Raw genomic sequence first — 72089 nt, forward strand, 5'->3', positions numbered from 1 at the left:
TGGAGGCCTTGATGCGATCGTCAGGGATCGTCCCGTCTTCCATGCCCAAGGCGTGACTCGCGCACTCTGCTGGTAAAAAATAATGCTTTAATTTTGATACTTATAATATCGTCTGAAATCTCCATGATAGTAAGCAATCGGTGTATACATTTGTAAATATTTATTTGGGGCTGGAAAAAAAATCGAATTGGTTGGAAACAACGAATAAATTCCAAAGTATAATTAAAAGTTTCACCAGGATAGTACAGAGTGTGCCAAAACAAAATGCAACATTCAGAAAACAAATAATTAAAACTGTTTGTTTCATCAATTAAGTTATATGTTACATTAAAACCTGGCTATTTTCTTTTAACCCCACTCCATTCGCTCCCTAGATAAAAAAATACAATCAATTTTACTAGGGCCACTCTCACCAGGATATGCTTTGAATAGGCATTGAAGTTGGTGACATCACAGGTGAGAGTGGCCAAATAAAATGCACACTCATTCACTTAACTGATTGTATTTCTGGATCTCGGGACCCAAATGGAATGGGGTAAAAAGGAGTGGATTGATAGTCAGGCTTAAATGTAATATATAATTTTATTGAAGAACAAAAAATAAAACAGTCTTAATTATTTGTTTTGTAAATGTTATTACCTGGATCTTTCTCTGCAGGTGTACAGTTGAAGTGAGCATGAATTTCGTCACAATCCTCACTCAGAAAAAAATCATTCAGATAGTAGGGCGCCCCCTGGTGGGATGACGAGGCAGAGATGCTCATCCCTCCGAGACGTATAGCAGTGCAGTTGCACGGATCTTTGTACGGTAAGAACCAATTGACTGGGATACCAGATTGTGGGTTGTACTCCGATCCGAAGAAGCAGACTTGATGGCACGAGACCATCACTGTAATGTAAGTATGCATGGGGAAAAATGACATCATGAGTCCGTTCAAGTGAAGACAAACTAGGAGGGCGCTCTTTGGTTTTGGGTAAATTGGGGTCAATACAAAGGACTTTTACCCAAACCAAATAACACCTACATTAAATTTTACAAAAACTATACTAAATCACATAAACATTAGAATGGTGGCGCAATGTTTTTTTTTCTATTCCGGATGGGATTAATCAGACGTATTCTGTTAGTTTATTATAGCTAGCAGATTTTCATTTACATGGTAAAAACCTGGTAAAGGATGTAGCGGCCGAACACTATATGGCTTTTTCGCAAAATTGGCGAAAAAGCATTTCTTTTTGTTCTGATTTTTTTTCTTTCTTCTTTTTGTTTCACGCAAAAACGCCAAAAACTTTGTACACGATTTCTCTACACGCCACTTTTGGCATTCATCTTGTGCATACATCATTGAAAGTTAACACCTGCATAGTCGTTATAGCAAGATGTATGCCAAAGCATGACGTCGTGATGACGTCATCATGGATCGCGTGACGTCATCACAAACGTGCATATTGTGAAGTCCTATATCTACAGAACTGTACGTTTGATTGGGTTGAAACTTGGTATGCGGGTAGACCGGGAAGTGTTATAGATAAAAACATTAAGGTGACGTCATGATGACCTCATCGTGCGATGTTATATGAATTTTTGATTTTTTGGACCTTCAAGCCATATCAAAGGAACGCAAACTGTTAAATTCGAAATTATTTTTGTATTTGATTTGTTAGGTAATAGGTATATGCACACAAATTTGAAATAAAAAAGGGTGACGTTTTATTCTGCTTTAAAATTAAAATTTTATTCCGCTTCCAAAAATGTACACTTCCTTTCATCAGATTGACTTCAAACTTGGTACAAACAAAGACCACACTGACAAATTGTGCATTGACAAGTGTTGTTAAGATTGCAGGGCATGTGGCGTCATGTGATAAAATGTTATTTAAAGAATTATTCTAAGCATATTGAACAACCTTTAACTGCATGAAGCACTCTAAAAAGTGACTGCAAAAGGACTAACAAAACATAAACATTTGTAAAATGCGAAAAAGCCCTGTGTTCTGTTTTCAAACAGACATACAGCTCTAGTTTCTTCTTTCTTTTTGTCGCCAAAAATCACGCATTTTGGGCATTCATTTTTGTAATAAATCATTCAAAGTCAGCATATGCATTGTCCTTATAGAAAGTTGTGTCTTGAAGAGTAACGTTATGATTACGTCATCATGGGTCACGTAACGTCATCACAAACGTGCATATTTTGAAGTCATATATCTATAGGACTGTTAAGTCCGATTGGGTTGAAACTTGGTATGTAAGTAAACCGCGATGGGTTATAGGTAAACAAATGCGGTGACGCTATGATGACGTCATCATGCAATTTTACATGAATATTAAAATTTTTGGACCTTTTAGCCATAACTCAAGAACGCAACATGCAAAATTCGAAATTCTTTTTGTAATTGGTTCGTTAGGTAATAGGTATTTGCACAAAATTGTGAAAAATGTGTGACGTCATCATGATTTAAAAAAAAAGTGCGATTCTTCAAAACACATATAAGGAAAGTCCAATCGTCATGAAACTTGGTGGGTAGGTGGATAATGGTACTAGTATGCAATTCCGAATTGTCACGAAGACGTCATTGAAGACGTCAAAACACGAAGACGTCATTGTTCGATTTTGTTATCATTTTTTTAATATTTGAAATTCTATTCAGCTTCCAAAATTGTACACTTCCTTTCATCGGATTGACTGTACATTTGGTTCAAACCAAAACCACAATGACAAAATGTGCACTGAGAAGGGTTTTTAAGATGACGTCATCGCAGGGCATGTGATGTCATGTGATAAACTTTATTTTTGGAAAAATTCTAAGCATTGAGAACAACCTTTAACTGTATTTAAATACTCTAAAAAACTGCAATTGACAAACATTGCAATAAACATTTATAAAATGCGAAAAAGCAGTTTGAACAGACATAGCTCAAGTCTTGATTTTTTTTCACAATGCCTATAATTTACATGAAAATCAATTTTATATAAATCGTTTGCCACGGTAAGTACAGACATCTCCAGATAATGTTCGTAACCGTTAAAACCGACTGACCATTCATCAAATTCAAAAGCGATCTTGTATTGCCATTGGAGGTTTTGCATTTGAGGAATCAATGGTTAGGATGTACTTTGTATCCCCGAACCTGATACGACTATAAAGCTTGTCCGCTCATGCTTCAAAAAACCAGTCACATGCTTCACGATGTACCACAGGTGAAATATGTTAACTTTACCTGCCACTGCTGACAGCGTCGGAACCAACGCTGATGCTTTCTCCATTCCCCACGATGCATCTGAAATTTGGGGCAAAGGCATCTAGGCATGCATACCACTAACAACAATCGGGTAAGAGCCACCACTTCAAGCTTGCCTAAACGTTTCTCTGGTTCGAGCAAGGATTGGTAATCTTAAGATGCCTGTATTAGTCAGCGACTCACGCACCACACATACGCTACTTAACAGGCAGCTACGCTACGACGATCAGAAAAAAGCCTATGCATAGGCTCTAGCTCAGAAACCTTTCTCATGCAATGATCGTCACGGAGTACACAAACCACCATAGAGCTAGCTTGCCTCAGCAGCTAATTATTACAAGCAGCCGCAGACCACGGAACAGGCTGACGTCAAGGTATCCTAGCCAATCTGAACTTGGGTAGAAGGGCGCAAAATGTCTGAAAGTTTACAGCGTGGGCGGAGCAAATGCTGAAAGCGGTGTGATGGCAAGCAATAACTCCCTGGTTATTGCAGTTCCTTTACAATAAAGCCCAGCATAGTCGTGAACATCATCAATCGATATGAACTGGCGTGGCTTCGCCAGCGAACCAGCGAACTGATACGGTTTGGTAATAAAAAACAGTACCTAATGTAGCGATACAATTTGCCAATATAGAGACGCGTTCATATTGAACCACGCGAAAAATTGTACGAGACGAGAGGGAGGATATTGCAATAAAGAAGCTGTGTCCTTGATATTTTACAGTGTTCAATAATATGCCGAGCGCGTCAGAAGGCTTTGAATAGGCAAAATGTCAAACGCTGAATTCTCTGTAGCCAACAAACCTGCTCCCAATAAATATATTCATAATGAACCTTTAGAAAAAAAACGGTATAAAGCGACAGCGCAGATACTAAAATAAAACAACTATGTCCTTGATATTTACAGTGTTCATAGTAGAATATGGCGAGCGCGTCAGAAAACTCTGAAAAGGCGAATATTAAACGCGTTCATCTGCAAATACAGATAGGCGTCCCATATCTTTTTTCCCCGTGGCTCCGCATGCACGCCCTATGAATGCAATACAAAAAGGCATCGGTACAACTTCGCCTTCCGTTATACATTGGGCATTTTGACGATCTGCACAATCCATTGTTTATCCTTTTCAAGTATGCATTATTAGTTCACCAGGCTCTTAGCTCAACGTTTTGATGTGACATGCATATGACCCATATATCACCCAATAAAGTAACCACACACCAAAGGTGATTTAGCAATCGCCCACCCCCAACCGTGTACACGGCGCGATAAAAACTTGAGACACATCTGAATTCCCAATGTATGTGATATTATAGATCATGACTTGTGAAATTATCAAATAACACGTCGATGGAGTACAAGTAGATTTTATGTTGGATAGCAAATTGTGTTTATTGTAACTGATACTTACGAATACATTTTAAATTTGGTAATATTGCATTCGTTAATGTTTTCTCGGCCAATTGCAATTGAAAGATCACGCAGATCGTCATTCGACAATCAAAAAGAATCATTCAATTTCACTGTCCGAGCATTATGTCGTCTCTTAGCTTCACTTGTCCCTATAAAAGATGCATTCAAAATAAAACTTTCCCGTTGTTCATTCAATTTCGTCTGAACCAGCAGTAAGGGGTTGATCGGGCATATATTTTCATTAATGGGCAAACATATTTCACATTTTGTGTGAAGCATATTTTAAGACTTCTTCCATGTAAAACTCTAAATTTTCTCGGCGTAAATCATACCTGATGCATTCAATCCGTAGATGCACACCCATCTTACTAATTAAAGAGTCCGTGAAATACATTTTTCCAAGGAGCACATTTTGTGCAACTTTCTACTATTCCTAACTGTGTGAAAAAAATTATATTTGACATCCTTTTTGGGTTAATCTTATTGCAAAGTGCAATTTTTTGAACATTTGAAAGTTTCAATGCTGAGAGCGTTGTTGTTGTAATGTCATTTCAGGATGACAATGTTTGGTTTTGAGGTGACATCACAGTTTTGCTCATGAATATGGAACTTTGCATTTCCATACAAACGGGAAGGCACCAAATTCTCTTTAAAATGGAACAAAATAAAAATGTCATCACAATATTGTACAAGAAAGTCCAGCATAGTCGTGAACATCGTCAATCGATATGAACCGGCGTTGCATCACCAGCGAACTGAAACGGCTTCTGGTAATAAAAACAGTATCTTATGAAGCGATACAAATTTGTTGTCAAAATAGAAACGCGTTCATATAGAACCACGAGAAAAAAATGTACGAAGCGAGAGGGAGGATATTGCAATAAAGAAGATGTGTCCTTGATATTTACAGTGTTCAATAATATGCCGAGCGCGTCAGAAGGCTTTGAATAGGCAAAATGTCAAACGCAGAAGTCTCTGTAACCAACAAATGTGCTCCCAATAAAAACATTCATAATGAACCTTTAAAGAAAAACGATATGAAGCGACAGCGCAGATACTAAAATAAAACAACTATATCCTTGGCTATGACGTGCGCGTCAGAAAACTCTGAAAAGGCGAATATTAAACCCGTTCGTCCGCAAAATACAGATAGGCATCCCATATCTTTTTTTCCTGTGGCTCCGCATGCACGCCCTATGAATGCAATACAAAAAGGCATCGGTACAACTTCGCTTTCCGTTATACATTGGGCATTTTGACGACCTGCACAATCCATTGTTCATCCATTTCAAGTATGCATTATTAGTTCAACAGGCTCGTGAATATGCCTTAGCTCAACGTTTTGATGAGACATGCATATGACCCATATATCACCCAATAAAGTAACCACACACGAATGGTGATCTAGCAATCGACCTCTCTCCAACCCCATATATCACCCAATAAAGTAACTACACACCAATGGTGATTTAGCAATCGACCACTCCCCAACCCCATATTGCACCCAATAAAGGAACCACACACCATTGGTGATCTAGCAATCGACCACCCCAGCCGTGTACACGGCGCGATGAAACCTTGAGGCACATCTAAATTCCAATTGTTTTTGATATTGTAACGTCGACCAGATCCTGGGTTGTCATACGCCAGACGAAGGAAACCACAGACACTATTCTTCAGGGTGTCGGGGCTCTACGGCCATTTATTCTTGCCACTTTCTTTACACGAAGCTTTCTCTTTACACAACTCACAACAAAAGGAACGTTATACAAAATGTCACACTACTGAGTCGGCGCAGTCCAGCAACGGGTCTCCCTGGCACAGCAGCAGGCCTAGGGCCCCAACGCTATGGTTGCGGTAGCATAAAAACGTTCGAGGGTAGAGCGAGTAATGAATATGCATGACTATGACGTCACTAGAAGCTCATGAGTAATATATCACGGTACGTGTGTAGATGTACTGTATGTCATTGTTACCGATGATCATCACATTTAACAAGTCCTCCTTCTACTGTCGCGCCACAACCCTCTAGTGTCGTCCCACTCACCGATGATCATCACATTTAACAAGTCCTCTTTCTACTGTCGCGCCACCACCCTCTAGTTTCGCCCCACTAACCAATGATCATCACATTTAACAAGTCCTCTTTCTACTGTCGCGCCGCCACCCTCTACTGTCGCCCCACTTACCGATGATCATCGCATTTAACAAGTCCTCTTTCTACTGTACTGTCGCACCGCCACCCTCTAGTGTCGCCCCACTTAATTACCGATGATCATATTTTCGCGCGAGTGTGACGACACGAATATGGCTGTGATGACGTCATGGGATGCATATTCATTTCCCGCTCTACTCTCGAACCTTTTTATGCTACCTCTGGTTGCACCATGGGTCCGTGCTGGCGCCCTCTGCCGGTGGCCAGGCACCGACGTTACAATATGATAGATCCTGACTGGTGAAATTATCACACGTCGATGGAGTAGATTTTACGTTGGATAGCAAATTGTGTTTATTGTAACTCATACTAACGAATTCATTTTAAATTTGGTAATATTGCATTTGTTAATGTTTTCTAGGCCAATTGCAGTTGAAAGATCACGCAGCTCGTCATTCGTCAATCAAAAAAAAAATCATTTAATGTCACTCTCCGAGAGCTATCGTTTTTTGGAAATTTTGGTTAACGTTCGTGTTACTTGTCATTCTTTCGTGACACGTTTGGCATTAGTTGTATTCGTTAGTGGTTCGTAGGGGTTCGCAGAGGTGCGCTGGGGACTAGAAAACCTTTTTGAGCATGTTCAAAATTTTGAGCGGGCGACAACGTAGTGATCATTACGCTATGAATACGTTGTGCGTTCGATGTGTGAACGTTTCGCACGTTGTGTGTAGGTTGCTTCTTCGTGAGCAGCTGTTCGGACATATACGTCCAACCCAAGGATCTTTCAATTTCAAACGGATACGTTTAGAGCGACGGATACGTCATCAGTTATGACATCATACGCCACTCACTATCCGCTAAACGAGCAGACGACACGCATATCTCGCTCGCTACACGTAAGTAAAAAAAACCGGATACAAATTGCTAAACGTAAGTGTAAACGTATCCGTTCGCGTGCGAAACCTCCCTATTAGCGAATGCCCAACGTATACATATAGTTTGTCTAACGAATGGCAAACGAATGTGACGACGTGGACTTGGAAAGCGTATTTTTGGGTCAGCAGAGACACGCTGACCGGCCGCAGCAAGCCAGGCATACGTTGGCCATTCGTTGCGTATGTTCACCATTCGTTGGATGGACGCTACGCATGTGTTGTCATTCGTTACTATGGACGCTAGTTATACGCTAAGCATCCGTTCCTCATTCGTTGGGCATTTGAGCGTATCTGGACTTGTGCGCATGCCGAGCGTTTTCCGGACGAACCCGACTTATGCCGACCGCATACTTGACGCACTTCTGAGCGTATTCCCGCCGCATTTCCGCCACTCGCCGTTCAGCGTGCGTTGCATCTGCGCTGCAAGTACGCTATGTATACGTCCAATACAGGCGGCTCACATGCTGACGGGGTGCGTCACGAACACATAGCGGACCGATGCGCTGCGTATTTATAACTTATGACCTGCGTAACAGCGTACGCAGCGTAGTTTTGTGCATGCCCAAAACTATCCTGCGTATTGGGCCGTACCATGCGTATATCTGCGTACATAAAACCTACATAAAACGATAGAGATCCATATGAGGTGCGTATTGTGCGTACGACTGCGTATGAAAAAAATGTCAATGCGCAACTCATAAAGAATTAGGATACGTAGAAGTGTGACAGGGCCCTAAATGACAGGGGCTTTAGTTATGTGTACCGAACACGTACTGTCGAAGGTAATAAGCCTGTGAAATTAATAAATGAATGAAAATGAAATGAAATGACAACTTGTCGACCGTACGGTCGAATCATGGCCGCGTTCAAATTGATGAAAAGCACTAATTTTAAGCCTTCCAATGCACATGTATTTGCTTCCAAATTGATAGCTTTGTCCACTCGGTGGACTTTTTTTTTTCATCCAACCACTCTTACAAACTCGCTTCTGAACCGTATACACGTGTAGCTCTGACAAGTTATGTAGGCGTGCGAGCAGAAACCAGACCTGCTTACGCCACGCAAGCATGCAAATGCACACTGAGTCTGCTCGAAATGTCCCAAGTAGAAATACCAAGTTCTTTAAGATGTCTGTTGCTGTTGTTGTTGCGGCCTGTTGGCGTGTGTGTAAAGAGCGAGTGCTTCAGTGAATCCCTGGAAAGTCCAAATAACCCTTGCACGCTAAAACATCGCACCACCACAGACGTATTGAAACAAAGACTACTCAGTTCGATGCGACGTTGTTCAACTCAGTGTACGACATCATCGTTCAGCGGCTTACCATTCGACGGCATTTCATCACATGACGCGGTAAACGGGTAGTTTATCGCGGCATATACTCATGGTACGCTCGACGTTGTCAGACAGCATGTGAAAGGAAGTAAAATGGAAGTCGCGAGGAGAGGGAGGCACGCAGGGGAACTCCCTCTCCAATGAAAAGCAAAACAATTCAATAAAAAAATAATAAGAAAAACAAGATGGCCAAAATCAGTATTACACTGTGAATTGAATGTATTCATGTATTCAACACAATTTGACTCCATAAAGTTGACAGATGACGAAACAAGCGGGAAGAAAAAACAACACAGACTTTCGTCCTGACAAAATGGTTGTCACTTTTACGGACAATCTACTATGCGATGACGGCAAATCGAATCAGCCATCTCTTCATATCGCAGCTCATCCGACTCGAGTTGTGATTCGATCCTGGAACATATCAATAAAAAAAACCACGCAGGGCCAAATACATGTCCTCAAGGCAAGTTGTCGCGCTGTGAAATTGGTTAAATCACGCTTCAATCCATCGAATTTTGCACCGAATATTTCTGACGTCAATGCGTTTCGTAATAATTTGCGCAAAATATGAACCGGCCTTTACTCAAAAAGTTGCATCTAAAGATATAACGTTTTACCACAATTCACTTTCATGTTTTACATTTGAAAAAAGGAGCCACATCAATTCACAAAAGATGCCAGGCCAAGTTTTTGAAACACATTCTTTGCTTTCAATTATCTTGAGATAAATGTTTCTGTCAGATGATTGAAACATTAGATATCTTTTGGAAACTGCATTCCACTGAGGTCGAAAAGACGATCATTTATTGATTCCAGTATATTGCGAATCTAAACACCTGCATGTTTCCCTGTCTATACTATAAGACCAAGCATCGAGATCGTCATGAAAATTTATGTTCAAATGCACACTTTTTAAACTGTTCAGTTTGTTCTTGCTTATCTATAAATATTCCTCCTGAAGCTATATTAATCTTGTCAGCCTTTTCGGAAAGAATTAAATGAATAATTTGTTGAGTTGAATTAATCCAGGCGACATCCAAGCAGCTCCAACCGCAGAGCAGCACCACTATCCCATCCAGTAGGTTCAATGCGCACTACCGTCGCCACCACACTCTCATCAAACAGGTTGGTTACCGGGGACCTGGCATCAGTATTACCGATGAACACCTGAAGCAAACACGATCAACGTACATTTGTAACAAGAACAGCTTAATTATAGGAACGTTTGGGACCAAAATGCCCCAAAGTGCGAAATATCATACCCCAAATAATACCCCAAATCTTTAATGTGTAACCAGGGTGAGTGGCTAATTCTAAAGTTTACAATATTTTCACCTTTTAAGATCTTTGTTATTTAATCCAAAGCAAATGTTCTCAAGAACAGCATTCAATAACATAATAAAGTATATTTTGTAACGTAGTTTGCTTAATTTGTGGATTTTAATGGCACGGTTTCAGAATGGCTTCACATTGGTTGCATTACCATCGAACCGGAAAAAAAGTTGTACAGAATGAAGTTAATGAGACAAATTTAAGTTACATTTATTGTTCTCTAAACTATCTAAAACATTTATTTTAGCTTTTAGAGAGACTAATAGTAAAACTGTATATTCACCTTTCTTTTACCGGTTATATCGTTCAAGTGTTCAAGGTCAGATGAGGGCTGCTTCTGATACGCCACGTAGTACTGCGTCGCAAACGAACCGATGCTGGCGCCTTGTGTGACGATGCCTGTCACAACTGTGCTTTCAATGAGGTCCACCTCGATCCAGGGATTGGCATCGGTACTGTAAACAGAGTGAAGAGAGGATGAGGAACAATGAAATAACTATACTCCGATAATCCGCTTGTAAGAATGGGTTCGACAATCGAACGCAATTATTGACACTCGTTACAGTGCGAACATTAAGTTTTGCATCCGGGTTGGGCTTCGTTCGGGAATGATGGATATTTTGGTAATGACCAAAACGGGAAACTAAAGCAAAGCAAAATGAAATTCAACAAAAACAAGCAAAAAACACAACAAAACTCGACTGGTGCGATCGGATGTTCATTCCACCGCTCAGTAGCGTATGCAATAATATAGAGTGTATTACGGGTATGAGAATGGTATTTTAAGTTTTGGTATTTCCCTTTGATAGCTACCTCGAGGGTCTCCACAGGGCATTATTATTGAGGCGTGCCTCGCTGGCAGGGCAACACATAGAACTCCATTGACTGGAAGCCTTGATGCGATCATTAGGGATTCTGCCGTCCTCCATACCTAGGGGTTGCGGACTCGAGCAATCTGTTGGTAACAAACGAGTAAGCAAACTCTTACTGTTATTGATACAAATAGACACTGATATTGTTCGAAAGCTCATCCTGTACTTTGTTTTGGGGTAGAATGCAAAACAGTGACGGCACATTTTACCTTATTAATCTCAGTGGTAGTAAGTTATTGCAAATATGAATTAGATCCTTCCCAATATGGCATTCAAAGATATTTTAAATTTGGGAGAAAATACTTGGAATATGACCATGCACCAACCTAATTTTTTTTTTGCGGGAAGGTTAATCCTATGTTGTATTATTTCGGGTAGCTTTCCTTCACCACTGGCCTCTTTTATTTTCAAATTGGGAAGAGTATTTTTTTTTTGCGGAGGCAATAAAGCAACAAATAAAACCACATTTTTAAGTTTAAAATCTCACTAAAAGCTGTGCAAACATATTGCTGCTTGAGGGTGAACTCTTATATTAATGGTGCGCCCTCCAGAAACACTAAAAGCAGATCCAGTCTCTTACATAAACATGCGTTTAATATTCTTTACAGCCCTCCGTGAACCTTAATGTTTGGACAAAATAAAATGGTTAATCTCGATGCAATATTACCCTGTAATAAATCAAATCTGACATGCTAATGCCGTTCCTACGACATGGGAGATCGCGGGACAACTTACTAGCTGGGGTGGGTTCCTTTCCCATGGTAGTATGGCCAGCTGGGGTAGGTTCCTTTCCCATGGTAGTATGGCCAGCTGGGGTAGGTTCCTTAAACATGGTAGTATGGCCAGCTGGGGTGGGTTCCTTTTCCATGGTAATATGAACAGCTGGAGTAGGTTCCTCTCCCATGGTAGTTTGGCCAGCTGGGGTAGGTTCCTTTCCCATGGTAGTATAGCCAGCGGGGCTGGGTTCCTTTTCCATGGTAATATGAACAGCTGGAGTAGGTTCCTCTCCCATGGTAGTTTGGCCAGCTAGAGTAGGTTCCTCTCCCATGGTAGTATGGACAGCTGGGGTGGGTTCCTTTCCCATGGTAGTTTGGCCAGCTGGGGTGGGTTCCTTTCCCATGGTAGTATGACCAGCTAGAGTAGGTTCCTCTCCCATGGTAGTTTGGCCAGCTGGGGTAGGTTCCTTTCCCATGGTAGTATGGCCAGCTAGGGTAGGTTCCTTTCCCATGCTAGTATGGCCAGCTGGGGTATGTTCCTTTCCAATGGTAGTTTGACCAGCTGGGGTAGGTTCCTTTCCCATGGTAGTATGGCCAGCTGGAGTGGGTTCCTTTCCCATGCTAGTATGACCAGTTGGAGTAGGTTCCTCTCCCATGGTAGTTTGGCCAGCTGGGGTCGGTTCCTTTCCCATGGTAGTATGGTAGGCTGGGGTAGGTTTCTTTCCCATGGTAGTATGACCAGCAGTGGTCGGTTCCTTTCCCATGGTAGTATGACCAGCATTGGTAGGTTCCCCTCCCATGGTAGTTTGGCCAGCTGGGGTAGGTTCCTTTCCCATGGTAGTATGGCCAGCAGTGGTCGGTTTCTTTCCCATGGTGTGACCAGCATGGGTAGGTTCCCCTCCCATGGTAGTTGGGCCAGCTGGGGTAGGTTCCTTTCCCATGGTAGTATGACCAGCTGTGGTAGGTTCCATTCCCATGGTAGTATGGCCAGCTGTGGTCGGTTCCTTTCCCATGGTAGTATGACCAGCTTGGGTAGGTTTCCTCCTTCCTGGGCAACGCTCTCGTATCTCTTGCATGACTTGCTTCATCCAGTCATCCAGATTATCATGATCAGGTTCCGGTGGGGGACCGGAGTAACACACCCTCTGCTGGCTCTCAACACCAACCAAGAGCACTTTGGAATTAATTTAATAAAAACACAGATGGAAGGCTAATCTTCTGGCTAATCAATGTAAAGCTGGTATGCAATGGTAACGGAATACACGAAATAAAAGAATCAAAATCAATGAAATCGATGACACCAATGAAATCAATCGAATCAATCAAATCTATCGAATCAATCATATCAAGCAAGCAATCAATCAATCAAATCTATCAAATCAATCAATGGAAAAACTTCGGACAATCAGATGGAAACAATGTACGTTTCAGGGTGTGCGCCTACTGCATTACATTTGACATGTAGTGTTACTTCCCTCGCTCAGGTTTATAATTATTCATTTTTTTGGAAGGGGAAAAACAAAGGCGATGTCCGCAATAAGGTATGCCAGTGCGTGTACATGTTTAATAACCTAATGTAACTGCATTTGCATTGGTTAGTTAAAAAAAAATGTGTTATGGCTGTAAGTTATTGATATCTCATCACCCTTTTTATGGAAATTGCAAAATATAAACGACGACTAAAATACGGTGTGCATATAATATAATATTGCCCATGTTGACAATATAAAAGTAGACGCTGCTGCTACATTACATACCCATGGTTACCAAAACATGCGTAATATAGTATTTACATTTTTTATTCTCATAACTCCTTTTTAGCCAAACCTAATAAGATTTACTTCAGCGGAGACCGAGAACGTGCATCCAGTGCTAGAGATTGAATGAATTGTTTTCCTTTTGAGTACAGTTAAATTGTACTTAACACTGGACGGTAACTTAACTAATTGCTTTTAAGGTAAAGTTAATTGCTTGTACGGCGAGGGAGGACGACAAAAGAAAAGGAGAGGAAAAAAGGCAGTTAATCTATCACTCACACGATACATCCTTGACCTGTCTACCGCTTAATCTATATGCAAATTGGCGAGGATGTCAATCAATAACAAACCTCCACCTCCAACGCGTCAAGGCGTATAATATTGTAAATCAAGTTAGGTTTGCCCTTCACCGACCTATAAACACTGTATTTTCAGTTGAGTTACCTCCAAAGTGAAATTTGAGAAGAAGTCACTCGGGTGGGACTCGAACACAAAACTTTTTGCTTTTATTTTTAGTGCAGCTGTCTAACCACTCGACCACTGAGTTAATGGGGGCTGGTTCGAATCTGATGTCCACAGCAGCGGGTACCGCATTAACTATTCAGAAATACAGTGTTTGTACATCAGTGAAGGGCAAAAACGTAATTTGATTTACATCACCCCGACACAACATTTTTTTTTCACATGTGAATCAAAGGGAGATATCCTTTGTTAGGGTTGAATCTCCTCCTTAAAATGACATCCTGATCATGTCCCTACACAACAATTCCATCTTCTGAAAAGCATTACGACTAGTCAGATGTCACTAAACTTTCCACGTGTATGTATACCATTGATGATTGTCTCAAGAACGTTAGCGCTTTTTTTTTAATTTGCTATATCTATCTATTGTTCCATTGGATTTGGTGCCTCAATTTGGGAAAGGTGATCTGGAAAAATATCTGTAGGATATTGTTTACCCCTATTTTGTAATTAACATCATTAGCGCTTGTATATAATGTTGTGCGTTGCGAAGTACTCACGTTGCATTCACCGTTTATCCATCACTTTATTGACCCCATTTTGTTTTTATCTGGTAAATGATATAGCTCTTACAAACCCTCTTTGATCGGTTTTGTCCGTGACTTGGACAAAAAGTCAGACTTGCACCCAGTTCACGTTTTTTTCGCAATCTGCGACAGCAAGGTAGACTGTTTTGTGCATTAAGTTCGAAAGGCAAAGCGTAGTACCGACGTTACTTCTAAATGAAAGAAAAAGTTGTACACCATTATGGTTTCGCTGTATAAAAAAGCGTGCTTACTCCCCCCCCCCCCCCAATGGGGTGAACACAATTAGAACGACGCTATAGGGAGGGGGTAAACAACTTATCTGCACTCTCTAAATTCCGAAGAGTAAAACTTCACTCCAGGGAAAATACGTTTAAGAGAGAAATTCCTTCAATCGTAAAGAGCGAGTTTTCACTCAGCTACACCTGAGGTGGTTCTTTTTCCAGACTTTTTCAATCTAAAATGAGAATGATTTTCCCTCTAAAACGTCTAGTCCCTAATTTCACTCTTTGGAATTGATAGAGTAAACATAATGTACCCACTGCAAATAGTGCTCTTCTATTGTGTGCCTGTCATGCATATCTGAATAACGCAAATGACTGACCTGCGAATGCTGATACCACCAGAAGAGAAAGCACCGCTCCGTCCATTCTCCCTGATTCAAGATTGTGTGCTTAGGTGTGAAGAGCTGACGGAACTATACCTACGTGATCAGACTGAATGGGTCACTGGTCAATTAATCCAATCAGTAACGACAAAATTCGTTCTGCGTCATTAAAAAGATATACTGATAACAACCAACGATCAGTCAATTGCCTGGTTTTTGTTTCCTGGGAAGGCGGGGTGTAACTGATGAAATTGTGCTTCGTGATCAGAAGGTTGCATTTGCTTATGGAGTAAATCGAGGACACATGATGAATTGAGGACAGGAACCAAATCGAGGACGACATCAATTAGAAAACGTGTACAAAACCAATGAGACACATCAGCTGCCTTGTTTTAACATGGTGGTTAACGGTAAAGAACCTTCGAAAATAATATGCTCTCCTCTATCAAAACCTGCTATAATTATGCTTTAATTGTACGTTTCTCTATAAGCAACCATGAAATATAACGTATAAGATATCGTTAAATAAATGAGAATAGCGCGCTTTTTCCTCTGATAGAACGTTATCGTTGTCTGCGTAATGCAAATGTATGCATTTCTAAAATTTTCTCACCACAATTTTGTCTCAAGTTTGCATTCAGGCTTCAATCTGATATGTTTACGCCCTAACTTTACATACGCATGCTTTATAAATACAAAATGTAGTTTTATTATTTATGATGCAGAGAGATGGTGATTCCCTTTCATTCAGGAAACGCATGAACTGCACAAACAAATAAGTTCATTCTAGACTGGAGGTGTCCGACGCCTCATGAGTCCGACGCCTCATATTAGTCCAAAATTAAGGGCTCACGAGGCGTTGCATTTATGAGGCGTCAGACTTTTAAGGCATAACATTTACTTATTCCGCCTCACAAGCCCGACGCCGCATAGGTCGGACGCCTCATTTCTCCGATGCCTCATAGGTCCGAAATAGCGTTTGTCCATTGTCGGACTTATGGTAGGTCGGACTTACGAGGCGTCGGACCTCTGAGGCGGAATTTAGGCCTCATAAGTCCTACACCTCTTTAGTCTGAAATTTCGAACTAGTGAGGTATCGGACCTATGAGGCGTTGGACTTCTGATACGCCCATACAGACTGTACATTCAATTGTTTATTGAAGCAACGACATATTTTCGATTACATAACTCTATGCCTATTTTGTGTTTTATTTATAAGACATCAAATTCTTACCATATCCGATCCCATGGAATGTGTCAATACAAAAGTAATAATACAGTCTAATTATTGATTCCGAACCTGCTATAATAATGTTCTTAATTTTAATAATTCTTATTCATGATTTTCTATATAGTGATTTTGGTATTTTTTCAGTGTGTTTTAAGAATTTTTATTGAAAGCGCATTTGAGTATATTTTGATATATAATTTTAAAACAAAACTTCAAACTTGGATATAAACTGAAAAACATCACATTCAGTTGGTTTTGGAAATGGTAACAAACAAAACATTCTATGACACTTAGACCTTGCATATTGATCAGGTTTAATGGGTCATTCGGCCACATTAAAACGACAAACAACGGAATTCGTGTTGGGGCAACTTTTTGTCTGATACATGTACCTAGATGATCATGAACCCGACGTTATTTTGACTCTTTCGCCGATAGGATGCACTCGGTTTGACATATTGTTAAAAAGTTTGTTACGTGGAACAAAAATGGTCATTCCCTATACGTCCCTGCAACAAAACAGAATGACAAAACAAGGAATTCCCCTGGGTTAAACTGCAAAAATTCCACTAAATATTAACTCTAGTGGTATGATATATTTGCTACACGTTAAAAAATGTCCAATGGACTCAGAAGATTAACACCGCCATAAAAGTAAATGCTATGCATGCTATATATTTAAACTGTGCTATATCATTAAAACCATGCATTGTATGCTCACTCTGCGATGATTGGACCATCAGGTTTAGCCGCTATCTTGGTGTCATATTGCCAATGCAGACAGAATTATGAGAACAACAATAGACGTCAACGCTTTTGCAACGTACTGATTTTTTTTTATCGGTGATCGTTCACCGGCCTGCACGGGAAGGTATTATGCTGCAATGTTGAGCTGAACAATTTGACTTAAAGTTCAACAGTAAAACATTATTCAACTTAGGCGAGGAGTACGGGATCGAGGCTAACATGTGGTGATTATTTCTGGGAAATAAAACCGAGAAATTTCCAAACCAGCGACAACTTTGGAGAAGTCAGCATTTGGTGGGATGAGAACAGCATCTTCATATTAACAGATGTAAAGTGTGTGGGGAGACAGACTAGATATTATCACGGGACATTCTGCCCCGTGCGCTCTGCTGGGGCATCTGCATGACACATGGAAATCCTTGCCTTGAAATGTGCGCTCTGCTGGACATCTGCATCGACACATGGAAATCCTTGCCCCGAAATGTGGTAGTCACTACATTTCTTGGATCGAAGAGGGGAAAGCCTGCTTAGTTATGAAGAATTTGTTGCCCGTTACTCGACTGGCGAGTAATTATGTGATCATTGTTAACTCCTTCTCTCAATATATTACTTTTTCAGGCGGACAAGTATTAACAGTTTTAGTTACAATACAGTTACAGACTTGGTCACCACTATGCTCGGAGCACATCCGCAAGAAACTAATGTATCAGTCCAGAGAATTACTGGTCGGCTTCACTGTTTGGTAGCCATTCGCCAAGGCCATTGATAGTTCCCGACATCATCGTTCGGGGCTTGCCATTCGAGGGCATTTCACCAAATGACGCGATAAACCTGTCCTTTATCGCGTCATTCACTCATGGTATTCTCGACGTTGTAAGACAGAATGTACACCGTGAAGTAAAAAGATAGTGCCAGGAGAGGGGGACACTCGGGGAAATGCCCCCTCGCAGAAAAGTAAAACAAATAACTAAAACATTAGACGAAAACAAACTGGTCAATCAGAACTACAATGTTAATTCAATGTATACATATATTTTACTCAAGTAACTCCAAAAAAACACAAAACATAATGATTTTCTTGCTAATAAAATGGTAGTCACTTTTACAGACAATCTACTATGCGATAACCACAAATCGAGTCTGCAGTACCAAATACAAAGCTAAGGCGACATTCATTGCCGGTTCATACTCGGCAAGGAAACGAGCGCAAACTTGTGTCGTCACAGTAATTTGTTACTCTGTGAATTGGCAAAATCACACGCCTCAACTTCAACGAATTTTGCAGCGAATGTTTCCCGACGTTAATGCGCTTCGCAATCGCAATTGCGCAAAGTATAAACTGACTTCACTCAACAAGTTTCACCCCAAAAATTAATACTATTACCGAAATGCTTTACCACAATTCAATTTAATGTTTTTGAATTGATGTTTCTTAATCAAATATATACAGGGTGAGTCAAAAAAAGCGGAACCCAAACCCCTAAAATGCACTTGATATTTTTGGACGAGACAGGTTTTAGGGTCATTGCGTTTAATTGGTGGTACTCTTTGAACGGATTGAGCAATTTCAGTAATTGTTTCATGTAAAAGTAACTTTTCAAAATTGGCTTTCCATTCATTATTATTTTTGGTGCTACATTTTTTTTTTTTAAATATGAGATACATTTTTGAGAGTTTGGGTTCTGTTTTTTTTACTCACCCTGTAAATCCTATTTTTTCCCTAAACAGGGTTTGTTAATAAAAATAACGTGTACTACAGTTAGTGACAGTTGTTAAAACAGGTATTCTGTGTCATTTTCTTTCTTGTTCCAAACAGTCAGAATACACGATGCATTGCTTTTTCGACGGTTTAAGGGTCATTGTGTTAAAATAGCTATATTCGTTGAAAGGATTAATAAGCAATTTCAGTAATATTTTCATCTCAATGTAGCTTATGAAATTGGCCTTCCAGTCATTATTATTTTTGGTGCTGCATATTCTTTTAAATATGAAAAATATTTTATAGGATTTATAGGGTTTCTTGACTTTTATATAGTTGTTTATTTCGAACACTGTATTGAAACGGTATACATTGTTTTGACGATTGGCGATAATAACACACGAAGAAGCTCAATTAAATACATCAATTCACTTAACACCAAAGAACCGCAATAGTTTTCTATTTACAGTGTACCTTAGCCTTCGGTTAAATAAAAGACACCACAACGTTTGCAAGATAAACGAGGCAGAGTTTTTGTAACACATACTTTACTTTCAACAATCTTGAAGTGAATGTTATTTGTTAGATAAAGTTAGTTATAAAATGTTTACATGCAAACTTTTTCCTGCTATATAAATCTTGTCAGCACTGTCGAACAGAATCATATGATTTTTTTCAGCTAAATTAATCAAGGTGACAACCAAGCAGCTCAAATCGCAGAGTAAAAGCACGATTTCCCCCAATAGGCTCAATGCGCACTACCGTCGCCACCACACTCTCATCGAGCAGGTTTGTTACCGGGGTGTTGGCATCAATATTACCGATGAACACCTGAAGCAAAAACGGATACAATTAACGCACGTTTGCAGCAAGATCAGCTAAATTATAGTACCGTCTTTGACCAAAATGCCCCCTACGTGCGAAATCTCAACAGACGGGGTCTGTTCCTGAACATAATTGTTACCATTTTAATACACAAAATCTTAACTTTGTGACCAGGGTGAGTGGCTAATTTTTAAGTTCCAAATGTTTTCATCCTTTGATTAGATCATTGCTATTTAGACCAGAGTTTTGTATTTTGCTTTGTTCTGTGCCATTTAAAAAGGCACATGTTTTTATTGCTTTTTTTATAATTGCTATAGTTGTATTACCATCGAACCGAAAAAAGTCGTGCAGAATGAAGTTATCAAAAACCAACAAAATCACAAACAAAATAAGACAGATTTCGATTTTATTTTTTTTGTTCTTCTCAAAACTATCTAAACAATTTATGTTAGCTTGCAGAAAGACTAAAAGTAAAAACGAATATTTACCTTAATTTTACCGGTTCCATCTTTCACGTGTTCACGATCAGATGAGTGCTGCTTCTGATACGCCACGTTGTACTGCGTCACGAACGAACCAACGCTGGAGCCTTGTGTGACGATGCCTGTCACCACTGTACTTTCAACAAGGTCTACTTCAATCCAGGGATTGGCATCGGAACTGTACACAGAGTGAGAAGAGGATGAGGAACAATGAAATGACAATACGATTGAACGCAATTATTGAAACCCTTTACAGTGGAACATTCGGTTGCGCATCTGGGTTGGGCTTCCGTCGGGAATGTGGGATTTTTTTGGTAATTTACAAAAAAAGGGAAACAAAAACTAAAACAAAACACAATAAAATAAAATAAAACAAAACGGAGTAGGAATGAAGTGTCAGGTGTGGTATTCCCCTTTGATACCTACCTCAAGGTATTCCATCTCAGTTTATTATTTAGACGTGCATTACTGGCAGGGCAACAACTCCATTGACTGGACGCCTTGATGCTATTATTAGGGATTCTGCCGTCCTCCATACCTAGGGGTTGCGGACTCGAGCAATCTGTCGGTAACATACGAGTAAGCAAACGAAACTCTTACTGTTATCGATACTTACAGATACTGATATGGTTCGAAAGCTAATTTGATTCTTAACTTTGTTTCGGGGTAAAATGCAGAATCCGTAAGGAACATTTCACCTTATAAACCTAAGTGATATAAAAGTATTGCAAATATGAATTAGAACCTTTTCAATTTGGCATTCAGATACTTTGAATTTGAGTGAAAAAAATTGGAATATGACCCAAGCACTAGCGTATCTTTTTGCGGGAAGGTTAATCCTATTTTTTGTTTTATTTCAGGGGGAGTTTCCCCTTACATTTGGAATGTTTTTCCTTTTCAAATTTGGAAGAGTGTTTTTTTTGGAAGGCAAAAAAGCAACCAAAATACAGCATTTAAATTAACAATTACAATGCCCATTGACAGCTTTGCAAACATATCGTTGGTAGAGTGTTAACTCGTATATTAATAGCGCAACCCCCAGAAACGCGACAAGCAGATCCCGTCTTGAACATAAGCAGGCGCTTAATGTTCTTTACAGCTCCTGATGAACCTTAATAAATATTTGGTTTAAATCTTAAAGCAGTATTACCCTGCGGTAGGACAAATCTACATGCTTATGTTGTTCGTACGGTATGGGAGATCGCAGGATGACTTACCAGTTGGGGTAGGTTGCCTTCTTCCCGGGCAACGCTTCCGTATCTCTTGCATGACTTGCTTCATCCAGTCATCCGGATTATCAGGATTTGGTTCTGGTGGGGGACCGGAGTAGCACACCCTCTGCTTGCTCTCCACACCAACCAACAGCACTTTGGAATAAGTTAATAAAAACACTGATGGAAGGCTAATCTTCAGGCTAATCAATGTTCAGCTGGTATGCAAATGGTAACGAATTAAACGAAATAAACGAAATGAGCGAAATCAATGATATAAATTAAATCAATTAAATCAATCAAATCAATCAAGTCGATCAAATTAATCAAGTCGATGAAATCAAACGAATCAAACAAATAAATCAAATCAATCGAATCAATCAAATCGATCAAATCAATCAAATCAATCAAATCAATCAAATCAATCAAATCAATCAAATCAATCAAATCAATCGAATCAATCAAATCAATCAAATCAATCAAATCAAATCAAATCATTCAAATCAAACAAATTAAACCAAACAAATTAAACAAATCGATCAAATCAATCAAAGCAATCAATCAATTCAATTAAATCAATGAATGAATAACTAAGGACAATCATATGCATGGAAACAATGTCTAGTTCCGAGGTGTGCCTACTGCATAACATTGGACATACCTCCCTTTCCGGATTATTATTATTATTTATTTGGGAGGGGGGGGGGACGCCAAAGGCGATGATCCGCAATAAATAATCCCAGTGCGTTAACCATTGTATATTAAAAAAAAACGTATAGCTTTTAGATATTGATATTGCATCACCCTTTTCATGTAAATTGCAAATTATAAATGTCCAATAAAATGCGGTCTTCATATTATATGATGTCCCCCATGTTGACAATAATTCGCCGCTGCTGCTACATTACATGTCCATGGTTACATGTCCATGGTTACATGTCCATGTCCTGTTGCAGCTGCACAGGCTCTGTCGCGAGAGGGCGCGCTCCATTTTTAAGCAAGCGCTTGAGGGCGTTTGTTTTCCCGCTTCAAACTTGCCAGAAGGCTGAATAATTCCAACGGTACAAAATAAGTTCACTTTCACACTCTTTTAGGAGTCAGAGATACTCGGTGGGGTAAGGGATCATTCATTCTTATCATTATTGCTCCGGGAATGTGACTTTGGGGGTGTAGATTGATTAAGGGGGGATATTGGGGTCTTTGAAATGGGATTATCACCCGGTTTATATAAATGTAAAGTACACCGCTGTATACATGTTATGGGGATACAGACTCGGTGTTTACTGCGTGGGCTCATCAGTTTATTTAGTTATTATGCCCTTTCACCATAAGTGAGGGTGCTCCATAATTTGGGTTAGGAAGCTATTAAGACTATTATATGACCATGTGCATATTATTCAATTTCCTCTATTGCATTTCTCTCTTTACTATAGCTCATTCAACGAAAGGGAGGGACAGAAGGGAGGGAAACTTGCTCACATCAGTATTTGACTACCTGTTTATTCTCGCACTGGTCAATTGTGATGGTCTACAGGTGATGACAGTTGCGTAATTGTAAAAGTGTAATTCTCCAGTGAAAACCTTGGTTATAATTGAACGTGAGGAGAATAAAACAGTCCTTTGAACCGGTAAATCAACCAGTAAATCACTGATCACAATGTCAATGTCTGATTCAACACCAGTCAACTCCGAGGAACCTCGAGCCGACACCCGACCTTCTTTTCAACGACAAAATCCGTCTCATCTCAGCCACGACCACCTGGTAACCTTACTGCCAAGTTTCATCACAGTCCCAGAGACCCAAGGATCTTTACAGACCACCCTCAGTCGTCAGTAGAATCTCTTCAGCCAGATCAGCGAGGTCCGCAATCAGTAAACGTATTGCAGAACATGAGGCCAGAACAAGACTGGAGGGGCTCAGGAATAGGGCAGAGGAGGAAAAAGTACGAGTGGAATTCGAGGCAACGCAGAGGAGAATCCAGATCGACTCTGACTTGAGACAGGCCGAGATTCATGTTGAGATGCAGAGACTTAAAAATGAACTTGCTTCGGAAGAAGAACAGTTGGACTATGTAGAATCACATAGTAATTTGCCGGTTAGGGAGGGGTCAGTGGCAGACGCAACTCAAGCATGGGTGAATAACGGAGTGAGTATCTCTGAGCCTAGAGTGTGTTTGCCTGCTGGTACTGTTGCCTCAGTCAATCATTGTGCCGACATGCCTGCGTCCGTGCTGCCGATGCAGTTGCTCAGCTTGACCGCCCCCTCTGTGAGTCGCGTTTCTCATAGGGTGGCAAGCGCCAGTGTACCAAGTTCACTGCCACATGCCTTAAATCCTAATATTTCTGCTTTCATCCCTAACACCATGTTAGTTCAGTCTTTACCCACAGCTCGTTTGTTCAGTAGTGTACCAGTCGCCCAGTCCTCGGCAAGTGGTGCACCAGCGGCACAAGGTTTGGATGGCCAGCACTTTCCACAAAGCAGCCCTTCGGAGCAGCAGCCTGGAGGGAACAACACAAGTCCACAGCCACCCACCAGAGAAGCAGACACTTCCAGTGGGGAAGAACAGAGCGAGTCCAGTTCATCTTATGATGACGACCCATCAGAGATTTACAAGGGTAAAAAGTGTTCATGCTGTCATAAGGGATCTTCCAAACGGAAGGACAGGTCCACAACTCCTGATGCCGATGCCAGTAATATAGATCCTGTGCCAGCTGTGACAGGCCCGTTTGGCTGTGGCTTTGGGATTTGGGACAGTCTTCCGAAGTTGGACGTCCCTAAGTTTAAAGTGAACATGATGTTAAGCAATATGTTACCTTTACATCATTGTGGGACGGCATCATGAAGGGCCATATGTGACAACTTCCAGAAGCCACCAAGTTCACCTACCTACGGAGTCACCTAGGGGGTTGTCCTCTCGCTATTGCTGACCGCAACCTTATCTCAGGTGATGGGGCATATGCAGCAACCATGAAGCAGTTTGATAGGGCATTTGGTGATCCAGGCCGAATCATTCAAGGTTTACTTGACCAGTTTGAGTCTCGTGCGGTTCTATCACACAACGATTGGTCTGGGCTCCGTGACTTCTCGGATGAACTGGTCACAGCAGTCGAAACAGCTAAGAAATTTGATTTCCACGATGAACTGAAACACCACCGCTATGCTGCAGAACTGGTGAAAGAACTACCAGAGAGGCTCCATACAGAGTTCCTTTCCAAGATGTGGGACCAAGGTCGAGGCTAGAAGTATACTGTTCATCATCTCTCCCACTGGTCCTGCTGGCTAAATAATTATGGAGAAGGCAAATAAGACCAGGTCCAATAGGGAGCCCTCGCGGTGGAAGAACCACAGTCAGAGGAGAGCCATTGGCAACCAACTGTCACCTTCGAGGTTTTATGTGGCCCAAGCTGGACCACAGACTGCTGGACCCTCAATGGCCGGCAAGAACATGAAGCTCAAGCAAGGTACCCAGACTCTAAGTAAAACCAGTATAGCAGCGGTGCCACCCGAAAGGTTCACATGTCTGTAATGCCGAGTGAAAGAGTCGAGCCACTACTTGGAAACGTGTCAAAAATTCCAGGGTCTGTCTAGGGACCATAAGCTCCAGTGGTTGAAGAAAAACCAACGTTGCAAGAAATGTGCAAAGAAGCATGAAAATGAGTGTGTTTAACCCAAGACTTGTCGTGAATGCAGAGCCAGTAGTGAAGGATGCTGTTTTGTGCTCCAATGCGGGACCCTGTACTCAAGTTGACTATAACCGTGATGAGCTCATCAAGGTTATATCACTTACCATGCATGGACCGGCAGGCTCCATTGACACCTTTGGTGTGTTAGATGAATGTGCAGAGCGGACAATGGTTGCCAGGATGAATATCTCTGCGTCTCCACGGTAATGGGAGACACCAACTGGAGTGGAAAATGCGTTAACTTTGAAGTTTCAGCGCGGGGAGACGCTGAGAAGTATAACATTCGGTCTGCATTCACAGCCCCAGAAGTACAACTGATAGACTACAGTGTCTCGGCAGAACAACTACAAAGTAAATGGCTGCACCTAAGGGGGCTGCCACTTTTTTCTGCTCGTAGAGTCCAACCGTCCGTCCTGATTGGTGCAGACAATGTTGAACTTACACTCTCACCTGAAGTACGCACCGGCCTTAAGTCCAGCTCTCCAGTAGCAGTCCACACCTTATTTGGGTGGACTGTGCTTGGTCACCAAGGTTTGCAGATGCCGGGCAAAACACTTGCATGCCAAAAGGTTTTGTTTACTTCTTGCACCACACAGCAACCATACCAGCAGTTGCACCAGATGATGGAGCAATTCATGACAGTTGACAGGTTACCACGTGTCAACGAGAAACAAGCGACCCGCTCAATGAATGACAAGCTCGCTATCCAGATTCTAGAAGAGAACACCAGAGCAGTTGAGGTGGATGGTGTGCAACGACTAGAGACCCCACTTTTGTTGAAAACCAATCACAAGAGGCCGTCTACTCTACCACATGCTGTACTGGCATTGGCTCGCTCAAACCAGAGGAAGATTGAGCGGAATCCAGATCTTGCTGAATAATGTCGTACATACCTCCATAAGCTCCAAGACCAGGGACATGTAAGAATACTTGGACCGGTTGATGACTTGTCTGCAGACCAGCAGCAGGGTTAATTGGTACATACCATGCAATGTGGTTCACAGTAGTGGCAAGTATCGTCTCGTCTTCAATTGTTCCCTTGAGTATGGGGGCCAGAACCTCAATAAAGAATTACTTGCAGGTCCTACTCTGGGTCCATCGCTCTTGGATGTTCTCTTGCGTTTTCGCAGGGGTCGAGTTGCAGTGTCTGGCGACATTACAACCATGTTCCATCAGGTGAGGCTCCTTCCCGAGGAGCGGCGAGTGTTCAGGTTCCTCTGGAAGGATGACCAGCTGGACAAGTGGGTTGTCATCGAATGGATGGTGTTGCCCTTTGGGGCTGCATGCAGTCCTTGCTGTGCGACATTCGCCCTCCAGAAGGCTGCAGGGGACCAGGTGGAGCAGTACCCTCAAGTTAAGGACACCATTGAGCAAGAGACATATGTAGACAACCAGTTAGCCAGCAGAGATGATGAACAACAGGCTACCGAACTCGTCTTGAGCACACGTCAATGTCTTGAAAAGGCTGGATTTCAGATGGTGAAGTATGCCAGCAGTCACCCTGCTACGCTTCATGGTCTTACCGTGCAGGCATGCTCATTCTCGTCAGGTGCAGTCATTGGCTCTAGTTCTGCAAGAGGGCGATCCAGAACCAGCCCTTGGTCTATGTTGGGACTGGAAAAGTGATAAAATTGTACCACCCAGCAAAGGTTCCGGACAGCAGGGTACTGACAAAGCGTACGGCTCTCAGAGCACTGGCGAGCCAGTTTGAACCTTTGGGTGACATCGCACCATTCACCTCCCGAGCCAAGTTGTTGGTTAGTGATTTGTGGATGGAAAGTTTGGATTGGGACGAGAGGGTGTTGGACCCTAGACTGACCCAGAGATGGGAAGAGTGGTGCACCGAGTTGAAAAATATCCCACGCGTTAAGTTGCGGCATTGTTGCACCCCCAGCACACGTCGACACAGCGACAGCCAAGAGGTCGCTGCATTTATTCTGTGACGCCTCAGAAAAGCTGTATGGGGCAGTTGCTTACCTTCGCACTGTCGACATTCAAGGGAAGGTACATTTGAGTCTTGTCGTGGCCAAGTGCAGGGTGGCACAAAAACGACTCCTGTCTATGCCACGTCTAGGGTTGATGGCAGCTCTTCTGGGTGCTCAACTTTGTGAAGTTGTTCTGAAGGCCCTGACAGTGGAAATCAACTATACTGTCATGTGGGGTGATTCCACTACAGTGCTCAGCTGGATTCATTCGGAGTCATGCCGCTTCAAGGTATTTATGGGCACTCGCATAGCCGAGATACAAAACTTGACGGAAGGTATCGAGTGGCGCTACGTCCAAACTGGCGACAACCAAGCTGATGATATCACTAGATGTTTGCCTGTCTGCAGGATTGGGGAGGGTTCAAGATGGCAGCAACTCGCTATACTGGCAGCAACTCGCACCAATTCATCGGTAGAGCAAAGTGAACTAAAAAATGTCTTCTTTGGCCTCACGGTTCTTCCCCATAAGGGGAAAGTTGGTCCCTCAGCCTTTGCCAACTGGGCGGAGTTGCAGAGTGCAGTTGGTAAGCAGTGCTCCGCAGAGGAGGAACTACAAGTGGGTACGCTAACCTCTGAGCAATCTCGAGAGGTTGAGATATTACTCCTTCGACAAGCACAATACGACGCCTTTGGGGATGAAGTTGCTGCACTCTCATCAAATAAGGAAATACCCAGAAACAGTCGTCTGCTGCAACTGGCACCTGAGTTAGATGCACCTGACAAACTGATCAGAGTGGGGGGGGGGGGCCGTCTACAGAAAGTCGCTCAGACTGACCCGGTCTTGATTGAGCCCCATCCAATCGTCCTTGACCCACGTCATCCTGTCACCAAACTCCTGATCAAAGAAGCGAATGCACACTTCAGTCATCAGGCTGGTACAGACCGGGTGTTTGCCCATTTGCGACGCAGAGTTTGGATTCTAAGGGGGCGCAGTGTGGTGAAGGGTGTTCTTCATGCATGTCCCAAATGCCGCCGTTGGCGAGGAAAGCCCAAGGTTCCACGTATGGGCAATCTGCCTGAGTGCCGCTTGCGTCTGGGCAAACCACCATTCTACTCTACCGGTATGGATTGTTTTTGGCCTCTGCGTGTAAAGATCGGGCGAAGACAGGAAAAACGGTGGGGACTAGTTTTCGAATGTATGACAACTCGTGCGGTTCATCTTGATCTCCTGGAAAGCCTTGATGCAGATCACTTTTTGATGGCCTACAGGCGGTTTGCCTCCCGGAGGGGGGTCCCATTTGAGCTCCTCGGTGATTGTGGAACAAATTTTAAGGGGGCTGACACAGAAATTAAGCTCACTTTGAAGGCCATGGAACCCGAAGTAGCACAGTGACTTGCCAAGTACAGAGTCAAGTTCAAATTCAATCCCCCGAATGCACCCCATTTTGGGGGCACTTGGGAGCATGAGGTGAGGTCAGCAAAAGGGGCATTGAAGGCTGTACTAGAAGACAAAACAGTGACTGAGGCTGTCTTACGAACTGTCCTGGCAGAGGTGGAGGGCATTTTGAATTCGAAGCCCCTCGGCTACGCTTCTTCTGAAATTGCCGACATAGACCCCTTAACTCTTGATGCTCTTGATGGGGCAGCGGGATCCGTCTCTGTTGTAATGTACGATGAGTCAGAGCTAAAGGGTCGCAGGAGTTGGAGGCACAGCCAAGTGCTGGCTGACCAATTTTGGCGTCACTTCATCAGGTCTCATCTTCCTACCCTCCAAACCCGCCAGAAGTGGCAAAGAGAAGAGAAAGGCCTGGAGAAGGGAGACATTGTCATGATTGCAGGTCCTCAGCTACCAAGGTCAGAGTGGCCAGTGGGTGCTGTCAGTCAGGTATTTCACAGCGAAGACGAACGAGTAAGGGTGGTAAATGTCCTGGTGAAAGACAAAGAGTACAAGCGCCCTGTAGCCCGACTTGTGAAGCTTGCCAAATACGACGAAGACAGTGCTCCTGGTTTGACCAAATCTTAGTTACCTTTTCCCTTTAAGGCAATGTGGCAAGAACTGAGCGTGTTAAAATGCCGAGTGATGCGCTTCCCATGGCTGTTGTATGCCTGAGTTGTGTTATGAAAGTTTGTTCTGAAGTTTTCCAAGTTTTTCAAGTTCTGTAATTACACACTAACCAGTTTGCAAATTTCTTGTTAGAATTTGGGGGCGGCTGTGTTGCAGCTCTGTTGCGAGAGGGCGCGCTCCATTGTTATGCAAGCGCTTTAAGGCTTGCGTCTTCCCGCTACAAACTTGCCAGAAGGCTGAATAATTCCCCGGGTCTGAAAAAAGGTTCATTTTCACACTCTTTTAGGAGTCAGAGATACTCGGTGGGGTAAGTGATCATTCATTCTTATCATAATTGCTCCGGGGGATGTGACTTTGGGGGTGTAGATGGATTTATAAATGGTTTATATAAATGTAATGTACACTGCTGTATACATGTTATGGGGATACTGACTCGGTGTTTACTGCGTGGGCTCATCAATTTATTTAGTTATTATGCCCTTTCACCATAAGTGAGGGTGCTCCATAATTTGGGTTAGGATGCTATTAAGACTATTATATGACCATGTGCATATTATTCAATTTCCTCTATTGCATTTCTCTCTTTACTATAGCTCATTCAAAGAAAAGGAGGGCCAAAGGGAGGGTAACCTGCTCACATCAGTATTTGACTACCTGTTTATTCTCGCACCGGTCAATTGTGATGGTCTACAGGTGTTGACAGTTGCGTAATTGTACAAGTGTAATTCTTCAGTGAAAAACTTGGTTATCATTGAACTTGAAGAGAATAAAACAGTAATGTTTGAGCCACCGAATAAAGTTGGTATAACAGTCTACAAATTACACAAACCATGCGTAAAAGTAGTTTTTTGATTTTTGTTTGTGTGTGAATTATTCCTTTTTTGCCAAACCAGTGATTAAAAGTGTTTACTTCGGCGGAGACCGAGAACGTGCATCCAGAGGTAGAGATTTGAATGACGTTTCTTCCTTTAGGTTACAATTAATCTGTACGTATCACTCGACATTCACTAGGCCTATAGTATTATCAGTAAATTGCTTTTACGAGGAAGAAAGGGAGGGAAAAAGGGCAGTGAATCCAATCACACGCTACTTGATAAAACCTTGACTTGTTTACTGCTCAATCTATATGCAAATTGGCGAGGAGATCGACCAATTGAAAACCTCTACCTCCAACGCATCAAGGCGTATAGTTATATGGCCAATGAGATGTCGATAATAAGCTTCCGACGTGTATAAACGTGCATGTACCATTCGGTAATTGTCTCAAGAACATTGAGCAATTTTATGTTGAATTTGCTATAATATATAGCTATTTTTCCATTGAATTTGATTTGGAAATGGTGAGAAATTAGGAAAAGTATCTGTAGGATATTGTTTACCCCTATTTTGTATTTAACAGCATTAGCGCTCGTACACAATGATGTGCGTTGCAAAGTACTCACATTTTGCATTCACCGTTTGGCCATTATGCCATTCCCTTCATTGACCTCAGTTTATGGGTTTTATACGATTGCTCTTACACCATCTTCGATCGGTTTGGCCCGTAAATCGAGAAATTCTGTTCCACGATAATCCTCATTCGGTTGTGACTGGAAAAACACCCAGTTCATTTTTGTCGCAGTCTGCCGAGAGCAATTTTGTGCAGTAAAATGCTCGAAAGACCAAACGTACCGACATTACAACCCATTTGAATGAAAAAAAGTTGTACACCATAATGGTATCATGAAATTTATGAAAAGAGTATTTATGAAAGAGCGTGCTTACTTTTTTCCCAATGGAGTGGACACAATTAGGACGGCGCTATTCTGAGGGGGTAAACTCATCTATACACATATGTACCCACTGCAAAAAGTGCCCTTCGATTGTGCCTGTCAAACATATCTGAAAAAAAAAGGAAAATGCCTTACCTGTGAGTACTGATACCGCCAGAAGAGAAAGCACCGCTCCGTCCATTCTCCCTGATGCAAGTAGCGAGGATTGTGTGCTTGGGTGTAAAGAGCTCACGGAACTATACGTACGTGATCAGACTGACTGGCGTCATTGTTAATTAATATCCAATCAGCAATGCCAACAATTCGTTCTGCTTCATTACATAGGATCATTTGCACTTTTATCCCACAGTTAACCCACCAAATTAGCATCAAAAGCTTACTTGGTTTAAGATCTTACTGGTACTACACACCGGTGAAATTACTTTGTCTGGCTTGCTGTCAATTTAAAAAAATCAAGATTTATAGGTAATAACCAACGATCACTCAGACAATTGACTGGTTTTTAATCCCTGAAAAACACGGGTGCTATTGATGAAATCGTGTTTCGTGATCAGAAGGTGGTACATGGTGTTTTTTACACAATTTTTGAAAAGTGTAATATCCACTGAGTTGAAATTCAACAGGTTAGGTTTTGAACATTTTCTTTGGATAAGAGGTAGAGTTATTGGAAAAGAACAGAATGAATGACAAGAAATGTCCTATATGTCTTTGAACAGCTCAACAAAACTCGCCTTGTCCTGCCTTTGTTCTTCTGCAGGCTGGAAAAGTCATTTACCTTACCTTCCAAATATTCCAGAGAAAATTTTATTTCGTAACTTGTGTTTAATCAAGGTATATGCCGATCGTTGAAAGGTATTTCACTTTCATCCTGTTTCATGGCGATGGATTTTCTTCAGGACTTTTGAATGCGAATACCATTCCGTTTCCAACAGACGCATGGACATTATGTTTATTGACTACGCTTGGTTGCAGAAAATAAATGACCGGACCATAGTGATCACTCTTCCATAAACTGTAGTGTGCACAAATACTCTATTAATGTAATAACATTGTGCATAATAAAAACAGAATATGATTGCCTGTGCAAATTATCAACCCTGAGCATCTCTCGTCAATATTATTACATATTATAGCTCAGCTATTGTCGTGTGCCCCCATCTCACTTGGATACATGCTATTATAATATACTGGTCATTGTGGGCGGTACCAAATTTACCAACTCTCCTGATAGGTTGTTGATTTTTTTAGGTGAAATATTCAAACGAATTTTTTTTTTCATTCGTTATTTGTTTTAATCATTATTGAATGGTTGATCGATTAAAATCCTAGTCAAACCAGCTTGAGGTGTTTTTCTTTAAAGGATTCACTATACCGGACAAAATGGTTTGTAAGACACAGCTGCCTTGTTTAACATGTAAATACTCAGAAATTGATCTGTTTTTTTTTGTTCGCGTGGGTGTTTACTTTAACGAAAAATCGAACAAGAATTAGCTCTGTTCTGCCAAAATCTGCTGTAATTATGCAATAATTTTACGTTTCTTTATAAGCAACCATATAAATATAACTGATAAGATTTTGATAAACAAAATGAGTATAGGGTGCTAATTCCTCTGATAGACCGTAATCGTTGTCTGCGTGCTGCAAATGTATATATGCATTTCTCAAAACAAAATTTTGTCTTAGGTTCGCATTACCTCAACTGCCTCTTGGCAGTTTCAAAGTGATCTCTACCTCTTTCTGCCTAGGAACACACCTCAGTTCTTCTCTCTCTTCTCGCTGCCACTCTGCGGGGTTGTTGTGCTGCACTGGCTTGTTCCAAATGCCACCCAGGAAAGCCTTTGCCTCAGCCGCCCTTGGGACCCGTCATTCTTACCATCAAGTTTGAATAAATGTCTGTGGTTTGACCTAAACAGACTATACCGACGAAATCCTGTCATCGTACCTCTTCACCTTTGCCCACTTTGCCTTTATGCGATGCTTGATCGCCTCCTTGACGACCGTCATCCCTTTACGCCGCACTCAGCACCTAGCCAGCCTATCCGCTCCGTTCACAAGTACCCCCTCACCGGCAAAGAAAGCACAGTTGGGGCTGACTGACCGACGCCATCTTGCCTGACTGCAATTTTGCCGCGACGCGCGGCAGTACCAATGCGTGTACATAGTACAAATCCCTGGTGTTTGAATCTCACTTCTTCCATCGCAACGATTGCACCTGCATAAACGAGACTGTTAAGCTCAGATCTATTACTCGTCTTAATGCGATCTAGAATCTTATTAACAGCCCATTGTAGCGTTGTTCAAACTTCTCCTTGCAACACAACGAAGTGCAGGGAGGCTATCTTTGAAGGGAATGTAAACTATTTGCTTTTGCTGTAATTTTCATAAATAAATGGAATATAAATGGAATAGTTCTTTAAAGCATGCATGAAAAACCAAGAAAACCAATCATGTTCTCGTATTCTGCTTCCCTGACCACACTTAAGATGAAACGTAGCAATTTATAGACTGTTGTGAATTGTAAGATCAGAGAATCAGTCTAGCTGGCTTGAACCCCTTCACATGTATGTAATCTTTGCAAAGAAAATGCGGAATAACTAAATATCAAACATTTGGAGCAGTTTTTGAGAAAAAAAACATGTTTCTCCAACGCCTATCAGCCTGGTTGGCCTATCAGCGTTGGAAAATGAACAAAAATACCACTCTACTTAAAAATGTCTGCACACTAGGAGCCATTGATTGTACGGGATGCTTTAGAATGCCGTTCCCTAACAGTCCAGTAAAGAATTTCGTGGTAATTTGATCATTTTGTTTTGTGATGTTTGCAAATGTTGTATCTTCCCTTTAACCCTAAAAGGGCCGGGTTATTTTGACCATCTCTCATCCGGGGGGGGGGGGGGGGAAGAAATCTGCCCCCTTAGATTTCGGCCATCGAGTGACGAAAAATGTTGAAACTCAATATATGCTTAGAGCAACTTATCATGAACGTACCCAAAGAAATTTCGTTACTATAGGTTAAAGGGTTTTGGAATTACGGCTTTTTAATCATTCATATGTACAAATGGTAATTCTGATCTTTGTACACGACGTATATGGGAAAATTTATTATTCACGGCGGGTAGCGCCAGAAATGTTGAGCTGCGCAGCAACCCGTAGTCCGATTTTATGTTTTTGGTATCAAAAGCTGCGCAAGGCTCGAGGCTAAAAGGTCATAACAGCTTGGGTCGTTTGGGTTTTCAAAGAAAAAGTTGAGATTCCGCACAGGCCCTTTAGGGTTAACTCTTGCTGACATTACTTATTCAAATCTCTTGAGCATTCTTTCCTCCTCTTCCGTCGAGACGATATTATGATCCGCTCCTCTTGGCACCCCCTCATCGGTCGACCTCCGACCTCGTGTGCAGCAGTCACATCCCAAATCAATAGTATTAGTATTAGTATTATTATAATCAGACAATTTCTGATTGGTTATTGATTGGCATCTCGTGGAATATATCGAGTGGCAAAAGATAATGAGGTACAGAATACTAGAGAAGACGTATACGTTGTGAACATTGAATTATCTTAATGAAATGTGTAGTTTTAATGAAACTGCAGAAATTGTACACAACAGAAAGGAGAAAAATCAAGCCTGGAAATTAACTGAAGAACATTGCCCTCGTTTACAGAGCCCCTAAAGGGACATCCAAAATTATTTTTTATCTCGTGTGCACGACATAATATCTTGTGCGCACGACATATATCTCGTGCGCACGACATAATATCTCGTGCGCACGACATAATTACCTCGTGCGCACGACATTATATCTCTTGCGCACGACATTATATCTCTTGCGCAAGAGATAATTATCACGTGCGCACGAGATAATTATTTCGTGTGCACGACATAATATCTGTTGCGCACGAGATAATTATCACGTGCGCACGAGATAATTATCACGTGCGCACGAGATAATTATCACGTGCGCACGACATATATCTCGAACGCTCTCTTTCGCACGAGATAATTTTAAGTATTAACGGAGCTTGCTGCACGTGCAGCGGACGAGTTTGTGTGTTACGAAAACAGCGTGTCAGGCACTTTATGCTATGAATTTCAAGTCATATCGGTTAAAGGACAGGGATTTTTTATTTAGGGGGCCGCCACCGGTGATTAATTTTGTCAAGTTTTGCCTTTTCAGAAAAGTATTATGCAAAAAAGAACCGGTACTTGCTGGCAAAAATCAGGGAATTGGTAGACAATAACAAGAAAATTGCCGACGTGAATTAAAATTGATTTAAAGGGGAAGGAAATGATGATTTGTTATCAGCATCAGCAGTTTGAATGGATGCGAGTCAGACGGTCTTACTCTTCCTCCCATTTTAAACAAAGTCTCATTATGAAGAATGGGTGGGAAGTAGCGAAGGATGGTCGACCTTTAAGGTTTCTAAGGGGGGGGGGGATTAAAGTTAAAGTCCCTGTCCGGAGCAATCAGTTCAATGATTGACAGCTTTTTAGCCTTCAGCAGTGATTTTCTTGGCCTCATTTTTACGCTTTTTTGCAAATTACGGGACTGGTCAGATCTTTCTCCGGCTGCTTTTGGTTGGCTTTTGTTGATTCTCCTCGCCATGCCCAAGCAGACTCCGACGGGTGTGTTTATAGTGGAGCTGCTTAGGTCCATTTTTTTGGGCCCAATTCGTGCACTTTGTTTTAAAAGCATGGAATTTGGCATGTGGGTTCAAAATGTAGAAATCATTTTAAGGGTGCAACCTTGTATAAAATTACCATAGACACCAGTGCTTAATGGCCATACCTCAAATTTTTTTAAAAGATACTCAGAACTCTCACATGTATATAAGCTGCACAGAAAATGATGATGAACATGTCATCTTTCATTTTCTGTTCATTTTTTGGTGGGTTAACCACCGACTTTTCGAGATATTCTCACCCAAAGAAGACTTCCCTTATTTACCCCAAAGCGGAAAAGTAGCCATCTTGAAAACCGATCCCTCCACAACATGGCAAAATAGCGCCACTTTCGAGCCCAATTGCATCCAAAATGCTCAGAATTGGTGAAAAGATTTGGAAACCTTTTCGAACGATTTTTCCACGACTTTTAGGTCAGCTTTACCAGTATTTTTTCCTCATTGCATCTGATAAAGTAAATGGTGCTACGAAGCTTATGCACACATTTTTCTTTAGTTAGTCATTAAAGTGCTACATTTGTTTTGTTTTTTTACTTTTGCTAGTAGGATTGAAATGTTGAATTATAACAGAAGAAGAAATTCTAAACTTCGTGTCTGTGAAAAAAAAAATCGCCGTTATTGATGCCGAAACGTCAATACTGGTCACTGGTAAAGCTGACCTAAAAGTCGTGGAAAAATCGTTCGAAAAGGTCTCGAAATCTTTTTACCAATTCTGAGCATTTTGGATGCAATTGGGCTCGAAAGTGGCGCTATATTGCCATGTTGTGGAGGGATCGTTTTTCAAGATGGCTACTTTTTCGCTTTGGGGAAAATAGGGGACGTCTTCTTTGGTAGCCTTGACCAAGGCGTTGGGCTTATCGATATTATGTCGTGCGCACAAGATAATTATGTCGTGCGCACGAGATATTATGTCGTGCGCACGAGATATTATGTCGTGCGTACGAGATAAAAAAATAATTTTGGATGTCCTTTTAGGGGCTCCGTAAGGGGCTCCCTACTCGTTTAACTTCAAGAAGACTGTAAAACAGACGTTACTTTGAGACTTTCGCCAATATGATATTCGGTTTGATAAAAAAATCAAGTACGGGTAACGACAAGAATGCAATCGTCATGGCCATTCCCAACATGCCGGTGCAACCATACAGAATTGCAAAACACATAATCGGAATTCCCCAGTCAAGAATTTACAAAAAAAAATCGATAGGTTACTACGTAGACAGGGCCATATGTAAACAAAACTTGTACCATGGACCCACGAGATAAGCCCCGCCGAATACGTACAGTTGTATGCATGTTCATCATTGGACGTGCCCTCTCTACCCACTGTGTGATGATTGTATTACGTTTAACCGATATCACGCAGCTGTCGCAATGCTATTGCAAACTGAATTATGCTGTACAAAAGAGACGTGAACTATTTTGGAAACGTTCTAGAGTTTTTCCTCAACTGCGACCATTTCTCGGTTTACATGCTGAGGTACCTCACTGTATTGAAGTGTTGACTACGATGTGGCTAAGAATTCGTTAGTTCAACATTCGACAATTTTGTCATGGCTTGTACAGGATCGATGCCGACATATGATGGCGATTTCTGGGAAATGAATCGAAACAATAACAATTACAAAGAAGTCAGCAGTTGGTGCGATCTGGGCAATATCTGCAGCCTCGTAGAAAAGTTGCGAATGGGAGACAGACTAGAGTTCACCAGTCGCAATCTGCCGTGTGCGCAATGGGCCATCTACGTCGGCGAATGGGAATCTGTGTGCCGGGGTGTAGTCCACTTCATTCCGGGCAACAAAGCAGGAAGAGCATACTCTGATATGAAGAGTATTAGTTTCCCAGCGAGCAAAGATGTACTTGTTGTTAACTCCATCTTTTATTTTGTCAGTTTGCCAAACGGAAAAGTAAGGATAAACAATTTTAGGGATACAGATAGAGACTGGTCACCCCTAGGCAAGAGACATATTCGCAAGGAAATTTCGTATCAGTTCGAAGAATTGCACAAGAGCTACGAACGCAAGAAGGTGTACTTGTACATGTGCAGAGGTACGTTCAAAGACAGTGAGGCCTTTGTGAACTACTTTCGATACGATAAAGATCATCAGCACAACTGGCGCAATAACAATTACGGGATATTGAGCGCATGGCACACTAAGGCTAATATCGAAGGTTTTACTCATGAACTGCGCGTAGGAGACAAGCTGGAGTTCGGACGACAATACCCATACGAGCGCTGGGGCATGTACATCGGTCAGTGGGGGGACGACGTCGAGCAGTTGGTCCACATCGCCCCTGGCGACGTAAATGAAGACACCGACGTGGCAATGACTTCCTCGAATGTTGGGTCCTCGGCAAAAGAAACACCAGTACTTTGTGTTGCATCCATAGGGACAGCTCTCGGAAATGATCGAGTCAGAATCAACAATGAAGGAGATTGGAACTGGTCACCGGTAGACAGGGAAAATATTCTCAAGGAAATCAGTAGTCAGTTGCCTGACAAGATGTGCAGGCACAGATGCAAGGTTTCGTTCAAAGACAGTGAGGACTTTGTCAACTACTGTCGATACGATGAATGGCGCATTAATTTTGGGCTGGTCAGCGACTGGTGCGAATCCCGGCAATCATTGCCTCGGTTGCGTGTGGGTGACAGGCTGCAGTTCCGTCGCACCGCTCGGCTGTATACGCACTGGGGCATCTACGTCGGCGACTGGGGGAATGACCGCCACCAAATGGTCCACTTTACCCCAGTCAACGGAATCGGGAAAATCTTTTCCACGAAAAAAACTTTTGGTTCAGGATCCTCTGCGAAAAACAAACCAATGCTCTGTGTACACCACATCGACAAAGTTATCGGAAAAAATACGGTCAGAATCAACAACGAGAGAGATCAGACCTGGCCCCCGGTAGTCTGGACAGACATTTTAAATGAAGTCTTGCATCAGTTGAGACGTCAATCAGATGGCCACCCTCTGGTGTACCATCTGCTTCAAAACAACTGTGAGCACTTTGCAAACCATTGTCGGTATGGGGAACATCGCAGCGACCAGGCAAAGCCATTTTCAAAGATTCGTGACTGAATAAAGAGAGAACGGTGAAGACAGTTTCAACAACTGATCGATTGCATTCAGTAGTTATATTTGGGGTGTTTTTGTGCTAATTAATGAGCAGTGGATTCACAAGAAGTGTGTTAAACAAAAGCAAACATCTGGAGGATGGCTTAGTGGGGCGGATCAAGGAATTTTCGCAGGGGGATTCACCAGCCCCCAAAAATCTGAAATGTAGACACTTTTTTTTCTCCGGACACTTGGCCTCCATAACATCCAAAAACGGGGGGCGGAGGGGGGGGGGGGGGGGGGGGGGGGGGCTCCCACCATTTTTTTTCGATGGGGGCGCTGTTTAAATCTGACGATTATAAACACTATAGAACAGAATAATGAACATACTCCCTAACCAAGCTGGCTATGTACGTAGTATGTGCAAGGCGAAAATTATCACGAGCAAAACACTTTTGGATGTCGGAGCAGGGGGTGTGCAATTCATTTTTATTAAATTCTATGGAACAAAATGACAGAGTGAGGGGGTTTGAAACCACCCCCACCCCCCTCGGATCCGCGCCTGCGTAGTGCAAATGATCTGTCTAAGGATTTCATTTAGTTATTGCCATTCGGCAAATAAAAAACAGATGTTTTAAGTTGAACTTTTCATTATTAAATATACTGTTTTAGCTTAAAACGTTTATGTTTTATGTTCGTTTTTTTAATTCAAAACGCCCTGGAGCGCGTGCTTTGGCGAATCCAATTTCATAAAACTGGCCATTATTTTGCGAATTTAGTTGAGAAGTTAAAAACTGTATTCCTCATAACGTTCTCCTTCAAAATGATTTCAATAATTATATTCAAAATTATCTGTTGATTGTGGTTGATATAAAACATTGTTCCAAGCGTCAGACATTTGTAATGCATGTACATGTATATTAACCGGTTTAAACCCATTTAGGATTCTGAAAAAAACATAGTTTTAATTCATAAAAATAATCCTTTATTATTTTGATCGGTTTAATAAGGTCGGTATACCTTAAAAAAAAAAAGCTGCAAAAGTTGTATATCATAAAAAAATTGGAGAGGATGTTAATTACCTCCCTTATTCCCCCCCCCCCCTTTACAACCCAGATTTCACATTTTGTAGGTTATGGCTGCATGACCATGCTTTCTTACTTTATTCCTAAGAAACTAGAAACTGAATTTCACAGACTACGAAAAAAAAGGAAATGTGTAGATTGTTCGTTTAATACGTACAGAAGTGATAATAATGAAAGGGAAATAGACTCATTCTACGTTTCAATAGTGTACGTGCGTTTTGCATATATACAAAACACAGTCCTTTGGTCCAAGCCAATGAAAAACTCTGATTTGCTTGCTCCCCTCCTAAGCTTTACCCGCCACGAACGTAAGTACGTCCACGTTTGTATCTCACAATAAACCTTTTTCAACCGAGAATGATAATGTATGCAAATACGGGCCGTGAGGCGGAAGCGTAAGCGGCTACATTGGAAATATACAGGGGTCCAAACATTCGGGTCATTTTCTATTAATTTGTACAGGATAAAAACATGATTCGGGGTAACATCCAACAAATAGTGGGCCGATTCGAAGGCTGAATCACGCGGGCCGGGCAAGCTGAGCCAACAGGCGGACAAAGTGGTTTTCACATTTCTAAAATCAATAACTATGTATCATTAAAATGTATATGTCCCTTCTCCATGATCTGAGACAGGAGACCACGAAATTAAATTTGTACTGTGCATTTTATGTGGCCAATTTTTTTTTATCAAAAATTAAAGAATTGATATTTTGTACCCTTCATGTTCAGTTTCAGGTTCATTTGTTTTTATTCCTCAGCATGAAAACGATAATTCAAAGATCAGTCAAACCAAATCAAATACAAATAGGTAAATTTAAATTATTGTGTACAGCAGAGGAAAAGCAAGGTTTACAGTCATTGGTAATAAAGTGTTACATGCACATGCATTGAGACGGGAATAAAAGAATGTAACCGAACCGTAGAGGTCTGTGGCTGACTCGGAGTCCCAATACCAACGAACAACATATACAGGTAGGTCTCAATGCACATGCAAGTTTGCAAAGAAAAAAACAAACAACTAATACTTTAATTTAGCCCTTGCAAAACTTATGTTGAGATTGGTAGCATTGTACATGTATTTGAAATATTTTAGGTCATTAAATTGTGTGGAAATTATAATCAAAGGACAATGTGTGAGTCGTCCCGCAGCAATGTTTCGCCAAGCAGGATCATGTGGTTGCAGAAGATTTGAACAAAATTCTCAACCAAATGCACCAAGAAAAAAGGCAATTATTCCCAGTGGCGGATCCAGGATTTTCAGAAAGTGTGGGGCGGGGGGAGGGGACGCAAAGTTCAAGGGCCAAATGCGTGCGCGCAGTCCGAAGCCTTTTTATTTTAGTCACGACATACATAATTATATACTGCATGGAGCAGGTTGACGTAGTGGTGGATACCAATGGTTAACAGGTTTACAAAGAACGTATGCGAAAAGGCCAAAAAAGCTGTCCGTGGTTGTTTTCGTCTTTAGAATTAACGTCTGGTATAGAAATAGTTGCCTTTCAGTTTTTATTGCCTTTCTACAGGTTAACAAAAAAACGTTTACGAAAAGCCAAAATGCCTGTCCATAGATTTCTTCTGAAAAGGCAGCTATTCCTATACCAGACGTTATTTCTAAAGACGAGGAAATCTATGGACAGGCGTTTCGGTTTTTCGTATACGCTCTTTGTAAACCTGTAGGAAGGCAACGAAAACTAAAAAGGCAACCTTTCCTATAGCAGACGTTATTTCAAAAGACGAAAAAACTATGGACAGGCATTTCGGCTTTTCGTACACGTTATTTGTTTATCTGTGGAAAGGCAACAAGCACTGAAAAGGCAACTATTCCTTTTTCCAGATGTTATTTATAAAGACGAAGAAATCTAAGGACAGGCATTTCTGCTTTTCGTATACGTCCGTTGTTAACCTGTGGAAAGGCAACGAAAACTGAAAAGGCAACTATTCCTATACCAGACGTTATTTCTAAAGACAAAAAACAACTATGGACAGGCATTTTGACCTTGTCGCATACGTTCTTTGTAAACCCGCTAACCATTGGTATCCACCACCACATCAACTTGCTCACCAATGGTGGTTTGCGTTACATAAGTTGATTTGCTGGTACTATAGCGAGCTGGTTAAATATTCAGCCGAAATGAGTTGCTTCAGTAATAAAAAAAAAACAACATAATATGGAATGGCTTTTTATATACTTCTGATACAAACTAATTAAAGCTGTCATTCGGAACGGGGATGCCGACTGAAATGTTTAGCTAGGCACAGCTGTTTTGTTTACTTATTTCAGGAATATGATACTCTGTGATATGACCGCAATTGTGTAATGGATTCTGAAATTTGTTTCACCGGTTCGAGGAATGTTCGTTGCCACGAGCAACATTGCGTTGCCAAGAGCAACATTGTCATCGCACCGCTTAGCTGGATGCGTATTTTACTACACCGCAGCGACGGGCTTGCCGTGCATTATACCGCCTTCTCTTAACACTATGATTACGTGAGTGAGCTTGCGTGTATGTTTTTTTTTCGGGGGGTGGGGTGGGGGGACTCCCAATCTGGGGGCAGGGCGAACTCCTATGATGAAGGAAGGAGTCACAAAACGTTCTAAATTATTATTTCTTTGGGGAATTCATCAACCTGTGATGGAGGAAATAATAAACTAGAAATGTGTTTGTGGACAAACACAAGCTGTTTCGGATATGTGAGATAATTCTGTGCACGTGATGAACACATGATGACGTCACGTCGAACGTCATATTTAACACAGCACATTATACGTACATATCAGTTACAACCAAATCGAACATATAGTTCTGTAGATATAGGCCTATGACCCTTAAAGGGCCGGGTTATTTTGACCATCTCTCAGCCGAGGGGGGCGGATTCCACCCCCCCCCCTTAGATCTCGGGTTCCGAGTGACAAAAAAATATGAAACTCGGTACACGCATAGAAAAAATTATCATAAATATACCAACTGAATTTCATGTCTTTAGGGCGAGGTTGCGGGTTTGAAACGCGCTTTTGCACCCAATTTGTTTTCTTCTAACCTGAGGCTTCGGAGGAATCTTTATAAAAGGGAAATACAGTCCGAATTTCAAAACGTTCGAATTCATTTGTTTTCCTAATTTTATATTTTCTTCTCATATTTAAAGAAAAGTTAAATCCAAAACGCCATAGCCTACACCCATATGCGGATGTCGTTTGGGAGAAAAAAATTCGCGGGCCGCCCCCTTCCTATTAGGGTTAATGGACGTCACATGACATTTTATGATGATGTTTGAACAAAAAAAGGCGCCACAACAATTTACAAGATATACAAGGCCTAATTTTCAGTGTTGTTCCGAGTACGAGTATGTGTATTTCCGAGTACGAGTACGAGTAAGAGTACGAGTACTGCTTTTTCCGAAAACGTCATACTGCAAAATGTTCATTATGCGTAATTGGCCCAGTTCTAGTCAGACCGATAAACAGACCCACTCGCGGCTAGCTTTTAAATGTGTTTAACCGGACGTACAGAGAAGAAAGTAAGGAAACTTCTATTTCTCTGTAATCCAATCAACCATTTCAAACTGAAAGTATTGGTACAATATAAGGCCGTGCTAAGTCATGCTATATCATTTTTTTCTCGAGTGCTTCCGTTCGAGTACCAGTACTTTGATGATCGAGTAAAATTTCGACATGTCGAGTACGACTACTTTGCTGCCCGAGTACGAGTACCGTCACTTTGACATTCGAGAAAGAGTACGAGTACTCTAAAAAAATAATAAATACATGTAGTACGAGCACTACAGCACTGCAAGTTTTTGAAACACATCCTTTGCTTTCAATTATCTTGAGGTGAATGTTTCTGTCAGATAATTTAAGCATTATAGGTTTCAGAAAAATTTTGAAACTGCATTTCAAGAAGGGAGGTTGAAGAGACGGTCATAAATCAAATCCAGTAAATTGTAAATCTAATCCCTCTATGTTTTATTGTTATAACTTTGAAAGACTGAGCATCATTGTAATAAAATGTTCACATGCACATTTTTTTCAAAATCTTCATTTGCTCTTGCTTATCTATAAATATTACTCAGCACAGTCGAACAAAGTCATATGAACTTTTTTTTCAGCTGGTTAATCCAGATGACAACCAAGCAGCTCCAATCGCAGACCAACACCAACTTGCCATTCAGTAGGCTCAATGCGCACTACTGCTGCCACCACACTCTCATCGAACAGGTTGGTTACCGTGGTGCTGACATCAGTATTACCGATGAACACCTGAAGCAATCATGGATACAATCAACGCGCGTTTGTCAGCTTAATTATAGTATCGTCTTTGACCAAAATGCCACAAAAGTGGGAAATCTCAAGTGACGGGGCTGTTCCCGAAACAGAATTGTAGAAAATATTAATACACACAATCTTAACTGTGTAACCAGAGTGGCTTATTTCTAAAGTTTAAAATATTTTCACCTTTAAGATCATTGTTAATAAAACCAAAGCAAAAGTTCTCATGAATCATGTGAATAGAATTCAATAACAAAGTAAACTATATGTTGTTTCGTATGTTGCTTAATCTGCATGTGACCTTTAAAAAGCCACAGTTTCACAATGGCTTCACACTTAATATTTGCATTACCATCGAACCGAAAAATAGTCGTACAGAATGAAGTTTTCAAAAACCAACAACATCCCAAACAAAGTAAAACAGACTTGAGTTCCCACTTTTTTTTGTTCTTAAACATGAAATTAGGTAACAGAAATATTTATAGTAAAAACCGTATATTTACCTTCACGTTGCCGCTTTTATCTTTTACGTGTTCACGATCAGATGAGGGTTGCTTCTGATACGCCACTTTGAACTGCGTCACATACGAGCCACCGCCGGAGCCTTGTGTGATGACACCTGTCACCACAGTGCTCTCAACAAGGTCTACCTCAATCCAGGGATTGGCATCGGTACTGTACACAGAGTGAGGAGAGGACGAGGAACAATGAAATGACAGTACTCCAAAAAATCGATTTGTAAGAATGGGTTTGACAATCGAACGCAATTATTGAAACTCGTTACAGTGCGAACATTCAGTTGTGCATCCGGGTTGGGCTTCCGTCGGGAATGTTGAATTTTTTGGGGGTAATATACGAAAAAAAGGAATCAAAAACAAACCAAAATGAAACAAATCAAAACGGAATGGGAATGACGTGTCAGGTGTGGTATTTCCCTCTGATACCTACCTCAAGGCTATCCATCTGAGATCATTATTGAGGCGTGCCTCTCTGGCAGGGCAACAATTAATAGACCCCCAGTGGCTGGACGCCTTGATGCGACCATCAGGGATTCTGCCGTCCTCCATACCTAGGGGTTGTGGACTCGAGCAATCTGTGGGTAACATACGAGTAGGCAAATAAAACTCTCACTGTTAAACCTTGTAAACCTAAGTGATTGTAAATTATTGCAAATATGAATTAGACCCTTTCCAATTTAGCATTCAGATACTTTGACTTGGAGAAAATAGTTGGAATATAACCATGCACTAACGGTGTTTTTGTGTGAAGGTTAATCCTCTTTGTTTTATTCTGGGGAGTTGCCCCTTTTTACTGGCATATTTTCCTTTTCAAATTTGGAAGGTTTTTTTTGGAAGGCAAAAAAGCAACCCATAAAACAACATTTATATGAACAGTTAAAAGACCCATCACTAGCTTTGCAAACATATTGATGCTCGAGGGTGAACTCGTATATTAATTGCGCGACCTCCAGAAACACGACAAGCAGATACCATCTTGAACATTAGCAGACGTTTAATGTTCCTTACAGCCCTCGGTGAACCTTAATAATAATTTGGTTTCAATAAAATGGTCAATTTCAATGCAATATAACCCTGTTGTAGAAAAAAAATGCTTTTGTTGTTCCTACAGTTTTGAAGATCGCAGATCGACTTACCAGGTGGCCTCCTTCCCGGGCAACGCTTCCGTATCTGTTGCATGACTTGCTTCATCCTGTCATCCGGATTATCAGGATCAGGTTCCGGTGGGGGACCGGAGTAGCACACCCTCTGCTTGCTCTCCACACCAACCAACAGCACTTTGGAATAAGTTAATAAAAACACAAATGGAAAGCTAATCTTCAGGCTAATCAATGTACAGCTGGTATGCAAATGGTAACGAATTAAACGAAATGAACGAAATGAGCGAAATCAATGATATAAATTAAATCACTTAAATCACTTAAATTAATAAAATCAATCAAATCAATCAAATCAAACAGATTAATCAAATCGATAAAATCAAACAAATCAAAAAAATCGATCAAATCAATCGAATCAATCAAATCGATCAAATCAATCGAATCAATCAAATCGATCAAATCAATCAAATCAAACAAATCAATCGAATCAATCAAATCAATCTAATCAATCAAATCAAATCAATCAAATCAAACAAATTAAACAAATTGATCAAATCAATCAAATCAATCAAATCAATCAAATCAAATCAATTAAATCATTGAATGAATAACCAAGGACAATCATATGGAAACAATGTCTAGGTCCAGGATGTGCGCCTACTGCATAACATTGGACATACCTCCCCCCTCCGGATTATTATTTTATTTTTTTCGTGGGGGGGGGGGGGACGCCAAAGGCGATGATCCGCAATAATTCATCCCAGTGCGTTAACCATTGTATATTTAAAAAAAAAAGTGTTATAGCTGTTAGATATTGATATTGCATCACCCTTTTCATGGAAATTGCAAATTATTAATGTCGAATAAAATGCGGTCTTCATATTATATGATGTCCCCCATGTTGACAATAATTCGCCGCTGCTGCTACATTACATGTCCATGGTGACCAAACCATGCGTAATAATAGATTTTAGATTTTTTTTTGTAAATTGTTTTTTTTTTTGCCAAACCAGTATTTAAAGGTGTTTACTTCGGCGGAGACCGAGAACGTGCATCTAAGAGGTAGGGATTTGAATGACGTTTCTTCTTTTAGGTTACAATTAAACTGTACGTGCACTGGGCCTTTGGTATTATCAGTTAATTGCTTTCACGGTGAGGACGAGAAAAGAAAGGGAGGCAAACTAGGCAGTGAATCTAATCACACGCTACTTGATACAACCTTGACTTTGTCTACTGCTTAATCTATATGCAAATTGGCGAGGGAATCGACCAATAGCAAACCTCCACCTCCAACGCGTCAAGGCGTATAATAATATGAACAATGAGATAATACGCTTCCCACGTGAATGCACGTGTATGTAACCTTCGGTGATTGTTTCAAGAACGTTGAGCAATTTTATTTTAAATTTGTTATATTTCTCTATTTTTTCATTGAATTTGGTGCCTCGATTTGGAAAAGGTGACAAATAAGGAAAGTATCTGTAGGATATTGTTTACCCCTTTTTTGTATTTAACAGCATTAGCGATTGTATATAATGTTGTGCGTTGCAAAGTACTCCCATTTTGCATTGACCATTTGGCCAAAACTTCATTGATCAAAATGTATATATTTTTTTAATCTACTGGTGAATTTTACAATTGCTCTTACAAACCATCTTCGATCTGTTTTGCTCTCGAATCGAGATATTCTGTTCCGTTAGTCAGTTGTGACTGGAAAAACAGTCTGACTTGCACCCAGTTCACTTTTGTCGCAGTCTGCCGTGGGTAAGTTGGACTTTTTTGTGCAGAAAATATGTTCGAAAGGGCAAACGCACCAACGTTACAACACATTTCAATGAAATCAAGTTGTACACCATAATGGTATCGCTTTATGAAAGAGCGTGCTTACCTTTTTGTCCAATGGAGTGGACCCAATCAGGACAGCGCTATTCGGAGGGGGTAAACTCATCTGTACACATATGTACCCACTGCAAATGGTGCCCATTTATTGTGCCTGTCATGCATATCTGAAAACAAGGAAAATGGCTCACCTGCGAGTGCTGATACCGCCAGAAGAGAAAGCACCGCTCCGTCCATTCTCCCTGATGCAAGTAGCGAGGATTGTGCGCTTGGGTGTAAAGAGCTCACGGAACTATACGTACGTGTTCAGACTGACTGGCGTCATTGTTAATTAATGTCCTATCAGCAACGCCCACGATTCGTTCTGCTTCATTACATAGGATTATTTGCAATTATCCCACAGGTAACCCAGCAAATTAGCATCAAAAAGCTAACTTGGTTTAAGATCGTACTGGTACTACACACTGGGGAAATTACTTTATCTGGCTTGATGTCAATTCGAAGAAATCAAGATTGATAGGTAATAACCAACGATCAGTCAAATTCATATTTTTTCCCTTGAAAAACCGGGTTCTGTTGATGAAATTGTGTTTCGTGTTCCAAAGGTTGTGCGTGTTTTGTTTTGTTTTCACCGTTTCTTGAAAAATGTAACATCCACTGAGTTTAAATTTCAACAGGTTAGGGTTTGAACAGTTCTCTTTGGATTTGGGAAGTGTTGTTGGAAATGAATGAAAAGAAAATGATCCTATATGTCTTTAAGCAACTCAACGAAACTGGCCTTGTCCTGCCTTTATAGTCCGGGCAATATAAGGTTTGACCTCAAACAAATTGCAACAGATTTTTTTTCACCACAGTGCATTTCTATAAGGTCCCTAAAATGACATACTAAAAGTCTTAACAAATCAAGGAGGTGGAAAAATGCCTAATTTGCATAAATCCAAAATGGCCGCATATGTTAGGAGTGACTTTCACATTGATTTGGTCATATTTTTCATAATAGGTAGATTTTGTAAGTACTTTAAACGACAGTTTTAGTCCTTTTACATTGATTTACTCATTATTCTAGTCCGAGGTAAATTTCAAGATCCCTTTGTTTCCAAAATTTTCCAAATACCGTATAATTTGCATAAATGCCGTATATCAATTTGCCTAAATTAAAGTTAAAATAATGGATGCCATGTGTGGACATGTACCAATTGCATTTTCCCTGATAATCCAAGTCAAATTTCACAGCACAGTGCATTGCTATAAGGTCCCTCGAAAAGTTGTTAAAAATCCAAGTGGTGGAAATATGCCTAATTTGCATAAATTCAAAAGGCCGCTAATTACATGATTTTCATATGATTTGGCCATATAGTATAGGCCGTTATGTACTTTTGCATTGTTTTTAGTATGAGAAGGAATGTTTGCCATATTTGGAAAGAGTTTACCTCAATAAGCCGAAAATGCATTGGAGACATTTTTTCCCAGCTACCATGTGGCGGCCATCTTGGATATTAAAATGGCCGCCCTTTCGAGCCTAATTTGTATCATGTAACTTTGGACCTGATTGTCACATGGAGTTCATTTTGATTGCAAACCCCATGTTTTTGATACCAAGGAACCCGAGTACATTATTGTTTATGGTGTACTCCAAATGGATGGCAGCCATCTTGGATATTTCAAAATGGCTGACTTTTTCGGCTTATTTGCATAATAAATTTGGACTCGAATGTCGTACAAAGTCAACCTCATACATTTCATACCAAGTAACTTAATGACCCAATGCTGATGATGTATCCCAGATGGATGGCAGCCGTCTTGGATTTTTCAAAATAGCCGCCAACTTGGATTTTATTTATAATAACATTGCACCTGAATGTCCTATGAAGTCTATGTTTTTGTCTGAACTCTAGTAAATCACTGTGGACGAGCTACTCACAATTGCTGGCAGCCATCTTGGATATTTCATAATTGCCGCCATTTTTAACTAATTTGCATATTAAATTTGGACTTGAATGTCGTAAGAAGTCACAATTTGTGGCAAACCTCATAAATTTGATACCAAAGAATCCAATTAACACATTTAGGCATCCATAGATGGCAGCCATATTGGATATTAAAAAATAGCGGCCATCTTGGATTTCATTTAAAAAATAAGGTGGCACCTGAATGTCGTATAAAGTCCATTTTGGTGGCAAACTGCATGTTCCTGATACCAAGGAACCCAAGTTAATCATTGTTGATGGGGTACTCCACTGGGAGTACACCGCATCAACAATGATTCTCTCGGTTTCCTCTGTATCAAAAACATTGGGTTTGCCACCAAAATGAACTTCATTTGACAATCAGGTCCGAAGTTAGATACAATTAGGCCCGAAATGGCGGCCATTTTGAATTTCAAGAAGGCCGCCACATGGTAGATGGAAAAAAATGTTACTTGTGGATTTCCAGCTTAGGAAGGTAAACTCTATCCAAATATGAGAAAAATTCCTTCTTTAGCAAAGAAAAATGCACTGGCCAAAACTACTTTTAACTACTTTTCACAACATTTTGTCATGTGACATTGGGGTCATTCAGTGTCAAATCACCCCCCAAAACTTTTAAATTTTAAACTCCAATCTCTTCAAATTGGTTCATATTTAGTTTATGTTTTAAGTTGTAGCGCCATCGGACAAACGGTTGTTGCGCTACCGCAGAGGCAATTTTGGTCAAAATGGACATTGCTGCCATTTTTTAAAATGACCATATCTCTATAATCTGTGAGCCAAATTTGTTAATCTTGATTTCTTTTGAAAGGTTACATCATGAGAAATCCAAATTTACCATTGTTTTTTCATGTTGGGGTTATTGAAAGACATTTTGATCTTTACTTTGACCTTGAATTTGACCTAGTGGATCACCCGACATTGAGACAAACTTGGATGAAAATTAAACCCCAACATGTTTTCTATACGCGTTGCAAAATGTGATATCCCTATGCAGTGTACTAGTGGATTTAAAGTAAAAAAAAAATTCCTGAAATGTGATGATGTACAGGGTGTCACAAGACTGTTATTCCTTTTATTTTCTGAATTGATTTATTAATCATTAAATTTGTACGGCCGTAAAGTGTTATGTAACTTCGGAATAATGCAAATCGTAATTTCTTTTCCCTTTGTTGCATACCAATTCAGGGCTTGCATCCATGTGGGAGGGGTATAAAAACCCTCGTCCACGTATTTTCGGATTGAGTTTTGCGGTTTTTGGTTTATTTCTTTCCCGTAATATTTAATTTGATTTTTATGATTGATAAATCCTGTGTTGAATCCTCAGTTCTCTTGAGTTATTCCTTGCTTTTTGGTCTGAGTAGAGCGGCGCAAGGGTTCGCTCTGCGACACAGGGATATCACATTTTCCAACACTTATACCAACTTTGGCAAGAGCTAGAAACCTAACAAAAATATTATACCTCATAGGAAACATAGAATCTTAAAAAGTTCCCAGGACTGGAATGATAATAAAATTAATGTCAAAGGACAAATTGTTGTTTAAAGTACCCCAAAAAGCAATGCAGGAAGAGAGTTATGGCTAAATTAAAAATCATTTTAAATTGTGTCTGTCATGAAATGAGTACAAAAGGTTCTTTTGAGAGCTGTTATTCAGGTCCTGTTTCGACTCGAACGTGCAATTTGTGTAAAAGTCGTCTGTGGGGGCAGCAAACAAAACATAGTAAATCGTGACGTAATAAACAGGACTCCCGATGCAGAGTAGTAGAAACGAGTCCTGTTTATTATGACACGATTTACTATGTTTTGTTTGCTGCCCCCAACGACGACTTTTACACAAATTGCACGCTTTGGTCGAAACAGGACCTGAAAAACAGCTCTCAAAAGTACCTTTTGTACTCATTTCATGACAGACACAATAGTCGTTTTTATTTCATCACACCTTAGGCTACATATACCCGAAAAATAACGGAAATGTCCTCGAGCATTCCACAACTACTTTAAATGATTTGCCAACACTTTACTAACAGTCACAGCAAGCCTAGTCAATCAGGAACGGGCCTGAACTTATGTAGAAGGTCACATGGGCGGAGCTAATGCTAGAAGCGGGTACCGTAACAGCCAATGGGCATCCCCTGGTAATCACAAGTCCTAGTTTAAAAAATATATATCCTATTGACATAAACAAAATATCGTCTTGGAATTGAACAATGAAGACCTTCTTGGTCATACACTATCAAGAATCGATATGAAACGGTGCAGCAAGCGAAACGGAAATGGCTTCCGGTAATAAACAGAATCCTCAGCAGCAATCAAGGTTGGCCTAGATAATTACAGAACCGTGTATAGAATAAACCTTTAGAAAACAGCACGCACCGAGAGGGCTGAAATATTAAAGATGTTGCAATTAAGATATTTTGCCTTTTTATTTCCAACGCGGTGTTAATAGGATACGCCGAGAAAAGTCAGAAGGCATTGAAATACTAAATATTAAATCGACCCTTTCAGCACATTGGTGGGGAAACCTCCTGAGCAATTTGCCCATAGACTCTGTACATAAATACACCCAAGGCCGCGGTATAGATGGAACAGAACAGAACGTTGGTCAGATTTTAACATTTCACCAGGCGATTATGATAATTTACATGCTTAAAGTCTTCTTCTTGACTCCTAACGTTTGTGAATTATAAACCAACAGCAAGTAAAAAGAACAATAAAGTAATAATTGGGGTGCAGGGTGCCTTTGTGAGGTTTTTTTCGCTGTTGTATTTTTTCATCGATTCATAATGCCAGATTTTTTTTATATATGTATTGTTTTTAAGCGTTGTTTTATTTATTTTCAAAATTGCTTCTTGTTTTGTTGTCTTATGTTTTTGTGTGTACTCTTGTCTGTTCGTTTTCGGCGTGTTTTATCTTGTCTTGGATTGTCTGGCAGTGTTTTTTTTGTCATGTTTTGCCTTTTGTTCTCGTGCATTGTCTTGCCCTGTCTTGACTTGTTTTACCTTGACTTGTCTTGTCTTGTCTTGTCTTGTCTTGTCTTGTTGTGTCCTATCTTGTTTAGTCTTGCGTTCTGTGTTGTTCCTTTTTGTTGTTTTGTCTTATCCTGTTTTGTTTCGTTTTTAATTAATTTTTAAAGTTTTATATGATGTGTAATGTTTAATTTTAGTTTCACATCTGGATGTGGGATGACAGGTCCTTGGCCCTAGCAATACTCTTGTTTTCCAATGCCAATCTTGATTGTGGTGTATATTTTTGTTTGACATCAATTAATAATAAGGGACCTTACCCCGTACAGACGGTGACGTAAACGTGGTAACAAACCTGCTAAACCCGTGGAACAAATTACAAACTAAAACAATTGTGTTCGCAATTACGAAACCCGTTTTTCTTCGATGGAGCAAATTAAAGCAAAAACTAAAGTAGCAGAACCAGGTGCTTGTTTTTTTAACTAACTTTTTATTTCACGGCACGAACATAATCTAAATTTGAAATCAGCTTTGAATTGAACAAAATTATACAGTCTATCTTTTGTATACAAAAAGTGTCCCTCCACTGTGTTTGAACCCGTGATGTTTGAAATTAGGGTATTCTGCAAAACCTGTTCATCTTGAGCAGTAGTGCATGACAATGATGACATTTTGTCAAATGATCGTCAAACACTTATACCATACATATGTGCCTGTGCATACATTTAATTACTTTCTAAATCAAACACAGTAAATAAAATGTTTCATTACCGTAACAATACACTATACACCTTACAAACCTAAATAATTGTGTGACTATTTGATTTCATGAATTTAATTTCTTATATTTACAGGAAACAATACCACAGTAAATGACATGCTAATACATTTTAAAGATAAGGCCACATTTAACGCAGTGTCGTAGGTTTCTTGACGTCATTGCGCTTTGCAATCGCATTCGCATGAAATATTAACCGGCCTTTATTTACCAAAAATATATCATTCAACCTTATTGATTTGCCACGACAATTTACCACAATTCACTTCGACATTTTGATTTTTTAAAATTAAGTATCACATTGTTAGATTTCATAAAGTTATTTATTTCGAACACTGTATGAAAATGATATACATTGTATTGAAAATTTATGATTACAGAACAGGGCGAAGCTTTATGTAGCTTAATCAAATATATTTGTTAACTATATAGGAAATTAGCGAAGCAGTATTTATTTGAAGCAAAAGAAGACCTTTGTTTGACGAAAACATCAAGACAACTACTATTAACAGAATATACAAGGATGCAGATACTTTTTAGAAACTGCAGAAGGTTTGAAAGAAAATATAGTTTAAGCTTTACTTTCATGCGTTTTCCTGCGAGATACTTTTCAGTTAAAGTCGTAAATATCTAGAGAGGATGAGGACCGCCTGTTCCCTAGCAGCCATATGGTTGCATAGGCAAAGCGTGGCTGATTGTCAAGCAAAAACTAATCCGATTACGTACCTAGACGCTGTAACAGAGCAAAAACATGGCCTTTTGAACGTTGTGTTTCTCAGAAAATATGCTCAGTATGCGTGAAAAGTTAAATGAAAACGGGAGAAGATATCGATGCCGAAACCTTAATACTTGTTACTTGTAAACCAGACCTTCAAGTCCCGAAGAAATCGCCTAAAAACGTCCACAAATCTATGTATTAGTTTCAATTTCTACAAACCTACTGTAATTTCACGAGTAGTTGAACACTTATATCATGTAAGTATATTCTGAATTTCAGCAGAATCTGTTGTTGCTTACGCTTGTGTTACAACTCAAACTATCCCTAAAAACTCTCGACGAGGATTTTTCCCGACCCAACCCACTTTCATGGTTTTCCTAGCGCTGTAGGCACTACGGTTGACCAATATCGGCCTGGCAGTACAATAATGCAGGAATATTAGCATATTCATTAGCGTCACCTGACGTAACTTGGCGTGGGTCTCAGTATCGACCAATGAAAGCCGGAAAAAGGGTAATATTTATGTATTAATAACGCGTGAAGGAGGTTTTTATGCACATTTTTACGGCACAAATGGATAGGAACAGTATTAATATTTGTGAGGCTTGAAAAGATTGATAGACATTGCTAACGCCAGTGTTACAACTTCCAAAAATGCAAGTAGTCAGGCCTTTTCCAATTAAAACGAAAAGCATGAACATATCACAACGATTTTAGCAATTGGATCACTGTAAGGGAAGTAACCCTGAAAGTTGCATGAAGATAGGTCTTCCAAACGGGAGAAATTAATTTTCAAAGATTTCATCCGCCAACGTGAACATGTCTGTGTACATATGTAGTTTCATTCAAAATAGAGCGTTACGTTATAACCTTTAGAAATCGCCCTTCTTAACTACTTGGCTGCTAGCGTCAGGATGGTTGATGGCTTTGCGATAACAGCTATACTTATAATACAAAATAGTAATACGTCCCAATACATATGGAAGTTGGCCTTGGTCTGTTTTTTGCCTCTGAAATTCAAAAGTTAACTATGTTTCAATAGGAAACTTGTGGAGCATTAAATATTTCATTTTTAATCACGACGACATCCAATTAGCTCTAATCGCAGAGCAGCATAATTACTTTTCCAATCAGTAGGCTCAATGCGCACTACCGTCGCTACCACACTCTCTTTAAACAGGTTAGTGAATGGGGTGCGGTCATCTGTGTTACCGACGAACACCTGCAATGAAAACCATCATACTAAACGACCAATTGTAAAAAGAACAGTTTAATTTTACATGTACATGTACATGTACATGTACATGTAATAACAATTAGCACCAGATGCCAGATACCCGAAAAGTGGGAAATCTTACAGATGGGGTCATTTCCCTGTACAGAAAGTAATAACAAACAGTTAATATGCACAATATGCATTGTGCGGTCATGATGCAGGAATAATTTGTAAAATCAACGTTATGTCACAAAGTTTGTGCTCCTTGAGTTTTCATGAAAGGATGAAATATTTTTGAACCTTGCATTTAAAGCTTCCTTTTGGACTAATACCTGTTTTGTTGTAACTTTAAAACGGCAATACTAAACCGATTTTGCGTCTTTTGTCATGACTAACAATCTGCCGGCTATCAGAGTGTTGTTTATTTAAATTGCCTTAATCTATGGAACCAATCGAGGCCATACATAAGGATTTTTTTAGAAATCATGTCATGCCCAAAATACTTTCAAAAACACTTTTACAAAACTTTTTTTCGCTAAAAAAAAAGATATTTTTACCTTGATGTTTCCGTTTCCATCTGTGATGTGTTCATAATAAGATGAGGGCAGCTTCTGGTACGCCACCTGGAACTGCTTCACATACCAACCGATACTGTCGCCTTGTGTAATGATGCCCGTCACCACCGTGCTGTCCACGAGTTCCACCTCGATCCAGGGATTGGCATCGGTACTGTACACAGAGTGAAGAGAGACATTCGTGTTCTCATTTGTACTCGTTTTACTCGAACTGTGAACACTCTTCCAACCCAAACTTTGTATCAGGATTTCCTTTAGTAGACAAACCTAGCCCAAAGATGCCTCTTAACCTAGAGAGGGGAAACCTAGTGTGGACGTGTGCAAGTCTACAAAACGTTCATAATTCATGCAGCTTGTGGATCTCTTCGTTGGTGTGACATGAACGTCCGTGAGGGTATTCGAATTACACGCGTTATTTAAAACACGATGCGATGATCATTCGAAGCCACAGGACGTTCGCTCATCGCGTAATTTATCATTGCAGGCCGCGTGACGCAGCATTTGTAAAACTAACACAATTCACAACGTAAAGGCAAACTAGATCCCAATTGTTATTTACAAATGTTTTATCACTTTTTTGCCTGTCCTGTCGTCAACAGTTTTAACTTTCGATCATCTTCTTCATTTCCTTCAGCTTAATATGTCAACTGCTTTTAATTTGTTTTATTTTGTCTTTTATATTTTTATAAGTATAATTTATAAGTCGAATAAGTCTATCTCTAAATTAATACTGTTTTATTTATGTAATATGCAACAGGGCTCTTGTGGGAACCAGTTTTTAATTGGTAAGGCCACCCTGGATAAGTAATACAGCGAATAAATACAATAAATAATTGCCCCCCATGAAAAAAAAAAACATGTATTGGCAAGAAGCAATGAAGAAATCGCAATATTTGGTGTGTAAAAAAAACAATGTGCAACAGTTGGTTCCTTATCTTGAGCCACCGCCCCTCGAATCCGATTCTAGGTTGAGTGCATGTGATTGTGGAAGGTTAGGGTACCTGTGCAATTTCTCTTTGGTACCTACCCTGTGGATGTCCATGCTTTGGCATTGTTGAGGCGGCCCTCCCACGCATGGTAACTGGCGTAAGTGCTGGACGCCGTGATGCGATTATCAGGGATTGTCCCGTCCTCCATGCCGAGTGGCGCTGGACTTGGACACTCAGCTTTTGCAAAGAACATGGGGGATGTTAGATATCTGATGTGGCAATTAATGATCTCTGTCCTATTGTATTTGAAAATAATTTCAAATCAGGCAGCCAAACTGTTGTTCCCGTATTATTGTGTTATTATTATTGGTCACTGGTTAAGACTTCTTCAAAGTATTCGCTCTTATTATAATAACTTTGCATTTATCTTGTAAGAAACAAATCCAAAGTGGTGGATCTAGGGGGAACACCAGTCCAACGCTGACTAATTATATGATACAAGTCAAATGGGGCGTTAATGATAAATGTAATGGAATACTAAACATAGACAGCAAGCTAACTGACAGATCCAACCAATAAATGTGGAGTATGTTGTATATAGGTATTACAAAAAAAACAAGAAATATGTTCAAGTTCATGTATAGGGTGAATATTTTACATTAAAGATAGCCATCACCCCCCGCCCTTCCTGAAACTAAGGTCCGAGGACGACTTACGAGTTGGGGTAGTTGTCCCCGTACCAGCTGGGGTAGATTCCCACGTACCAGCTAGGGTAGGCTTGCCCGTACCATCTGGGGTAGGTTTCTCCGTACTAGTTTGGGTAGGTTTCTCTGTAACAGCTGGGGTAGGTTTCTTCGTACCAGGGGTAGGTTTGCCCGTACCGGCTGGGGTAGGTTTGCCCGTTACGGCTGGGGTAGGTTGCCTCTTTCCCGAGCAACGCTTCCCTATCTTTTGCATGACTTGCTCCATCCAGTTATCCGGATTATCAGGATCAGGTTCTGGTGGGGGACCGAAGTAACACACCCTCGCCTTGCATTCAACATGCACACCAGCCAAGAGCACTTTGGAGTGAGGAAAATATTTTTACAAATTGTTTGATATGGTGTGGATAGCTTGGTATTGTAACCTCAATTACGTTAAATCTGTAAAAAACAAACTGTCTTATATATTGCATGTCATGGCAACTTAACCAAATCAGGGCTGAAATAGTTTGGGTCGTCTCGGGATCGGGAGCACCCCTTCTTATTTTCGCATGAGGCGAAACTTGAAAGAGATGAAGGACCTTTCATCGAATCAAAACTTCAATGAATCCAGATTGAAACTTATTTATTTGGTCAAAAGGCATATTAAACGAGATGCCATTTCAATGACAAACAGTGCTTTACCAACAGAGACATGCTATTGCTGGATCAAATTAGAATACAGCAAGCAAGTTTCGCGCACAGGGTCTGCTATTTTCTCGAGTTAGAAAATAAACCATATGAACGAGGTTGTATATGTAGAGGATAATGAAGAAAATGCATACAAATCATCATTGAGAAACGGGGTAGTAAAGTTGCAACTGTGCCAAACTACAACTGTGTCATTTTTGGTGTTTCTTTATTTCCCGCTTCTCTATTTTGTAGGAATGGAGGGATGGAGGCTTTATTACCTTTCAAAAGAATGGCGAGGCATCGCCTCCAACGCTCCATTCGTGCAAAATAATGGAGCACTAGGACAATAGGGTGACGTCACGGGTGGAGTTTAACTTCAATTATGATATTGATTTCCTCCCGATGAAGTAATTAGACGCAACTTAGGCCTTCCCGACATTCTCTCAACCTCAGGGTTGAGATTGCGAGCGGGCATCCGGTGCTTGAGATTTGAACAACGTTTTCCCTTTTATCCCAAATGGTACTTATCGATTGACATCCACTTTATCATATTAGAAGATAATTGCTTCCACGATGCTTCTCGATACAACCTTGATTTCTTTACCGCTTACGCTCTAAGCAAATTGGTGAGGGTTCAACTAATGACAACTGTGCACCTCCAGTGCGCCAATAGCGTATGGGCAATCATATATCGCTAACAAGCTGTGCACAGGTATATGCATTTTATTCAAGTTGGTTTGGTCTCAAAAGCTCGGAGTAATGATAATTAATTTGCTGCATTCAACTAAATTTTGGAGAAGGAAAAATAGGGACAAGTTCCGTTACGGTAGCGTATTTTTAAAACCCTTTTTTTTTTGGGGGGGGGTAAATATTAGCAGTAACACTGCTTTAGTTATGGGTTGTGTATAAGTGAACTGGATGATAAACGAACTTGGCTAATGGATTCTGGGAGATACTCAGACTATAAATTTGGAATGGGGGTAAGGAAAAAGAGTAAAAGTAAATAATCAACATTATCTCCTTTCAAAATTGCAAAGTCTGAAGTAAACACAGTACACTGAATATTGAAAATCATCTGAAATGGGACCGATACTGAAATCTTGAAGAATTCAATGATCTATTAAGGGTTGGCTATAAGTTACCGCATAGGCATGTATGCAGTATTCAACAAATAGATGGAATTAATATAAGGTACTTCTATACCCTCCAGCAGTTAGACAAAATGTATACTCATGCATTTGACCATTTTTTATTCACTTTGTTGACCAGTTTAATTTCTTGATCAGGTAAATTACGATGTATCTCATGAAACACATTCGATCGGTTTTGCCCGTGGATCTACAGAGTCTGTTCCGTCCACTCAGAAATTAACCTTTAGTCGGTTGCGACTAACCCATATTTTAACCTTACACAGTGTTGCCTTTTCCTGCAGTCTGCTGCAGGCAAGTTGACATCAAAATGTTTGAAAGGCCAAATGCACTGTTGCAACACATTTCGAATAAAGGTGAAAACCTTGAAGTTTACCCACTCCGCAAAGCGCCCATATATTGTGCCCGTCAAGCACACCCCCCATGCAAATAGCTTACCTGTGAGTGCTGATACCAGCACAAGAGAAAGCACCGATCTGTCCATTCTCCCTGATGCAAGTAACGAAGATTGTGCGCTTCATTGTGAAGAGCTCAAGGAACTATACGTACGTGATTAGACTGACTGACGTCATCGCTAATTAATCATATCAGTAACCCCAACTATTCGTTCTTTTTTGTTCAGCACGATTTCAACGAACAATAAGGTTTAGTACATCTATTCCATCTATTGAACACTGTCATTGCGTTTTACTATGGAGAATAAAACTGTAGATAAAATGGTTTATGAAAAGAATGATGCATGCAATTTTGGATGTGAAGCTGCATTTTGTGTTCTGTTCATCGGCCGTTTTCGTTACCATTTCAAGTCAGTGTGTTAATGCAATGCTAAGGTAATATGCAGTCAAAAATCATTAACTCCAAATCTGTTTTTATTATCGGTTTGATTATCGTGTCTGATTGCTTTCGATTGATATCATATAAAAATGACCTAGTGTCATAAACCAGTGGATACAGAATTCTAGAGAAAAACTCTAAGCATTGAAAACACTGTAAGTAAATAACGGCACAACATGTCACACAAAAAAAGCGCAAATTAAAGCACGTCGCCCTCTGTTGGCTTCATTGTGTTACAGGGTTTTGATAAATAAAACAAATTTGTTGGGTTTTGGTCGGTATTCTTTTTAATGTCTAATTTAAGTTGATTGCTGATGTTTTTATTGTTAATTATGTTTATATATATTGTTTTGTTTTTATTAAAATTATCTTACTGTTTTAGTTAATATTTATATAAAGGAACCAGGTCCCTTACGAAAAACATTTTTTTAATTAATAAGGCCACCCTGTATAAATATGACAGCAAATAAATTAAACAAATAAACAACATAGGCGTACTATGAAACTTTGAATTATTGAACAAGTATTTGCAATTCTGCCACAATGAAACGACAATTAACGGATTCCGTGTTCAGCGCAGTTTTGTGGGGTACCAAGCAAGGGCGGATCCAGCAATTTCTTTTTTTGGGGGGGGGGGGAGAGTGCTCGATTTTTTTTCAAAAAGAGAAAGGGGATTAAGTACAATCGTGCGCTACATGTATTTCCACATTGTAACATTCAAGCTAAGAACTGTATATAGTTGATGGCTTGCGAGCGAGGTACTCATTGATTTAGTTTATTTCCTGAAAATTGAATACCAAGAGGTGTTTTCATTCCTTTTTTCTGGGGCCATGGCCCCGTTGCCTCCCCCCCCCCCGGGTTCCGCCAGTGGTACCAAATAGACCAAATAAAATCCGCTTTATATTTGGTCCGCAATATGATTTTCGGTAATTCAAAACATGAATTCGTAATTCCCTGAGGTCCAGAATTAGAAATTTTCGATTAAAATATTAGATATAGAGCAGTTTGAAAGGTTGTAAAACAAGTTGTACCTTGGACCCACGTCCTTAGCAACGCTTGAAAAATGTATATTAATGTATTTCAGTCTTTACACAAGCCTTATTTAGTGACTGTGTGGTTGGAACCACCATGTTTAACGTGAATTAGATGCAGGATTGCCAATGCAGACATACGTATGAAGCAGGAAGAGACGTCCCTTATTTTGAAACGTTCTTGCCACTCATCTGCGACCGCTCCAAGGTTTATGCTGAGGTACCGCATAATTATGTTGAGGTGTTGAGCTAAACAATGTGGCTAAGATTTCAGTAGGAAAACATTCGACATTCTACAGCACTATAGCTTGTCACATCCTACACTCTAGAAACTCCTGGGTCAGACTCAGTCTGCTCAGTCCTTTTCCGGGTCAAAAATTGACCCCTTTTGGAGTCATAAATGACCCCTTTGGAGTAAAAAAAAAAGACATGTTTCTCGGTCATTTTGACTGAAATGTGTATTTTTTTACCCAGAAAAGGACTGAGCAAATTTGGATTCAGATTCTGGATCAATCTGACCCAGAAGATTTTAGAGTTAAAAAATATCGTTTATGTACATTGGCAATTGGGTAACACAGAACATGAACCTTAGTTTTCTCATCTGGTAGACATCACCACAGTCCCTCTTCCAAAAATATTTCACTTTAATCTAACTTATTTGGCAGCATACAACAATGCAATTATTTTGAAGGTTTATAATGCAGTGGTGGAACCAGCTCATCATTAATGAAAGTGAGGGGGTGCCCAAAATGGAGGTGTCTCTAGAGTAAATAAATACTGGTACAAGTAACCAGCAGAAGAAACAGGAAAGTAGACAAGACATGCCCCTTTAAACAAAGCAAACTAACGCATTAAAAATAAAAATAAAAAAAAGGTTGCTATGCCCCCCAAACCCTCTGGATCTGCTTTGGTGAACCAAGTACGTCACTTAAAGAACCTACTACTTGTAAGAAACACCACATTTTTTTTTGAATGAAACAGGCTTTAAATACAATTATAAATCAAAGGAACATCAGAAGTTAGAGTCTGGTTTAATAATTTCAAAAATCAACCATTGTACATTTATTTGCTATCTGATCAAAACAGCCCTGGCCATCTTGGTTTAGAGAAAAGCCTTAAGATCAGTCTTTTGTTAAAGAAAATGTCAGCTATTTATTTATTGATACATTGATTAGCACCGAAAAATGTTTGCATGTATATCAATAAAAAGAAAACAAAACCATAACTCATGCTATTTTGTATGCTTACACATTAAAGAGAGTGATTTGGCGTGTCATATGTGGCTTGTCTCACTGTTAAAACTCACAGAATTTGCTTTTCTACTGGAACTAATTTTCAATAAATGAAAAGAATAAATATGAATAAAACCAACACTAATGAACAGAAGGATCCAATCATGTAGTTTTGAAATCTAGAGTTACTGAAATCTAGAGTTTCATTAAGATGTCAAATGCTAACTAGTCGTGCTGATACAACTTCAAGTAAATGTTATCACTACATCAAAGTTCTCATCAAATCTTGTGCAGTAACGGCATAACAACAGGATAGAGCGTATGTTTTGCTTTCTAAGGCAAAGTTTCAGTTTTGAATCTTCCTCTGAAGTCGCCAGAGATTCAACCACACCTCCAGCAGATAAAGTAGCGGTGTAGATGATGTCGCATATATTCAAGGAAAGAGACCTGTGGATATTCTCTTCTAAGCCGATATGTCAACTTATATCACTTCTGTAAAAAAAAAAAAAAAGTAAAATATAGACAGGTTTAGTATCTGATGATCAAAAACAATGATTACTGTGGACGTGCTTTAGAAGAAACTTGTTCAATCTAGAGTTAAATTACTAGGAAGATCATGTGCTCGATCGTTTTGCCTCCCACTGTAAATATGTAAACATTGGTAGATATTGAGAACCAACCTTTTCAGCTTCCAAAGCAATATCAAGACGTTTTCATTTTGAATATTCTATTAAAGTTTATTTTTGTTTGCACTTCGGCTTCTAAATCATTTCATGATTCTAACAGTTCAGCAAGCTGGGATATTCTCATGAAACTTAGTTGTTGATCGGGGTTGAACAGTCAGTTGCAGAACATCTCCCTTTTCCCGACGTTCATCCTTTATATATTTAGAATCAAATAGTAAATTCTATAAAAAGCTAGTTTGCTATTTTATACAAACGGAAAGACTACCCTCACATGCACCTCCATAAAAGTATCCTTCAACAATGGAGAAAGAGACTGCACAACATTTTATTATGGGATTTTGTGCAGTACCCATTGTACTTTGGCATCTTAATGTTAGACATTTATTTTCAGTGCCAGAGATACTCGGTTTGAATCATGGAACTAAAAAAAACCACCCTTTTTTACTGGGTTTTTCAAATAAGATCTATTTGTCATTGAAGACATTTTTCTTCATTGACTTTAGAGAATTTCCTTAAAAGGAAAGTAAAGTCCAAGAACCATTCGGTAGACAAGTGACGTATCCAACAGTCGACTGCCTTAGAGAAAAAAAGGTGTTTTTTATAACCAGGTATCTGTTATCATTTTGAATGGTATCTTTTGCAAGAAAATAAAATTTTCAGTTGACGCCATCCAAATCGATGCGGTTCTGTGCATTCACGGTGCATCGTGGTGACCACCAGCTTTAATTGTTTTCGCATTGCGTTTTTATCGTTGTGTCAACGCCAGTTTACCTCAAAGACATTAAAATCCTTACCCTTAATTCAAGACAATTTAACCCAAACGTATTTTTTTTGTTCTCTTTTGGGCACATAAATACACAATCGCCGCATTATAATGACATGTAGGCCTACCTCCAACGGAAGTTCTGCTTGTTGTACTGTTGCAGCTTGTCCTTGAATTGAGATTTCATCGAAATCAAAATCCTGGTTGAGTTTGTGTGCAGCATGACACCATTATGTGGATAGGCAATTAAAAGAAACTTGAACTTTGCCCGGAGCTTTTTCGGTGAAGAAATCTGGGTCTCAGCTGAAGTGTCTGGTTTGCGTTTTCATGCAGCATTACCTGTTTACCTGTTTACTATCTATAAAAACCGCCACGGGTGAGGTCGGCCGGCCGGACTGCCTTGTTTACATGCGCCGGTAGTGCATGTACTTTACATACAGACATAGGCATAGCAGATCCACTGGCACTGCCCACACATCGTGGGTATATTCGGTGATGCCATTGTGAAATTCAGCCACTCTTTGGCACAGGAAGTGAACTTACTATCACGGACATCAGATCATTCGCATTTCCCCCCCCCCCCCAAACGTGACAGATTATGTGTGCAAATATTTTGTTTTGCACCGTCGATGTTTACGTTGACGCACTTTTGGCAATGGACGCCTTCATGTTTGTTAAGAGTCATGACCTGCGACCTCATATCTGGTGTCTAATTGGACAGTTCACGTCACGTGGTACGATGCGTCATACGCTGCGGATTTTTTTAAAGTAGGCGCGGTACGTTTTTGAACGTCCACAATAGACAAATAGTTCGCTTTTTCGGGTCAAATTATCAAAAAACTGCTGGACGAAATGTGGAGAACTTTTGTAGTATCATTCTTTGGTAGTGTATTTCGGTAGAACTGTTACAAAAATTTAGACCCGCGATTGCTGGAGCGAAATGAACGAATTTTCCAATCCAGCTGACGGCCTACATGGGAAAGTCAGTGATTGGTACAAAACGAACAAATTAGATCGAGAGTTTCGTGACTGAAGTGCGAGTAGGAGACAGGCTGGAGTTTGGACACCGCTCATCGTATCACGAGCGCTGGGGCATCTACATCGGCCGGTGGGGGGACGACCTCGATCAAGAAGTCCACTTCGCCCCGGGCGACGAAAATCTAGACACTAACTCAGCACCTGGCACCTCGGGTATTGGGTCCGCAGCGACAGATAAACCAGTACTTTGTGTTAAATCCATTTGGACAGTTCTTGGAGACAACAAAGTCAGAATCAACAACAAAAAAGATCTGAAGAAGACGCCGATAGATCCGGACCATATTCTCGAGGAAATCAGGTGTCTGCAAATGTCCAGCACGAGGCACAGGTTTAAAGACAGTAAGCACTTTGCAAATTACTGTCGATACGACAGAGATAACCAACATAACTGGCGCAATTTCGGGCTGACGAGTGAGTGGTGCAATGAAACCTGGTTATTGTCTCGGTTGCAAGTGGGTGACAGGCTGGAATTCTATCGCACCGCTCGGCCGTACACGCACTGGGGCATCTACGTCGGCGACTGGGGGGATGACCAACACCAAGTAGTCCACTTAGCTCCGGCTGACGGAACCGGGAGACTCTTCTCAAAGATGAAGATTTTTGGTTCAGGGTCCTCAGCAAAAGAAAAACCGATGATCTGTGTCAACCACATCTGGGAAGTTCTTGGTGATAAAGTCAGAATCAACAACGAAAGAGACCACACCTGGCAACCGTTAATCAGGACAGACATTTGGTATGAAATCAGCCGTCAGTTAAAAAGTCAATCGGATGGCCACACGCTGGAGTACCGTCTTTTCTCTAACAACTGCGAGCACTTCGTGAACTATTGCCGTTATGGGAGACATCACAGCGACCAGATAGCACGGCTACCTTCATGGATGGGGGGTAAGCAAAGACAAAATGGCCAACAGACAAATCAATTGATAAGATTTTTAACAATTATTCCGATGTTTCAATTTTGGTTTCACTCTTGTGTAAATAAGACATGTAGAAGCTCCTGCCACAGCTTTAATATCCTTTAATATCGGTACGGTTTGAAAACATGTTTTACCTTCATAAAGTTGGATCGGAGGAGGATAAACCTCCGCTGCCTACCCCCGCATCACTAACACTGCAAGATTTCTTCCGGTATTTTATCGGGCACGTTTTCGGCAATGCACAACTATAAACATGTTGGGTTTAGGCAAAAAAAAAATATTCATTCTCCAAAGTTCCGGAATTGACGCGTCCACGCGGCTTTTTTTTTTCTTCAAGCTTGGATTGTACAGACAGGGTAGGGTACTGTTTTGCTTTTTTGGTGTCCTCATGTACATTGGTGTCCTCCATAATTTGCCTTGGTGCTTTCAATCATTTGCCTTGGTGCAATTTCCCATTCCTTGGTGCTCTTTGGTAAAAAAAAAATGAGGAGGTGCGGAAATAGAGGGACGCGCATGATTAAAATCGACGCGCGCGCTGACCAGAGACTTATCAACAGGTGTTTTTTTTTTGTCAAGCCACATACAGAATACAGATCATGTACGCGAATTTTCCGTGGTCCTTCTTGTTAACTCATATAAATGTTTTTTTTTTTTGTGATTTCAGCTCAAACACTCCCGGAGTAATAATGCAGTCGCAGATGAGGCACGTCGGACCATAGACTCCGTGCCTGAACGTCGAGGGCGCTCCAACACCACTCACAAGAACTCCAGTGAATGGGACATATGACAGTGAATGGGTAATGCACGCACTGGTTCCCGTCGCATCATAGGATAAGTTTGAGCAAGGACCAGTACAAGTTCGAGCAAGGACCAGTGGTTAACTGATGGTTGATTCGTGACATACCTAGCGCATGCGCACTAAAGTTCAACTGCGAACGACTCTAGTCGAACAGTATTGTATTGACAACGACCGTAAGAAAGTGGCGGTCGCACAATTTTTCACCTCTGGTTGTTTCGCTTTATTTACACACTAATAGTGTGTATAGCTTAGGACATCTTATAATCGCCAATTATTAATTTACAATGGTGGAAAACGTGACATTATCGAAACTAACGTCCACTTTGTACGTATCTCTTTGGCTGTCACTACCAGGGTGACCGTTTTAGCCGATTTCTGGCTAACTTGACAGATTTCTTGTTAAAATTCGAGTTTGACAGAAAGTTTGACAAAAGGGGTTTTTTTCGACAGTTTTCTGGCAGAATTCTGCAAAAATGGTTCTTTGACAGAAAAACGGCAAATTTGGAAAAAGAATTGTACATTTGTTTAAAAAAACCCTCAAATATCTTCAAACAAACCTTTGCATAATATGGGACAGGCTGGCTTGTCTAGGTGCTGAGGTTCAATGGGAACCGGCAACCGGGCTTTGTCGTACGCAACCGCATTTTGCCTGAAATGTTGGCAACTTGAATAATTTCAAAACATCTTTATTTTAAGTGAGCATTGTGTATATCGAGTAATTCTGGGGAATTTGGCAGAATTTTAATAAATCTGGCAGAGTTTTGAAGTGCATTTAGCATATTTTGGCCATACCTTACGGTCACCCTGGTCACTACATAATATTGTGACCTAGTTGCAATGGCTTTTGCAGTGGGGATAGGAGGTAACTCCCCCTCCCTCCATGACAGAATTATTGTTATTGATTTGTTTCATTTTATAGATTTTAGTTTATTTGTCCATAAATGGTATAGAGAGGTATGACATAAAAGAATTCCAAGAATTACAATCCGTCAAAATCCGTAAAAACAAATGAAGGAGCAAATCTTGCTCGAAGTGAAGAAAGAGAGAGAGCAAAACACCCTGCACCCTGAAAACCTTTACTTTGTCTATAAAAAAAAATCTGAAGTCCCTTCCTTAGGTGCATCCCCTCCCACCCAGCATGGTACTTTCAAGTGCAGTTCCAGATGTGTTGTCTGCCAGATTCATATCCAGGAGTCTGACTCCTTTTCTGGCCACTCTTCTGTCACTACCCACAGAACCATTGGTAACATCACTTGTAACACCTCTAATGTCATATATCTCATTTCTTGCAGGGTCTGTGGAGTGCAGTATGTAGGTGAGACTAAGAATACGCTCAAGAAGCGTTTCTATGCCCACCGGTCAACGGTCAACACCAAGAAACTAGACACCCCTGTTGGTCATCACTTCAACCTGCCTAACCACTCCATTTCTGATATGATTTTGCAGGGCATTGAATCTCTTGGCCATCGCAAGGACTCAGTTCGCCTCAGCAGAGAGAAAGTGTGGATGAATCGTCTTCGAACTATTCAACCACATGGTCTCAACATCCAACTTGGAAATGATTAATCCTTTTCTTCCTCCATTGTCTTCTGTTACAGATAATCCATCTGGTCTTCCTTGTTTGTGTTTACCCATCTTCCCCCATCTTTCATCCCTTTCCACCTCAATACTGTCCCCCCCCCGCATCATCCCTTCACTCTCACACTCTTTTGTCCGTTCCCACTCCCTGTGACCTTTGATCCTTCCCCTTTCTGGTCCCTCCCCTGTATACAAGACCCCTTGTGGTTTGCCATCTCCCTTTGTTTCTTTGTTCTCTCATCCACCCTCCCCTGCATCTTTCCACACCTTTCACACCTAATCCTCCTTTTGTGTTTCTTCTTTCAGCCCTGCATGTTTGTGTGCACCCCCATGTTAATGTATGTACCTCTGTCATTTCTGTTTTAGCCTCTGAAGAAGAACTTGCTAAGTTCGCAACGTCAGGCCACATTAATTAAAAAAAAACAAATCGTCAAACTTGAACCCATTAGCAAGCATGGGCGTCGCGAGGGGGGCAAGGGGGGGGGGGCCGCAGAAAAGCAAAAAAAAGGAGAAAAAAAGAAAAGAAAAAGAGGCGCGAAGTCATAGTGGTGTAAATTTAATGATTGGGGGGGGGGGCAAAATGTCCCTGCTCCCCTCTGAAACTGACAAATCGAGAATTTGTTGAGAAATACAAGAACTTTTTGGGAAAATATGTTTTGCCCCCCTCTAGAAAAAAATCCTGGCGACGCCATGTTAGCAAGCTGTGGTCAGTTAGGTCCAAGTTGGATTGTGTCCTGGTCACAGAATTACTGTTTTTACAGGGGTTACAAGTGTTCTACTGGAAATAGTGTTTTTTTTTTAAATTCCATGCTGTTTTAGTTCCATAGTGTTGGTCAGCGTAGATGTCATTTCCCTATCGTTTCCTTACTTCTTAGTGTTTTAGAAAAATAACTCGACTATTTATTAGACTTCTTACGTCTTTTGCGCCAATTTTTAAGAGAGAAGAGATGTCTTTACATTGAAAGTCTCAACTCAATTAAAGAGAATGTAGACACAGTTTTGCATGCGAGATGTCCCGTATCGAATTCTTGATGGAAAACAAGGATCCGTTTCCATGGAGGTGCTGAGCCCAGAAATGTACTATTGGCAATTCTAACCGGACGTGACTTATACAAAAAATAATAGAGAAAAAATGTAAACCCCCCCCCCAAAAAAATTTTTTTTCCCCAATCCAGCTCCTACGATTTAATTCTGAAACGTGGACAAAACTGATTTGGGGATCCTGATTTTGGAATAGCAAAATGTTCATGGTAATAAGCTGGAGTAGTTTGTTTTGAAAAAAAAAATGTCACTTGAGCCTATGTTAAAAAAAAGTGCTTTATCCGATACGAACGGTGGAGGGGACATCAATCATTGCTGTCCCAATCCCAAAGACACTTCCCAGTGGGAGACAGTGTGTATTATTATAATATACACAGCAGGAGACCGTCGCGCACCGTACGAACAGTCATTCATGAGTCATAGTCACAAAATGCATAGTCTTTTCGGGAATGAGGTGATGTCGCAATACCAATGTTGTGATATCCCATGAGGGGATTTCCACTTGCCAACCCAGCCTTGACCTCGCGCGCGCAGTCGTACTGAACCTTTGCGTACATACAGTGTGCACATACGCGAGGTCAGACTTCGTGCCCTCTAGACTTGTAGCGTTGCTAAACTATGGAAGGTCCAACACTGCAAAAATGAAGAATAGTTATTGAAGATTACAAACTAGTATTAGATGGTGGAAAATACAAAACTATCAACATACGCCACAAACTAATTTCTAAACATGTCTTCTTTGTATGTAATGGGGTGATATGAGGACTCTTTTTTTAATATGTTGCCACCACTCCCTATACAAATAATGTGCTATCGGGCAGCCCGTACAAAATGGCACTCAATGTTTACAAACAATCGACAGGGCCAGATCACGACGTCGCGGCTAATTGCCCTGGTGCCGGTTGCGTTTTAATCATCATGACTTCTTATTAAGGAGATGGGAATCAGACGTGCGTCAATGAGAGAACTCGACTTCAAACGATCAGAGTTGCAGAATCAGAGACGGCAAATCTCACCTGGAAGTTGCAGGTTTTCTTCAAGCCGGACTAGCTGTTGTGATCTGTACTTGTTGGAGAGGAAATGAATGATGTTCTGAAGCCAGTACGAGATTCAGGAAGTAAGCAAGTTGACAATTTCCATTTGGTAATGTTGCAAACATGAGAAATGATTTATTTAGTCAACTTAGTAGTACTAATGCGCCTATCAATTGCTTCTTCCCTCCCCGGGCTGCCCCAACCAAGACGTGGGGATTGTCACTTTTGAAGTGACAAAGTCCCCACCCCTCGGGCAAAATTTAAGTGACAATCCCCGACCATTTCCCGACATACATACGTGGGGCGCACTAGTGATTGCCTTTCCATACTACGCCAATGGTAACAATGCAAATTTGAGAGACCAAAATCCCCACCCTAGGGCATGAAAAACGTGACCAAATCCCGACATCGGACCTGGGGCAGGGAGGGGGGGGGGACATTTGATAGGCGCATAAGAGGATCGTTACGGCAACCTACTAAACTCGATATTTCAACTGCTAATTGGCCTATCGTTAATTACTGCATTCCGGCCACAACCCTATTGCTAATCTACGGTACATTTTTAACTGTGTAGGCGGTAAAATAAAAACTGACTAAAAACCTGGTCTAGTTCCTGTTCATTATCTGATTGATTTTTTGTAGTTCTTTCTTCTTTTTGAAAGTCGTTGGTTAACAAACAGATTTTGAAAATGACCTTTTTTAAACTTATCCATTTACCTCAGAGACAAAATACGCAATCATATTTTTTCGTCACTTATGCTTGAAGAGCAATATCTTGAAACATTATTTTTTTTTAAATATGCTGAAGAAGTAATGGAACTGTCAAACGGTGTGTTCCCTTTTTTGCCACCGCCTTGTATGTGCATGTTTACAAAGTGACAACACTGGCCTCAACCAGTCACGGTATAATGGTTGAAGCCAATATTTGTTGAACATGAACTCGATGTCCAATTGTCCTTGCAAACGCAATTATAGCAAAGATGAGACGTCAACGGGCCTGTGACTGTCCTATGTTCCGACTCCCCTATGTTCCGACAACCATATATGTTCCGACAACTCGCACATATGATTGTGTTACTCCCGGTTTGGGTTAGGATTATGTAGGGTTATGGTTAGGGTTGGGTAAGGATAAAGGAATAGAAATACAGTCGAACCCTGATAAGAAGAGCACTGTTATAATACAACGTCATGCTTATAACAAGCAAAATGTTAGGTCCAAAATCTTTGGTTTTCTTTCTTTTCCTTCGTTTTCTAATACTGTTAATACAAGGTACCTGTTATAACAAGGTAATTGGCTGAGTCCCAAGGACTTTGTTATAAAGGTGTTCGACTGTATGTGCAGTCGGAACATAGGGGTGTAGCAGTGGCGTATCCGGGGGATGGGGGCGGGGGGGGCACTTTGGCCCCCTGGCGGATTTTTTTGACCTTTTTTTTTCTTTCTGAGCAGTGATTTAAATAAATGTTTATACAGTTCTTCTGACATCAATCCCATAAAAGAAAACCCGCTCAACAACCATTACAATGCGCCGTGAAAATGTCCATATAATGTGTAGTATGCATACTAATGGTCAGTTTTGAAGAGCGCCTCCATTTGGAAGATAGGTACCAACCAACACCCCCCCCCCCCACACACACACACACTTTTTGATTTTACGGAGGGCAAATGTCAGAAGAAAAAAACGTTTCTACATTTCGGCGCGGATGTGCGGTTGCCCCCCCCCCCCCCCCCCCCCGACATCAAAAGCTGGATACGTTACTGGGGTGTCGGAACATAGGGGTGTAACCGACGTCAACTATTTTGGCAAAGTTCTGACTTATTCTTATATCTGCCACCATTCACCGCTTTACAGGCTGATGTACATCACAGGCCTACGTTGA

General features: G+C 40.6%; 5 protein-coding genes across 5 annotated transcripts in view; 1 reads left to right on the plus strand and 4 right to left on the minus strand.

Annotated features, from left to right (window-relative positions):
* Nucleotides 1-886, minus strand: part of LOC119731702 (lactadherin-like) — a 2060-nt gene extending 1174 nt beyond the window's left edge. The window contains exons 1-2 of the mRNA XM_038204922.1: nucleotides 640-886; nucleotides 1-66 (exon numbers count right to left, since the gene is read on the minus strand). The exon at nucleotides 1-66 is cut by the window's left edge and continues 73 nt beyond it. Of these exons, the coding sequence (XP_038060850.1) occupies nucleotides 1-66; nucleotides 640-886 (313 nt within the window). The remainder of the gene's footprint in view (nucleotides 67-639) is intronic.
* Nucleotides 887-19768: 18882 nt separating this feature from the next.
* On the minus strand, nucleotides 19769-22593 carry LOC119731710 (lactadherin-like). The gene is made up of 5 exons (XM_038204934.1): nucleotides 22539-22593; nucleotides 21609-21758; nucleotides 20818-20953; nucleotides 20398-20569; nucleotides 19769-19915 (listed from the first exon to the last, which is right to left on the minus strand). Exons 1-5 carry the CDS (start codon nucleotides 22591-22593, stop codon nucleotides 19769-19771), a joined length of 660 nt encoding a protein of 219 aa, XP_038060862.1.
* Nucleotides 22594-43976: 21383 nt separating this feature from the next.
* LOC119731719 (retinoschisin-like) lies at nucleotides 43977-49526 on the minus strand. The gene is made up of 5 exons (XM_038204946.1): nucleotides 49511-49526; nucleotides 45787-45927; nucleotides 45081-45225; nucleotides 44636-44807; nucleotides 43977-44123 (listed from the first exon to the last, which is right to left on the minus strand). The coding sequence occupies exons 1-5, from the start codon at nucleotides 49524-49526 to the stop codon at nucleotides 43977-43979; spliced, it is 621 nt and encodes a 206-aa protein (XP_038060874.1).
* A 5320-nt stretch (nucleotides 49527-54846) lies between these two features.
* Nucleotides 54847-59766, minus strand: LOC119719655 (lactadherin-like). Its single transcript, XM_038189470.1, has 5 exons — nucleotides 59697-59766; nucleotides 57454-57798; nucleotides 56836-56974; nucleotides 55791-55962; nucleotides 54847-55239 (listed from the first exon to the last, which is right to left on the minus strand). The coding sequence occupies exons 1-5, from the start codon at nucleotides 59740-59742 to the stop codon at nucleotides 55090-55092; spliced, it is 852 nt and encodes a 283-aa protein (XP_038045398.1). The 5' UTR covers nucleotides 59743-59766; the 3' UTR covers nucleotides 54847-55089.
* A 12301-nt stretch (nucleotides 59767-72067) lies between these two features.
* LOC119725463 overlaps nucleotides 72068-72089 on the plus strand; it is a 2947-nt gene continuing 2925 nt past the window's right edge. Inside the window, exon 1 of the mRNA XM_038196874.1 lies at nucleotides 72068-72089. This exon is cut by the window's right edge and continues 1884 nt beyond it. The gene's annotated coding sequence lies outside the window, so the exon portion shown is untranslated.

This window comes from Patiria miniata, unplaced genomic scaffold (genome assembly GCF_015706575.1).
Source record: "Patiria miniata isolate m_02_andy unplaced genomic scaffold, ASM1570657v1 HiC_scaffold_1, whole genome shotgun sequence".
NCBI classification, from domain to species: Eukaryota; Metazoa; Echinodermata; class Asteroidea; order Valvatida; family Asterinidae; genus Patiria; species Patiria miniata.

Excerpts from the sequence above, each read along its gene's own strand:
- LOC119719655 (XM_038189470.1), bottom strand. The coding sequence starts at position 59,742 with ATGGACAGATCGGTGCTTTCTCTTGTGCTGGTATCAGCACTCACAG. Across the intron at positions 56,975-57,453 it reads GGGGACAACTACCCCAACTC|CTGAGTGTCCAAGTCCAGCG; the intron begins GTAAGTCGTCCT and ends TCTTTGCAAAAG. Across the intron at positions 55,963-56,835 it reads AAAGCATGGACATCCACAGG|TACCGATGCCAATCCCTGGA; the intron begins GTAGGTACCAAA and ends CTCTGTGTACAG.
- LOC119731710 (XM_038204934.1), bottom strand. The coding sequence starts at position 22,593 with ATGGAGCGCGCCCTCTCGCGACAGAGCCTGTGCAGCTGCAACAGGACA. Across the intron at positions 21,759-22,538 it reads CTGCAACAGGACATGGACAT|TGCTGTTGGTTGGTGTGGAG; the intron begins GTAACCATGGAC and ends CTTATTCCAAAG. Across the intron at positions 20,570-20,817 it reads CTGAGATGGAATACCTTGAG|TTCCGATGCCAATCCCTGGA; the intron begins GTAGGTATCAAA and ends CTCTGTGTACAG.
- LOC119731719 (XM_038204946.1), bottom strand. Across the intron at positions 45,226-45,786 it reads CCCGGGAAGGAGGCCACCTG|ATTGCTCGAGTCCACAACCC; the intron begins GTAAGTCGATCT and ends TGTTACCCACAG. Across the intron at positions 44,124-44,635 it reads ATAAAAGCGGCAACGTGAAG|GTGTTCATCGGTAATACTGA; the intron begins GTAAATATACGG and ends TGATTGCTTCAG.